Source organism: Cynocephalus volans, chromosome 10 (genome assembly GCF_027409185.1).
Source record: "Cynocephalus volans isolate mCynVol1 chromosome 10, mCynVol1.pri, whole genome shotgun sequence".
Classification (NCBI taxonomy): domain Eukaryota; kingdom Metazoa; phylum Chordata; class Mammalia; order Dermoptera; family Cynocephalidae; genus Cynocephalus; species Cynocephalus volans.
In genome coordinates, this window is record NC_084469.1 from 7,363,791 (window position 1) to 7,424,738 (window position 60,948).

The 60,948-nt window shown below is 46.4% G+C and overlaps 1 protein-coding gene across 1 annotated transcript; it reads right to left on the reverse strand.

Annotated features, from left to right (window-relative positions):
• Positions 1-27,201: 27,201 nt before the first annotated feature.
• On the reverse strand, positions 27,202-55,324 carry TTLL6 (tubulin tyrosine ligase like 6). Its single transcript, XM_063112910.1, is given in 15 exon segments — positions 27,202-27,230; positions 27,233-27,463; positions 27,938-28,307; positions 39,608-39,886; positions 40,848-41,022; positions 41,915-42,103; positions 43,715-43,890; positions 45,156-45,381; positions 49,570-49,655; positions 50,268-50,411; positions 51,224-51,380; positions 52,903-53,033; positions 53,161-53,279; positions 54,243-54,283; positions 55,110-55,324. Coding segments are annotated over 13 exon segments (2,214 nt in total). The 5' UTR covers positions 53,182-53,279; positions 54,243-54,283; positions 55,110-55,324.
• Between the last annotated feature and the right edge of the window lie 5,624 nt (positions 55,325-60,948).

Below are 60,948 nucleotides of genomic sequence, written 5' to 3' on the forward strand. Positions count from 1 at the left end.
AAGCTGTCCTTTAAGTCTCCTTTAAGTCCCTGTCAGGGTTCACTTGGGACAGAAGAGTGGCTGCAGGCAGGAGGAGAGAAGGGAACGTTATTGGAGAGGGAGGGCGTTACCACGGAGGAAAACCTTGGAGGGATCCAGAAAGAAGCCACTTGGCTGCCACTGATTTTTCCTCATGGATCTAGGGCGAGGTGAGATTATTAGGGCATTGAGGGAGCCCAGCCCTGGGACCCAACCCCTGTGGGACAACCATCGTGGGCTGACTCAGTTGTGCGGTCAGTCCCACAGGGTAAACTTCGCAGTAGCCCATTAAATAGATCCAAAACAGCACGGGAGAGTACCTACTCCACCCTCACCCTCTAAGTCCTGAGAAGCCCGCCAGCCTCCCAATCCAAAGACACTTGGGAGGTGAAGGGATGGGATTCTCAAATAGGGACCCACAGTCAGTGTCTTTGAGGTTTGCAGCAGCTTCCAGGGTCTGGGGAGACTGGCATTCGCTTGTTTCAGTCCCTGGGATTCTGGATGGGATTCAGGAATGAGGAATCTATCAAACAACTTACTTGAAAATTCAAGAAAGCAGTTTCAGGAATTTACAGTTCTCCCACTATCTCCACCTTATTTTTCCCTTCAGGCAATGTGGGTGTTGGGGATAAGAACTAGGAAAATGCTGGCTACTCTCGGGGTTGCTAGTGTGGACCCTGCCGGAAAGAAAGACCGGGTCTTCACTCAAATTGAAAGGAATGTCAGCACCAAGGCCCTAGCCCCTTAACTCCAAACCCACCCATTTGACCTGAAGTGTAGCTGTAAATTTGAGGCTTAGAGGAAAATAGTTTGAAAGATTTGATTTTTTGCTCTGATTTTCCTATTTTCCTTGCTGAGAGTCCTGGGACCTTTCCAAAGTGACCACCTTGTGGCCCATCTCTCTCCTCTCTGTCCCACCTCCCTCCCTCCATAGCAAAAGCTTTTCCTTCCTTTTTCCACTAAGTCATCTGTTCCAAGAAACAAAGTTGGGAGAAGAGGCAGGCGGGCACTTCGTACACTCACACACTCACACACACATAGTGGAGGAAAGAAAAATGGCCCATAATCCATCCCTCTTAATGCTGTCCTGTTCACGGTGTTCATGGGTTTCTGCCCTTGAATTCTGCAAAGAACTATCTATCCCCTTGTGACTCAACAGAGGCTTGAAAATTACTTTCCTGTCTCTAAGAGCATTTGTGCATGTGCTTGTGTGTGCACATTTGCCTTTCTGAATTTCAGCCCCAGCCCTGAATTGGACATTGGGCAGTTCCTGGTTACTGCCCAGAGGACTCTGACCTAGGGGAAAGTCCATTTTAGCCAGCCCCTTCCCCACCCCCAAGGTTCTGGGCCAGCCATTTACCCCAGACCCTGCCACTTTCTGAGACTGGCGGGGTCTGGCCAATTGTCTCAGCCTGTATGCACTGACATTCCTAGTCCAGAGCTGACATCAGGCCACAAACATGGTACCCTTTTATCAAAGTGGGATTTGGGATTGGAACAGACCTCTGGGCTCTTAATCTGCCTTGGCTCTGAGTCACCTGGGCTTAAACTGGTCCTTCTTCCCCTTTACTTCCTTCAGAGGTTTTCTGAGAAGAGTTCTGAGAAGGAAGGTGAAATGCTCTTCACTTTAAATTGTAAAATCACTCCCCCCCAATTTTTTTTTCCATTTGGCCATTTGGTCCCTGTAGAGTTTATAGCTTTGTCTATGGTTGGAGGGGATGGTAGCCATTATTGGCCCCTGATACCAAAACTTTCCTCGGAGACATGATTTTCATCTCCCCTCACGTTGCTTACATGGTGGAGGAGGGACTTGAGAAGAAATTGCAATCGTGGAGGCTACTGTGTGTGAAAACTAACAGCAGGGGCTAAGGATCTCAAAGCTTAGAAGGGTAGAAAAGCTTTCCCTTATGAAATCGGTAATTAGGGATGTCTCTGATTAGGGGGTATGTGGGGCTCCCCCTTTTCTCCTCTTCTCTTGAAGAACAGGAAGCTCCAAATTCCCTAGTTGGTGTTTGGGTTTGGGAGAATCCTTAGAGATCATTCGGTTCTAGCCAGCTATGTGCTTGGGAGGCTGGGTGGCAGAGGCCTAGGGAAGGAAGCCGTGCTGCCCAATCAGAGGGAATTGACCTCAGGAGACCAATGGCCAGTTCTGTTGTTCCTAGTGGAAGCAGGAGAAGGGATGAAGAACATAAAAGGCTAACAACTATGGCAACTGTATACAATTTTGGAGTTTTGGGTGATGTCCCAGACTGTCCTCCATGTCTGCCCAAGGGGAGTCCAAAAAGTCAGGCAGGCTGGGATGTGAGTATGTAGAAGCTCACAAGTTCAAGGTGGTTTTCTGGTCCCAGCTCCATGTCCATCAGGTTCTAGGGAGCCAAAGGTTGGCCACAAGGGCACCCTCTTCCATGTTGAGGAACTGCTGGTCGGGACTGTCCAGCTGTACCCGGCAAGGCCAGGGCTCCCAGTTTTATTCCTGAGGTCAGCCTGGAAACCTTTCCTGGAAACAAGGATCAGCCCCAGAGGTTCAGATGGGGGTGTGGGAAAGAACCAGGGGAAGCAGACCCCCATTCCCTCAACCCCCTCAATACCCCCTATCTGGTACAGGCACAGCACAGATCTCCAGCTACAAGTGTGCCCATTGGGGAGGGTGCAGATAGGGATTGGGGGTGCCCTTTGTCCTTGGATTGGAATCTCCCACACCAGCCTGTCTGCAGGTTCTGCCTCCTTTGTCCCCAACTCTTCATCCCATGGTTTTTCTAACCTCGGGAATTACCTGCCCCGGGGGTGCAGTCTTGGATGAGGAAAGGCATAAACAAACTGCGGACCAGCCCCTTATCCTGGGCCCTACGTGGCCGGAGATCCGATCACGTCAGGCGGGTTAGGCGGCTCACTGGCAGGTGGGAGAATTCACAGGAACCAAGGGGAACCCGCCAAATTTCCATCAAGACCAGGGGCTGGCCTAAAGATTTTTCCCCCTTTTGTCGTAGAGACGTTCTTTCTTTCCTTTCGCGTGTAAACGGCCGGTTGGGCGGATTTTTCGGTCCTGGTCACCGCACCGGCTGGGGTTTGCTTTCCTGCTCTTGAACGGCCAAGCGGCCGGCGGCGGGCGAGGTCCCTAACCTCCCAGACGGTGCAGACGCAGACGCTGCGGCCTCCTCGCAGCCCCGTCCTTCCACCCACTCAGAGACCTCTCTGTGCCGGTAGGTGCACCTGCCCTCAGCGGATCCCCTAACCTGAGGCGGACGTTCTGCCTCAACGGGGAAGTCACCGCTGGACGAAAACCCGCTTAGTGCGTTGGCTGGTGGCGCGCTGTCGCCTGCCTGACCCGGGATTGACACTGCGCTGCCGGGACGCTACTTTGGTCAGCATCTGGTGCCCGCAGACCCCTACATCCCTATCCCTCTGCCCTCTAGGACTCTTTGGGACGGTCCCTTCAGAATCCTCTTCGTCGCTGCGATGTGCCAGCACTGTAAGTAACCTGTAGGTGCCTTTCATTTAATCCTCACAATAGAACTGGGTAGGGGCGGGGGCAGGCAGGATTGTTATTCCCTTTTTGTAGATAAGAAAATTAAAGTTTAGGAGATTAATTTGTTCGACTTTTAGGAGCTAATAAATGATAAAAGCTGGACTCCAATCCGGGTCTTTATGGCATCAAATCCTAACTCTGACCCTTCCATTTCTCTTCCCTATTCAAACATGACATCGTTGACAGTTTTTTAAATGGAAATAAATTTCATTAAAAGATACAGGGCTGGCTAGTTATCTCAGTTGTTTAGAGCATGATGCTGATAAAACCAATGTCCGGGGCTCCATCCCTGTACCCGCCAAGATGTCAAATAAAAAGGGGGAGGGGGCTACAAACTGATACTAAAAATAGACCTAAAATATTTGGGAAATTATTAAAGAGAAAAGGAAAAAATTTAAAGTTTTGGAAAAAATCAAAATATTGACTTCAAAATAAAGGAACCCCTTTAACATACAGTAATATTTGGGGGGCGAGGGGTGGCGGTGGCTGGCCTGTACGGACATCCAAACCTGTGACCTTGGTGTTATAAGGCTGCGCTCTAACTAGCTGAGCTAACCAGCCAGCCCCCTACATACAGTCATTTTTAAACTTTTTTTTTCCTGGAGGCTGGCCACATGCAGTTATTTTGACCAGTGCCCCCGATGACTTCTAAAATTGCAAAGGTGGGGACTAAGCTCTGCCCCTTACCCCATCCTGCCACCATTTTCACATCGAAGGCTGACTCCATATGAGCAAGTGAGCTACGCCTGGAAAATTTTCACTTATACCTGAATCTTCAGAGCCCACGCTCCTCTAATTGCCCTGCTTGTCCTACAACAAACACCACAGAAAAGAGATGCTTGATTGTGCCAAAACAGCTTCCAATTCTGTCCTCTACATGGGTGGAAATGGGTGTTTGGTGGGGAAAAAGGATTCTGAACTTGATCCCACGGGTGGCTTTTAAAGGCCTTTCCCTTGAAATTGAGGGTGAAAGTTGATACAGAAGTGTGATTTTCTGGAATGTGGGCCTACAGCTTTATTGATTTGTTTTCTGATGATGAATTTCATGTATTTCAGAAAAGCAAATGGAAAAGTATAGTGAAACCCCCATATCCATCATCCAGCTCCAACAATGATCAACACATAGCCGATCTTATTACAGTTTTTTTCTGGAATATTTTAAAGCAAATCTCAGGCATCATTTTACCCCAAAACTCAACAATTTGAATCTTTAACAGATAAAGATTTCTTCCCTTTTTTTTTTTTTTTTTTTTTGGTATTACCTCCATGTGATTATCACATCAAACAAAATGAACAATAATTGCTTAATACTATCCATGTTTCAATTTCCTCAATTGTCTCAAAAATATCTTCTACAATTAATTTGTTCAAATCAGGATCTAAACAAAGTCCACACATTACATCTGGTTGCTATGTCTCTTAACTGTCTTACAACCTATAGCGATTTCCTCCTCCCTTTTTTTATGTCACTTCTTTATTTAAAAACCTGGATCAACCCAATTCTCAAAGGCATTGGTCATACTCAAAAAAGATTACTGCTCTGCATTAGACAACATAACTTATTCTAACAGGTTTCTGCCCTCTTGTCCTTTAGTTGCAGCAGCCAGGTGTGGATCTGAGAACCACATAGTTCCCTCCAGTCCCTCCTAAGAAAGTGGAGCTGGGTCAAGCAGGCAGTGTCCTCCCCACCGCACAAGGTCACTTCCCTCCCTCTCCCACTACCAGGTAGCCAAGAATGGGATCCTCCTATGGGTCTTTGGGTTATGTAAGTTTCAGGGAGTGTTAAAGACTGAATACACAACTCCAGATCTAGAGGCAAGATTACTACTGTGAAGGCAGGACTGTCCAATTTCTTCCTGCCTTGAGGATGTCCGCAGAAGCCTGCATGCATCCCAAGAAAGCCAAAGACCATGGTCTGTTTGTGAGGTGGAGTGGCCAGCCTAGCTCTACCACCTCTCACTCCTTTCTGCCCCCAGGCATCATCGACACAGGGAGTCTGGACTTCTGTTCCTGCTCTGACTTGCATTACCAACCGCATGTCTGTGAACTGGCTGTCTCCTCTCTCTGACTCTCAGTCTTATCACCTGTAAAATGAAAGTGATCATCTCTGCTCAGCTTTCTTCACAGGGCTGCTTGGAGCCAAACAAGAGTAGGGAAGTAAAGACTCTGTAAAGAGCACAATGCCTGTGTAACAAAAGGGTTGTTTCTCTCGTAGTTGATGGTGCCTTAAGAGAAGGTGAGGACTTCTGCTCGGGAAGAGGAACCAGCCAACACCCATGTGCAGAAGCACCTCTCCCCACCTCCCCAAACTCGGAGATACCTGGACTTGACGGTGCCCAGCCAGTGAAGCTGTGACCTCCTGGCATGGAATAGAATACAGGGATTCCCATTCCTCTTTCCCAGGAACCACCAAGGAGCCTGGAGCCAGGATTTTGTATCAGCCCTGAGTCCCTTTCCCCCACTGCCCACTCCCCTTCCCTCTTCCCCAGGCTCCCGGCTTTGCCGCACCAACCACTTCAAAGCCCCAACTTCTCTCCAAGAGGAATTCTGAGAAACACTGGCAGGCCCCAGTTACAGGAGCTGATGGGGGTCCAACCCAGCTGCAATAAACCCACTCTACTCTTCCAAACTGAAGTCTCTCTTCCTCCCGATTTTGCTCTCCGGGACCTGGTGAAAGGGTGTCTCCATAAGTGCAGAGTGCTGCGCAGACATCATTGAAGAATCTGCACATTTTTCATTTCCAAACTACACCTAGCTCATAAAAAGAATGTAATAAATTCTCCCCTGCAGGACATGGTTTTAATAAATTATTGGGTTATTCAAGGTGACTCATGTGTGAAACGCAATTTGCACTTGTAAAGTGAATCTCACATAATCCATTCTGAGTAACAGGCCTTCTTGCAATCCTCTCCAGAGGCTTACACAAAACTTACATTTATCCTTCGAAGGTCCTGGAAAGAAATATAAGCATGACTTCAGCTTAAAGAGAGTTCATTCAGCTGGCTCGGTCTACTAAGACATTGCATCTTGTTCTCTTAACTGCTGATTTGATAAGGTTTCTTTCTTAGCAAATCTGGTATTTTAAACACACACACACATATTTATATATTTTAATAACTTTTGTTTTGCAATATCTGCAGAGGATGTGTGAAGCCGTCTCATCGTGGAATAGAAATTTATGATGAGTTTTGCTTCAGCTGATCTGGCAGCTGCAGCAGCTCCTCCTACTGCTGGGGCCTCTGAAATTCAGTCTTTATCACCCAAGATCCATGTTTACCTCCCATCTCCAGGTCCCTACTGTGCAGCATGGAATTGCTCTTGTCTGGGATTTATATTCCTTTCTATGTAACTTCAAAAGCTCTTTACTCCAGACCCTACAGCTACAAAACAGGCTTCTGCCCAGAATGGGTGTGGGATTCCCTGTAGAGCCATTAGCACTGCAGGGCCTCATGGTCCACAGCATCAGGGAGTCTACATTTTCTTAAACATTTTGGGATGATGTGGTTGGGGAGCTGAAGCTGTTCATTTAAACAGGATCTGGAAATATGGGGGCAGGGGGCTTCTGGCTACTCTGGGCAGTGCCACCTGCTTGCCAGGCTCCTTCACCAAACAAAAATAATGTGGGGTGTGGGAAGGGGTGGGGGTGGGAGAGGGGATCCCAGAAAGACTTTGAGCCCCCCATCCAGAATTATACCAGAGAAAGAGAGGGAGACTCCAGCATTGAACCAGGGTTCCTGTCCCAGAGAAGAGAGTAGAGTCTTTCAGGGGAAGGAAGGAGAGGGAAACTGAAGGAAACAGCAGGGAGTCTTGTTTTCTCTTAGTCTTTGGCCCCTAAGTTGAGGGTCGAAGGCCCTCCAGGGGCCCTGCACTGAGCCAGTTCTAAGCTGAGGAAAACTACCTTCAGCATTTTTCTTTCTGGTTTTCTTTTCCCTTTTGCCTCTAATTTCTTTCATTGGCCAGGAAGCCAGATTTTTTTTTTTTTTAAAGTAAAAGAGAGACTGGGTTCCAAACACCTTTCGGTTCTCTCCAGACCCCAGAAGGCTGTCCTGGCTGGTCCCTGAACTTCCCTAGGCCTTCCAAATAGTGGATAAAGTCTGTGTCTCAGCTGGAGTCTCAGCCCGGAATCTTTTTTTTTTTTTCCACTCATGACCAGGCTGAGGAGACTCCAAACTGCAGCAAAATAAAATCCTCTTCCTCTCTCTGGCCTACTTGAATTTTCCATTTCAGGAGGAAAGAAATTTAATTCAGTTTCAAAGTGTGTGAGAATTTAATAAATGAAGGCAGCGAAGGGTCACACACACACACACACACACACACACCGAGGATAAATCTGTCTGCTCCATAAGGCATCCAAAACAGTGTGCATAAGCAACCATTCTCAAAAAGACAGGCTGTGGAAAAAGGGACAGCGTGTGTACTCACACACAGATGATCTGACCCAACCTTTGAACAAGCCAATGATCCAGTGACCAGTTAACTCCTTCGTCAGATCTGAGGTTCTGAATCTGGAGAACCCCTTCTATAGAAATGGATGCAGTCTGTGACAGACAGACAGAGACTCAGATGGGAGCACATAGAGAGAAAAGAAGCGGGGTGGAAATTGAAGTGAAACAGATTAGGGTATACCAGCCAGCCACCTTTAAAAAATAAAAATAAAAAAGAGACAGAGAGATCAGGGTAGTTCGGGTCACACAGAGCAGAGGGGAAGCTCTAGGAGCTGGGCAGGAAGGCAGAGGGGGCTGGGATCACCCAGAACTCGTTTCGACACAGATACAGATCCCCCGGCTCAGCACGCACTAGGACGGCCTTCTAAGATGCCAAAATAACCAGCCGGTCCAGCCAATTCCGGGAGAAATCAGCCAGAGCCATTGTTTGGCTTTTCTTCGACCAAACAATAGTTGATGGGCTGGAATTTTCACTTTCCCTAGTTGTTAGCTGTTGTGAGGAGTTGGTGGGGCCCCTTGCCCTTATCTAAGAGTAGACCCGTACCCCCACCCCTGCTCTCCAGGCCAAGAGTCCAAGACTGACCTGTCAATCTGTCGGTGGGGGGAAAATTCTCACCTCTACTAGTTGAATATTGGAGAGAAAGTGTTTGGGTTTGTTGCTTATAAATCAAACAACTTAGAGTGATCCCGAAATTGTATCGAATCTGATCTTATCTTCTTCATCAGGTTACAGACCCAGAAGCAGGGCTAGAGATGAATCCACAATTTTAAAATCCTATAAAGCCAACGCATTTTAATGTTTATTTCCATTTTCATGATTAGTCCTATTTTTGGTCATCTCCTCTTGCTGGGTGTGACAGAGCCACAGCCACATTTACAACAGAGAAAGCTGGAGCACTTAGGAGAATACTCAGATTCGAAGTGTGCTCCCCTCCAGCCCCCTTCCCACCCCCATCCCCATCCTGCACCCCACCCGCATAGCCACATCGGTCAAGTGAGGGCCAGGGAGAAGGGTGGGGGACGGGGAGGAACGAGATGCCGAGGGCCCTGCTTTGCTGACTCTGATTTTTCCTTTATTTAGCAGTGTATTTGGAGGGGACTGAAAAAGGGAAGCAGAATCCCCAGAAAGGTAGTGGGGAGATGGAGTACTGCCATCGGGAGAAGGGAGAAAGAGGGAAAGGAAGGAAGATGCTGGTTTGGGGGTGAATGCAATCAGTTTATAATTCCCATGACGTTTGGATCATTTTAGCCTCTCTGAGTAGACACCGAGAGCCTGGGAGGTTGGCTTGCTGGTTCTCAAGTAAGTCCCTTTTCCCAGGGCTCCTTTTGGGGGTTCCTGGAGGGTGGGATTTCGCTGTCCATCCTGCAGCCCCTCTCCTGGTCCACAGAACCACGCCCTCACCCCCAACTTGGGCCATTCTTATCCGCCTGCTCCCCCTCACACAATTATCCTCCAGGATTGCCAAGGATCCTGCTGACCAGAAAACCACCCCCATGATTCCCTTCTTGACCCGATCCCAGAATATCTCTTTATCTTTTATGCCAAAGTTTCCATTTATTCATTTATTTGGTGGCTGGTCGGTGCAGGGATCCGAACACTTGACCCCCTCTTACCAAGTGAATTGCCTGGCCAGCCCCCCACCCCACCCCATGTTTTTAACAAGAGGGACTCAGAAGACACCTGAGGCAACTGTCTGGGCAGAAAAGGGGAGAATCTGGGCAAAGCTGTGGGGAGGGGGTTCTCTGCTGTCTCCAGAGACGTCAAGAGCCAGCGCCAAGAGTCGCCCCAGCAGCCTTTCCTGTCGCCCCAGTGCTTCTCCTGGGCCACCAGCTCGGTGCAGGGAGCAAGAATTCCCTGCCCGCGAGTTTCCTCCCCAAACCCTCGCACGGCCGGCACAGAGGGCCGGCTTTCTTCCGAATACGTGAGCCGGTCCGACCCGGTGAAACGGCCTGGCGCGGCCCCAGCGGTTGGGGTGAGCGGGAAGAGCGAACGAGGGGCTCCCCGTTTCCTCCCCAGCATCGGGGTCCCGGCCCTCATCTCTTGCCCTGGCAGGGAGGGGTTCGCAGAGGGGCGCGGAAGGAGGCATTGCCCTGATGGAGTTTATTCCCAAGGGTAGGGGATTGCCACCTCGGCCCGTTCTCCATTCCCGGGCCCCCTCGGTTCCTCCCGGGGCGCCCACTCCCGGGCAGCCCCAGCTTCCCTCCGTTGACGCCCGCGGCTGGAGGAACGAACGGCATCTCGTTGAAGCGGCTCGGCCGGATGCACAGGGCAGAGTCGACCTGGAGAAGTCGCGAAGCCGGGCGACAACAGAGAGGTTTCAACGTGGAAACCAGCCGTCAGAGTTTGGCTTAAGTGTGGATCTGAATTATTTGGTGCCAATAATTTCCCCTCTTTACTCTTCGGTTAAAGACCTCAGCTGAAACTGGCCTGGGAGTGACGACGCGTGAGCCCCTGTGCTGCCCCCAGCACGTTTTTCTGTCTGGACTCCCGGCCCGGGCAATGGCTTAGACGTCGTTCCCTTTTAATTAAGCTCTGCAAACTCGCCTCAGGAAAAAAAATACTTTTTTTCTAGTTTTTGAAACGAATTATCAAGTCAACAGTCTGATTTATATTAGTTTTAATTATCTGAGAAAAGTCTACGTTTTGGTGAAGTTATAAAGATTGTGTAAGCCAGACCTTCATACGCAGAAACATAATTATTTTAAAATTTTTCTATATTTTCAAAATTGTCCATAAGAAACTTTTGCTATCTATATAATTAAAAAGAAACACTACTGAAATAATAACTTCCTGATTTTAATCTATCTTTTAAAAAATGGGTAATATATGCTAAAGGAAAGAACTTAAAGGTACATTAAAAGGGAAAGTAGATCTTCCTTCCACCTCTTATCTCAGTTTCCCTTCGCAGAAGTAACTACTGTTCCCAGAGTATCTTTGCAGAGACACATACAAATACGACAGCCCTTTAGCACTAATGGCAGCCTTCCGTATATCAAGCTTTATGTTTTGCTTTTTATTTTGAAAACTTAATGTGTCTTACTTGTGATTCTATATCTTCACTAATAAATCCTTTTTAATGGCCCCATTTTTATTGTACGGAGGTACCTTAATTTATTTAATTAGGCGACTATTGAGAGATTTAGAATGTTTTTTATTTTCTTTTCCTCTTTTTTCTGCTGGTACACACAATATACACTTTTCTGTGTATATATGCAAGTATATCTGTATGATGTATTCTTAGAAATGGTTGATATCAAAAGACTTGTGTGTTTTTAATTTTCATGGTGGTTGAATGTATTTTCGTAATGTTAAAAGCAGTTCGTATGTCCTTTTTAAGAGACTTGTCTGTTCACGTGCCCCATTTTTCTATAATTTTTTGCTGATCTGATTTCGTACCAATTTGTTTTTGTGATATTAAGATTGTGATTTGGTTTGGTTTGGTTGATAAAGGTTATCCTTGTGACAGATGTAGTCTCTACATGTATTGGATTGGAATTTTCCCGACAATTGTTTCCTAGAGTTGGAGAGCAGGAGGGGGTGTGGAATATGAGCCACTTGAATTCTTTTCCTGCGGAATTCCTGCTTTATTGGAAAAGGGGGAGAGTTCTGTTTTTTATTATTCATTTTTCTCGTCTTCTCTCACTCTCTTTAAGGTTAGAAGACACCGAAAAGTCCCACGTTGGAACATTCCCATGATGAAAAAGCCTTGAGCGCTGCAGAACCGAGACCTCAGCCCCGTGCCCCGCAAGCTTCCTTCTCTCTAAGTCTTAGCCCAGGGCAAACTCCCTTCCGCAGGTCACCAAATCCTCACCCAAGAGTTTGACAAAATACACTAGAAGGAGATTAGGCGAGGTTCTAAAATACAGCCCCTCCAGGCCCCTGGCAGATGGAGTTTTGGAGATTCCCCCTTCTACAGGGGCTGGGGAGGGCGGTCTGCAGTCTCGGCCTCCCGTCCCCGGGGAACTGAGAGAAAGCTGTCAGTCTCCCCTCGCAGATCCGTGATCTCCATGAGCTTACTTAGGTTCCCCGAGGAGGATGGGGTGCACAGAAGTGGGACAGCAAGGAATGGGCTGGGGCCAGAGGATCGACAGAGACTGGAGTCAGAGATGAGGTAGAAAAGCGAGGTATCAGAGAGATGGGGTGGCAGGGGCCACAGAAGCCATGTCTCGCTCTCTGAGAGGTGCCACATCAGTGGCGTGGCCCCCCACCCCCACCCCGCGCTCAGCCGACCACCCCCAAAACTCCAAGCGGGAGCTCCGCGTTCCCAAGCTTGGTGGCAAACCCTTTCAACCGCACCGGGTTTTCCCTTGGCATGACAAGGAGCCACAGGCAGCGCTTTGAGGGGGGCTGTGCCTCAGCCCCGCATCCCCATCACTTTCAGGAATTCTTCGGAAGACAAGGTATTGTGTCCATGTATCCACCTGGGAAATAGACAAGAAACTGGGCAAGAAACGAAGGCAGATCTTTAGAGGAAAGGTCAAGAGAGCATCCCAGCCCTGCAGAGTTCCATGCGTCAGAGCTGGGTCCACCCCAGCGAGGAGAGGGGACGACACCGCTAACCCCAGCGAGGAGAGGGGACGACACCGCTAACACGTACTGAGCATGGACTGCGAGCCAGGGACTTGCCGACAGTTCCAAAGTGGGAGGACTGTGGTCTGCGTCAAGTGCCTGCCTGTGGTGTTCGGGGCTTCAAACCCAGATATACCTTCCCCAAGGGTTTGTTATTAAGTTTTACCCCTTAGAATTTACCCCTTAGAAGTGAGGAATGGATTTGGTAAATCGAATTTTAAAGTTTTTGTTTAAAAAATATTCAGATGATAATTTAATTAAAGTATTTTATTTATTTATTTATTTACTTACTTACTTACTTAACTTACTTACTTACTTACTTAGCCAAAAGATCTCTCCCAGGCCTGAGGAGCTTTCTTATGTGATTTCTGACCAAATGATTTTTAACTTTTTGGTCCCTTTATTGGGTTATTCCAAGTGAGAAAATATTCCAATCTATCCAAATAATTGCTTGAATTAGTGTAAACTGCACATTTGGGCTTAAGACATCTGCTCCCGCCCCAGGGGCCCTTCTGCCCTCCCTGTGCGTGCTTCTGCCCTGGGATGTGCTGGGGATGTCACTTCCCCCTCCCCCACCCTGCCTCTCTGGACCAGGCCTGTCTTCCCGGGGTCTCTTCCAGTAGCCTTCCCTTTCTTGGGAGAAAGGATGGGGAAGGAGAGCTGGGGAAGGATCCGAGGGTGGAACCAGTGTGGCAGGGGTTGTGGCAGTTAGGGCTGCCTGAAGCCAGCAGCTGCAGGAGAAGGACCAGATTTCTAGGCGGCTCCCTCCACTCTGGACAGATGGTGAACCTGGGGCCTTGACCCACGCGGGCTTTGTCTACACTCCACGATACCAGAGGAAAACCGCCATCATCCTGTTTCCCAGCAACCGGTTGTTTCGGTGTAGACACGGTCTCCTATCAGTCTGGTCCCCATTTGTTTGTGAGCAAGATCTAACAGAGCAAAGGGAAGTAAGTTGAGAACATGACTTGGACGTCCACTCTTTCCTTCCTTCCCCCGTACTCAGGGTTGCGTTGAGACGGATTTTAAGCTTCGGCTTCTGAAACCATTGTTGACATTCTCTGACATCAATTTCCCCTTTCTCTGTCTTAGCTTTTACTGTTTCCTGGAGCTTGTCTGAGGCAGAGTCGACAGGGAAAAAGAGAGTTGTGGCAGGGGAGAGGGTGAGGGGACACTATTTTAGACCAACTGAGTGTCACAGAAAGTTGCTTCTCTGGCCAGAAGCCTGAATAAGGCGTGGGGTGGGGTGTGAGTAGTGGCAGGAGGTGGGGACGGAGGGGTGTGTGGCAAAAGGCAGAACTGTGGTGGACTGGGGTCCACCTGCCTAGAGAAGTACAGACACAACCCCCAGGCGACCCCCCAGCCCAGGGGTCGGAGAAAGGACAGGCAGAGAAGTCTAGAAAGGCAAAGAAGTTAACGATGTTTGACAGTCTGTGGGCTTATCAGTGCGTCGGGGTCAGGCGGGGGCCGAGGCGACGCGCTCAGGCAGACACCTGCCAGGGTGGGAGTGGTGCAGGTGGCGGGGGGCTGCGTAGGGGGCACCACCCCCTGCGACCCAACCTGCGACGATGTAGTGGCTGGGCTCCGGGACGCACCTCTTCGGAGCTCCCAGGTGGAAGGAAAGGGAGGAAGGGGTGGCTGGTGAAATATTAACTCCCTCGAGCTTCTGAAGGTGGGGGGACGATCCTTGCAAGCCATGGATGAGAAGAGCGGAGGCTGCTACCCCTTCTTCTCTCCAACCTCAGATTCACTTCCAGACCTCGAACCCCAACACACACACACACACACACACACACGCACGCACACACGCACACATGCACGCGCCCACACACGCGCAAACACACGCGCGCGCACGCACACACGCACAAACACACGCGTGCACACACGCACAAACACACAAGCACACGAACACACATGCATGCGCGCACACACACGCACACACACACGAACACACACGCACGCACACGCACAAACACACGTGCACGCGCGCGCACACACGCACACACACACGCACACGAACACACACGCACGCACACGCACAAACACACATGCACGCGCGCACACACACGCACGCATGCACGCACACACACATACGCACGCACGCACCCCCAGTGGAATGGAGCAAGTCCTTGGGTTTCCTCTGCCTCATGGCTCCTCATCCCCAAGAGTGAAGAAGAGTCGCTCGGCCCGGTTGGGGTAGGGGGTAGGGGTGGGTGAGCTGAAGCCTCCGCTCATTGCGCGGGAACGGCCCAGGCAGGTTCACTCAAGTCTTAAAGTGAATGGGGGTGGAGTGGAATATGGAAACTGCTCTCTTCAGCCCTGAACCTTAATCCTTGGCAGAGGGTGGCAGTGATGGGGGTGGGGTAGGGATGCATCCAGGGCCCTCTCCGAGTCCTCCCACGGTTCAGCGCATCCGGACCTGGCTGGCACCTTTGGGAGGAAGGGCCAGGTCGCGTAGAGCTGCCGAGGAGGCTGGGCAGTCGCGGAGTCGCGGAGGCTCTTCTTGGCCGGGTCGGCGGGGTGGGGTTTCCAAGCCTTGATCTCCTCACCCTCTGCAGGGCTCGGGGTGCTGGGTGGGGGCCGGGCTCGGGTGCCTCACAGCAGTGAATCAGGCTCCTGGCCTCAGCGCCAAGCCAGCCTCGCTCAGCACGGTAAACATCCTCCACACTTTGCAAACTGGTGAGACAAGAAAGTCGAGGGGGTGACGGGGAGTGGGAGGGAGGGATTCAGAGAGGAGGGGAGTTTCTGAAAACCCGCGGCAGCCTTCTATAGGGACAGCCCAGCTGCCCACCTGAGGCCTGGGAAGGAGCATCCCATGGAGCGTCGCTTCTCTCTGGCTAAAGAAGGTTCACTCCAGCCTGGAAAACACGGCTATGGAAATTGTGGGGGAAGCAGGAAGGGGCAGGTTCCGGATGGGTTCCCCTTTGTTCAGTATCACCTGAAGGACATTTCTCTGAAAGGAGACTGGGCATCTGTAAAGAGTGAAGGACAAATGGAGTCACCTTTCCCAAAGACAAGAGTGGAAATCTACGCTCCTTAGGGAGGGATTTTGTCACTAAACTTTCAGAAGATGGTTACTGTGGCTGTCGTTTTTAACGTTGCAGATGGTAGGGTGGGAGCCTGCTTTGACTCCCATTTCCAAGCCACTCTTGGGCCATGGGCTGTGCAGAGCAGAGAGAAGCTGCGAGGTCGGATAGACCCAGCATAAACCCCAGCCCCACTCCCCGCCAGCTGCAGGCCCCAGCAAGTGTCTTCATTTCTCTGGGCTTATTCTCCTCATGGATGTAATAACAACTGGAGTTGATGCTGGAATCAAATCAGTGCAGTGACTTGCCTAGCACAGCAGAGCCCAGCACTCAGTGATAGAAAAAAATGCTCCGCCTGCCTCAGCTTCCTCTTGGACCTTGCCAAGGCCAAACTGCACGTGTCCTAGAGAAAACTTGGTCGCTTGCCCTCTGCCCAGTCCCAGCCAAGTGACTGGAGAGACTAAGTAAATCAAAGGAAAAGTCACACCAAACTTCCCTCTTCTCCTCAGCCCCCTGAGCAGAAGGAAGGAGAGAGCTCTCAGCTCCCTTTCTCCTGGCATCCTGTACGCTGTAGTTACTGTGGGCAGTGAGGCTCCTAATAGCCTATTTTCCAGCACCCCCTTTACTCCGCAGATGAAAAATTCAGGAGAGCAGCCTGGCAGAAAGCTCTTCCTGGGTTTGCGACATTAGAAGACCTTCTTTGTAGCTGGTCTCCGGACTAGCTGTGACCTGGACGTCACTGAACCTCAGTTTCCCACACTGCAAAATCAGAGTCACCACCATTCCCACCCTGAAGAGTCGGAGAGGGGGTGACTGCACTGGAAGGCGCAGCTCCGTTCCCCGCGCGGCCTTACACTGATCTCTACGCTAGAATATAACTCCGTGTACGCAGTTCAAGTTCAAACGACAGTGGTCCAGGAAGGGCCGCGCCGAGGTCCTGCGTGGCCTCGGAGTCACGGGCCGTGCTCCGACAGTGGTTTGCACCGTCTCTCAGGCCCCGTTTTCTCAGCTGTAAATGGGGCTGCATCCCCCGCATAGGTGGTTCTGGGGATAACAAAGCTCCGAAAGCGCTTTGCCCAAGTGCTTGGCACATAATACGCGCTGCATAAACAGCGGTGTCGCCTATGGCTAAGGCGGACCAGAGCAAGCCCGGTTCACGCTCCCTCGGGAACCGACTTCCCCTCTGCGGCTTTGGGGCATCCGAGCCGGAGCCCTTCGGGCGAAGCAGGCGGAGGCGCGGGAAGGAAGCGCTCGGTCTCGGGCTGTCCGGCCCTGCCCTGAGCATTTCTCCTGCGAGCCCGGTGCTGCTTCTTCCAGCCTGGGGCGGATGCCCCTTGGACCCCGCTGGGACGAAGGCCCGGCTTCTCGGCTTCTCGGCCGGGAGCCCTGCGGCGCCGCGCTGCCGCGGTCCCGATCCCTGCGCCGGAGCCGGGATGCGCTCCGGCGGCAGAGCGCGTGCAGGCGGCCGCGGGGGCGCGGGCCCGGCCTGCGAGGCACCGCTTCTGGGAAGCGCTGGCGAAGTAGCCCCCACGCGGGTCTTTCTCCGCCGAGGAGCACAGCGCCCAGCGCCGGGAGTCGGCGGTACTCCTTCAGGTCGCGTGGAACAGCAACCCGGGCCTGGGCGGCGGGGGGCGGAGTTTTTTTCTGTGTGTGTCCTAATCTCCAATTCCAGCAAATTCCCGAGCGCAACTTCTCCAACAGAACTGCCAAAACCGGCCCTGCACAAGCCTCACGCTCTCCGGGGACACCCCCATCCTCACCTGCCCTTTAAGCTCCCCGTCAAAGACGTGGGAATGGAGGATGTGCTCCAACCTACTCTTTACCAGGAGGCCCAGTGACGAATGGCACGTTTTTGCAGAGTCCCCAGAAGCAAAGCAAATGAAAACGCTATTGGAAAAAAGAGTTGGTTAATCGGGTCTTCATCCAATGAAGGATTCTTCTTTTCCTTTCCTGTCCGTCCTTCCCTTCAAACAGGGCGTTTGAGAAGTCATTTCAGCTAAGCAGGGAATCTGCTGAGGAATGGAGACCCAGAAGGGAACGCCCTATCCAACAGCGGCTTTTGCTTCTCTCAGTAGGAGCCCAGTCCTTCCGTTAGCTATGAACATAGCTACTGTGCATCTCTCCATGAAATATAAATTTCCCAACCAGGCAGCAAGGGGTATGAATTTTCACAGGTATATTGGACCCTAGGGACACGAAGGAGCTACAGGTCACAAGGGAGTCTATTCAGGCTGTGTTCAAACATAAGCAAATTATGACACGAAAACTGGAGGTCTTGATTCAGATCTTTCTTGTTTAAATAAAGGGGGGGGGGGATACTGTTAAAATACCCAAAAAACAAAATATTTTTAAATATATTCTTCTCACTGGGCTTCCATTTGTGTTGGTCAGTGCGGCAGACAGAATCAGGGATGTCAATTGGCTGTTTCCTGGTTTAAAAACAGAAACATCCACCCCTTCTGAGTTTCTGCTTCTCATCTGCGAAATGGAAAAAAAAAAAAAATTCAAGCCGGGTTTAGACTGTGGGAGCTCTGCCCATGAAGGGACTGTGGGAATTGACATGGGACAGTTTGGGGTGGAGAGATGGAAGGATGGAGGGAATGAGAAATGCGGCAGATGCTTAGCCAGAGGCCTAAAGCTAAGGCCCAGCTCTGTGTGCTGGATGTCTCCAAGCCTCAGTTTCCACATCTGTAAGATGGGGATAATATTGATCTCACAGGACTGCTGTAAAAAATAAACAAAGTAATATATGTGAAAATGCTTATCATTATCACCCTTTATTTGGCCTCGGTCAAACTGAAAGGAGAGCATGCAAGGAGGAGGGGTCCAGTCTGGGCCCCTTCCCAGGGATGGGTATGAGCATCCTCATGGCTATATGATGCCCTGACACGTGGGCTTAGCTGGCTCAGTCTCACCCTCTGCCAGATCCAAGGGGAAGTGAGAGTCCATTGCAACGGGCCCGTCTCAGGCCCTGTTTGCTTTGGCCACATTGTGATGGTCCTGCTGGCTTTGCCAACAGGATTTCGATGTTTGCTTTCCCGCCTGCCATGGCTGCTGAGGCAGCTGGCATTCTGTTCCCAATTATCATGCTGGATAATGTTGCTCCCAGCAAAAGGGAACTGTCTCAGCCCTGCTTGCTCTCACTGACTTCCCGCCACTCTGCCTCTTTCTCAAATGGATGGGGTCCCATTTTATTATCACTACTATTACAAGACTCCTAGGCTTGGGAGAGCAGGGTGGTAAACAGATACCACAGTCTCTCCCTTTAAAATGGCTGCCCCAGAGGTACATACTCAAGGACTAAGAGGAATCAGGAAGTAAGCCAGGAAAAGAAATGAGACGGAGCACTAGAGAAACCAGGCACCAATCCCAGATCTCAAAGGACTTGCTTTGCTTTCTCACATTTCTTTCCTCATGCTTTCTGGGGACAGTAGTAGATATTGGAGAGCGAAGGGGAAGGGGGGCCCTTGCTGAAGGTCACTCCAGATTAGTTAGAGCCCATGGTTTAGGAGAGTCACAGTGGAAGCAGGTGTCTGATGGGAAGAACGTGTGCTCAGAATGATCACATCCCCTCCCACACCCAAGGCAACTCCTGGAGCCTCCAGCCACCTCCCCAGCACACACGTGCATTCAGGAGACATGAAACACCCGCCACGTGACACACTGCCCACTTGGCTTTCCCAGGCTGCTTGTTAATAACTTAGAGTCATGGCTGGAGAATGCAAAATAATTGAAAGCAATGCTTAGTAAATTGCAGTTTCAAGGTCTTCATTGCCTTCCTAACAATTTGCAAAACCCATTTTATTGCTTTTTTAGATTCCTTGAGTAGAAATACCACTGCGTGCTGTAATTAAGCTAAGCGACATGCCAGCTGTAAAGACAAGGGTTGTGAATGATTACATTCGGCTCATGTAATCATCCAGTATGGGTCGGTGGGGGGCAGCTTGGAACAGCTGCCAATCTGCCTAACTTATACTCCCTGCCCCGGTGGAAGGAAAACTGGAATCTGAAATCACCCTTTTAAGGCCAGCGAGACTTACCTGGCCTGTTTGAGGTAGGTGAGGGGCTGTCCAGTGTGGGGTGAGCCAGATAAGCAGCTTCTAAACCTGGCTCTGCATCAGAACCCCTTGGGAGAGCTTTTAAAATCCAGGTCAATCTCCCCTCTCCCCCAAATTGACTAAGTATATCTAGGGAGAATCACTTGTCTTTTAAGCTGCCCAGATGGTTCCAAGCCTGGGAATCAGAAGAACTTGCCCAGTCCAAGATGGCTAACTTTAACCACTCAGGAACATCACTTCTGCACATGGAAACTTCTCCTTCAGTGCTGCTTTTAAATCCATTTGGGGACAGGAACTCATCCAACTGCTTTGTGAAACAGATACCCTGATCTCCATCCCCCAAAAGCTCCTTCTCCCAGTGTTCCTATTTTCTTTCAGGGGACTCAGTTCTTTTGAGGCCTTCTGTGTTGCTCCCTTTTCCTTCTCCCCTCCATGCATTTAGCTGCTATGTCCCAGCTCCGTGATGTTTTTCTCACCTGCCTGCTCCTCCTTCCCCCCAGCTTTATTGAGGTGTATCTGCCTCCTTTTCTTTCCCACAGTCAGCTATCTGGACGGAGGCTGCCAGGGCTTGAAGCGTGGACCACAGCAGAAATACCACTCCCAACCACTCTCCCACCTGGGGTCTCTCCCCTTGCCAATCAGCCATTCCACCTCTACTACCAGATTCATCTTCCTAACACCAAATAAAATCTCTTCCATTCAAGAACTTTCAGTTGTTTCCCACTGTCTACTGAATTAGATTAAACACTTCTCAGGGTAACATTTTAGATCTTCCGTGATATTAATTCATTCAGCAAATATTTGCTGAATTCCTATTATGTCCTAGTACTAGGCTAAAGGCAGGGAATATAAAGATGTTAAAGACATGGTACATTTCAGCGGAGAGACAGCCACACAAACAACTCACTACCATGAGGAGTGCAAAAATGCAATATAAACAAAGAGCCCGTGGATCTCCAATGTGGCGTCTCCAACTATCTTTCCATCTTCTCCGTCCCAATTTTTGTTTCTGATCCAGCCAAATCGGATTATGTCTTCCCTCTTGATCATATTCAGGGCTGTTTTTATTGTCTTCCAGGTCTCTATACCTCAGTCTACACCTCATATCCACTCTTTAAAATCCTATTTGTTCTCTCCTGCCACCTCAAGTAGCACCTCCTCCAATGAGGTGGACTTGGTCCTCCCTGCTGGGTGTGAGGGTGTTTCCTTCTCATCTGCTGAGACTCTTTTTTAGTAGCACTTAACTCAGGCTGGTTATCTATGGACCTCCCTTATTACACTGCACACTCCATGGGGGGCAAGGACTGCCACAAGCATTTTTCATCCCCCACAAGCATTCAGCAGGTAGTAGCACTGCATAGCCACATGGGTGACCAGGCAGGGGCTGGGAAGGCAGGTTGACATTGTGCCTTCCAATTGGATAACTCAGAGCTTTTAAAGCCTCTAGGCAGGACCTGCTACATAATTCCATGGGACTATTGTAAAATGAAAATGCAGGGTTCCCTGTTAAGAAATTATTCAGAATTTCAAGAGGGTGACCACAGAGCATTGAACCAAGTACAGTGTCCTTCTAAGTGTGGGGTCCTGTGTGATTGCACAGACTGCCTGCCCACGAAGCCGGTCCTGTCTCTAAGAGCAAAGATGCTGGCACCAAAGCATCCCTTAGAAAGACAAATAATTCTGACCTCACCTGATTAAAAGACTTCCTTTTTATGAGCTCAGGGACCTTGACTGGATGGAACTAGTGACCAGGGAGAAAGGGGGAAATATGTAGCAGTTCCAGAAAGCCCCATTTCAGCAAGTCTTACACCTTTTGCTTGGGCCAGGCTATGATTTATGGCACCCTGACAACAACAATGAGAAAAGTGAATGGCCTCAGGTCAGTCTATCTTGAGCCTTCTGAACTGCATCAGGAAAGGGCTGGTGAAGTGGAGGTTGAGGTGACAATCAAGCTTTTACTTGTCTGCCTTTGGTAACCAGGGCCTTTTTCTTCTGCCATCCACATGGGCCTTGACTTACTTACTAAAAAGAATACCATACCAGAAATCCTTGAAAACCAGGGCCAGATGTGGGGGAAGATGTTGTGTACATGCTTCTCAGCTGGACACAGTGGCTTGAGTCTAATCTCTCCAGTCAATATCTTGGATAATTAAGATTTTTGCCTGAGGGTACCGTGGGCTTCAAGTATTCAACACTCCCTGCCATCCTTGAGGCCAGACATTTACGTCACTCCACCGGGAATCTATAAGGCAGAGCCGGGTCAACACTATGAAGCAGGACCTCACTCCTTCTCCCACCCCTTCCCATGCTCCTCCTCCAAAGCTCTCACCAGGGATCTAACTCAGGAAGCACAAGTGAGGCAAAAGTCTTGGACCACATTCCTGGAGAGAGCAGAGGGTGAAGCAGCAGGTAAGGTGAGATGTTATGCCTGGGGTCTAGTCAGGCCCTGTGTTGGGCAGACAGAAGAGCCACAGTGCCCAGAGAGGGCCACCTCATGCTCTGGGCTCCCAGCAAGGAGGGCAGGGCTTACTGTAGACTATTTATTCCAAGAAATTCTTCAAAGGCTCTGGACACATTTCCAACGGATTTGGAGCTTTCTTAGTGAGGAGTGCTCAGAAGAACTAACTCCCCCGCCTTCCCTTCCCATTCTCCTCCTGGATCAGGCCCCTTGTCCTGGAATTAAGCATAGCAATTTACTTTATTAATGTACACCTGAGGGGAAGGTGTAGCATTTCTGCAGGTTGATGGAAGAAACACCTGCAGGTTGGGTACTCTTGTTTAATCTCTGTCCTTGCTGGCAAAATTGAGTTGGGCTGGTAAGGGAGGTAGCAGGAAGATGTTTGGGCACGGAGGTGGTAAGTCTTCTTTGGACTGACTGGGGTGGGTGGAGGTCTGGTGAAGTCGCAACTGTCCCAGTTCTCTTCCTCAGGGCCCAGAGTTATCCATAATGCCCAGCCCTGTCTGTCTTTTATCTTTAGAGTTGAAGAACAACTGGCACAGGCCTGTTGGTGGACTGAGGGCTCTAGACTCCTAGAAATCTTGAGTTCTTCTCTGAAACATGCCTCCTCCCAAGTTGCTCTATCTGGGGGAGTGTTCTGGAAGGTGCCATAGGAGGAACCCAAAGGAGTGCCACTGATCGGGCAACTGGGGTGTGTCCTGGGGCAGCACCAATCAACCCCCAGGAGTCGTGGTCCTGTAGCACCTGCAAGCCAACTGGGAGGGCACAAGAGGTTGTTGGCCTCAGTGGTGCTAATGGGAGATATTTATAAGACCAGGATATCTATATGAGGAAATGAAACTTTCACTTGATTCTGTGGACATTGTGGACACTGTGGGAAGAGACAAATCATTTCCTGGGAATAAGACGTAGGAAGGGAAAAAATTGCAGAGATCCAGTCTGATTCTGGAGGGAAAAAAAAGGATTTTTCTTAGATTTTCCTTCAAAATGGCTTCCAGAATATTAAAGTCAGTTAAGTCATCATCATCTAGTAGATCCGGAAGCACTCAGGTGATTCACATCCACAGTCACCAGAAACTCATTTCACCTACACAACGCTCATCTTCCTGCAGCCTTATTGCCTGAGACATTTGATATAGATCAATTAAGAGTAGCCAAGATGCTGGCTGGAGATAATAGGTGGTAGTGGCTTCTTAACTGTGCCCTTAGACAAGTTACTTAACTTCTCTAAGCCTTGGTTTCTCCATTTGAAAAAAAAGAGAATAACAATGCCTTGGTGACTGAGATAATGTATTCAAAGCTTTTAGTACACTAAAAGCAAGTGTGTCTATCTATGCCAGGCTCATCACCATCATCTGAATATCATCATCACAACCACCATCATCACCACCACCACCATCATCACCACCACCATCATTACCACCATCATCACCACCACCACCATCATCATCACAACCACCATCATTGTTGTAACTACAGTTTATTCAGTGGGATGCCAGGCACCACACTTTACCAAGCCATTTCATCATTCTAAAATTGTACAAAATCGGTTATTTCTCCTCTAGAATTCAATTGTTGTACAGATCTGTATCCTGGGCTCAGTGACCAACTACTGTGCAAGTGGGTCCAGAGGAAGAATAATGAGATTGTAGTAACTTAATCAGAAAAATGGAAGAATCTGTCAGGGCTTCTTCCTCATGTGGGTCAGGACAGGCTCTAAGTTCATGACAGAGTGGTAAAGAGGAAGAAACATGAGGCTATTTGCCCAGAGTCCATCACCTGTGTGAGGTTGGGAAGTCATTTAATGCCCTCAAACCTTGATTTTCTTCATCTGCAAACTGGGGAGGTGATAACATCTGCCTTGCTAACCTCAAAGCACTGATGTGAGGATTCCATGAGATACGGTATGTTACCTTGACACTGGAAAGTATTATTATTACAGTTACCAAGAAAGTATTATTAAACAGTTACCCCTGATGCACAATTTGGACCTCTGCACAGCTCTTTCCTTCTTTCGTTCAACCATTATTTACTATGCAGAAGCCCTATTCAAAGACCACTTTGCTCCCTTTGTAAATCAGTATGTTGACAGATGGGCATTCTGCAGTGTACAATTGGTCTTTTGTGAGTTCACTTTCTCGTATGTCAGTCCTTTGCGGTCTGATTAGTTTGGAGAGAATTTTTAGAAGCCATTATTTGACCAAAAAGCAGAGAACCAGTTCTGAGTTCTGGATGCCCCACATGGTTTTCTAGGAGGCCCTACTTGGTCTTTACTGGCTCTGCTATCTGTAGAAATGCCTTCACTGAGGATCCATTCATTATATCCTCAGCTCTAACTGAAGATTAGTATGAAAAATGCCATTTGAAAAATAGCATGGTTTGGGAATCAGAAACATTTGACTCAAATCCTTGCTCTGCCCCTTAAAAGCTGTGGGACCTTCTGAAGTTTAAGCCTTATGTTCTTTAGGTCTCAGTTTTTTGTTTTGTTTTGTTTTTCTTTTCTAAAGTGTGCAATTGTGATTAAATTTATTTCTGGGTTCTCTATTCTATTCCATTGGCCTATGTGTCTGTTTTTACACCAGTACCATGCTGTTTTGGTTATGATAGCTTTGTAGTATATTTTGGAGTCAGGTAGTATCATGCCTCCAGATCACAACTGAAATCAAAATAAATAAAATATATATCTAGAATAGTGCTAGCACCTATGGTAGGCTAGCAAAAAAGGGTAACTATTATTATCATTAATATTAACAGAAAAAAATAGAAGTGCCTCAGCCATTGTCTACAATGGTAGTAAAAGTCTATAATGGGAGACTCCACATGATAAACTGCTCTTAAAAATTAGAGCCAAGGAAAGAAGTGTCTCCTAAAGAACTACTAAACTTATTTTTACTCATCTAGGAGAAAATATCAAAACTTTTCTGCTCATAAAATCCCAGAGCTTCTCAGGGAGTCAGAACCCAAGCTGGACTTTCCTAAAGAAAACCATGAAGAGACAGTGTCTGACGTCAGAGCTATTCACCAAGGTTAAACTGAGGGGCAAGCTCTCCTTGTTTCCAGCTCTCTATGACCCAAAGCTGCTGCTGAGTAACCAGTCACTTGAGTACCAGTGTATATAGAGATGTGCCAGCAGCTTAGAGGAGAGTGGAACCCACAGAACCAATCTTAATTTTGGGGGGGCCCCAGCCTGCGTGTGTGTGTGAATGCAGCCCCTACTCTCAGGGAGACAAAGTCCATGTGCTTAGGGAGTCTCTAGGCTGACTGAAGCGACAAAAAAAAGACTGAAACAAAATGCTATGTTTGGCCTTTTCTGCTAAGAAGTTAAGAGCCAAATTCAATGCTCAATGCAGGAAGCATTCTATCACACCCTCTTTTTTATTTTTATCTTTTGGCTGGCTGGTATAGGGATCCAAACCCTTGACCTTGGTTATAACACCATACTCTAACCAACTGAGCTAACTGGCCAGCCTCACACCCTCTTATTATAAGTATCCCCTACTTTCTTTGTGTGGCTTCTGATCACTGTCATTTCATTTTTTTTTTTTTTTTGTCGTTTTTTCGTGACCGGCACACACCGGTCAGTCCTATATAGGATCCGAACCCGCGGCGGGAGTGTCGCCACGCTGCCAGCGCAGCACTCTACCAAGTGCACCACGGGTTCGGCCCACTGTCATTTCATTTTAACAGTCCTATTGAATAAATGTTTTTGTTGTAATCTGCTACATCATCACCCCCCTTTTTTAAAAAAGTAGGAACATAAATAGCAATAAATAAGTAACCATCTTAACTTAAAATCCCATTACCAGAAAATTATGAACCATGTGCTGAAGATAGGGGAAGTGGGTTGGAGCTCCGTAAGGATCAAGGAGTTTTGTTTCATTAACAAGCCCACAGGTCAGGCTTGGCTTAACAGGCTCCTTTGCCCAGGCCTGGGTCTAAACATAAGACAGTCCTTTTTACCCATGCCAGATATACTTGTTCAAAAGACAAATGCCCAGGGCCCCATCCCAGACCTCTTGTGTTGGAATTTCCAGGCCAGGGGTGTGGATTGGGAAACTATAGGTTAAACAAGGCCCCCACATGATTCTTATCACCAGGGAAGACTGGGAAACATCAGGCCCAGTTCTTCTCTGAGAGTGATGAGAAGACTATCAGAATCAATTAAAGGGGCTGCATAAAATGCAGATTCCTTGGACACACACCCCCAGAACCTACTGAATCAGAATTTCTGGGAGTAAGCCCTGGATATGCATTTTCAGAAGCACCAAGGTGATGCCTATGGGCTGATGTTTACTAGCAGACCCTTCTGCAGTGTGAGCTACTGGTCACAAGGGGGCCTGGACAGAATGTCTGGTCACAGTCTGCTTTAGGTGGCAGGGGTGAAGGAGATGATTTGACTGCACAGCCTTCTTCTACAGGCAGCCAAGCAGCACAGATCCCTCTATGTCATGCAACAGTATGTTGTAGAGTTCTAACTTTTCACACGTGACCTTTTCCTCCAGAAGCACTAAAGTTCTGCCAGAGAGTTTCTTACTATCTCCTTGCTAAATGGGAATCACACAGTAGAATCAAAACTTCTCAAAAGACTTTGGTTCTAAATCTTCTCAGTCCACTGTCCTATTGTTCTGTCCCCTTAGTATATTTTATTACAGGGCTAGCTAGCCTTTGGGGTAAGTGGCCTAGGCTTAGGCCAGACTGGCACAGCTTGAAGGGTGTGGAAAAATCAACCCTTCACAGTTCACATGGTCCTACTTCTGGGGACTGCATTTATGACTGTCTTAATTTTAGCCATAAATGGAAGACAAGGCAATGTGCACCTTGCGGTGGGGGCGGATCAGTCATATCAGAAATATACGTAGCAAGGGGCTCACATCCTGACTGAGGTAAGTCTTTGGGGGGTTTTTGTTTGTTTTATTTTTGCCTTTTTAAAAATTTTTTGTTTGTATTTTTTTTCCCCCTGTGGTAAGTCTTAATTGTCTACTTACCTGTATGTCTTTACCAATCCATCCATCCTCCCATCTATCCAACATTCCAGAAAAGTACAGAGAGAGCCTGCCTGCCAACACAGCAAGCACATTAAGGGAATACAGGTAGGCCTACCTAGTTCCTCTCACATCCTTTCTGGCCTCGCAGTGACTGTAAGCTTCCTGATCCTGCATATACAGGTCCTTTATAGCATCTGTATGGCTTCGGCCAGGCCTCGGATCCAGTCGGGCTGGAGTGGCCACCACCAGCAGGTCACTGAGAGTAACATCACGGCCGTGAGGATTCTGCAAGAGGAGGAGGGAGGACACATCAAGCTGCCTCTTCTTGCCAGAGCTGCGGTGATGGCAGTAGCACTCCATGGGCAGAGAGGGATCTTCTGGAAAAGCAAAGTCAATGGCATCATCAATTTGTGCTGCTGGATTCTGCACAAATTCCTGACAAAGGCCACCTTCCACTGGGTCCCACGGCCTAAAACTGGCTGAAGCTCGATTAACCAGAATCAGCTGTTGCTCCCTCCCTCCAAATAGTTTCTCTTGTCCTGTTTTTTCATACTTAATGTTGGTAACTGGTACAGACTCAGCTGAATGGACCTCCACTGAATGGGAACCTGGAAATGTTGAAGAGGGCACTCAGACACAGCATTCAAGTTTATCTTTTTTTCTTCCCAGTCAGACTAGAGATTTCCTAAGGGCACGGACTATGTCTCCACCATCAGACTGGGGTTTCCCTGAGGGTAGGGGCTGCATTCACACGCACTCCCATACTGGGACTCCCCAAAGCTTAGGCTTGCTTCTGTGGGTTCCACTCTCCCCTAAACTCCTGGCACATCCCTATATATACTGGTACTCACGTGACTGGTTACTCAGCAGCAGCTTTGGGTCGTAGTGAGCTGGAAACAAGGAGAGCTTGCCCCTCAGTTGAACCCTGGTGAATAGCTCTGATGTCAGATGCTGCCTCTTCATGGTTTTCTTTAGCAAAGTCCAGCTTGGGTTCTGACTCCCTGAGAAGCTCTGGGATTTTGTAGATAGAAAATGTTTCGATATTTTCTCCTGCAAGAACTGCTGGGGTATCTTGTTCTGCTTGTATTTAAAGGAGACCGTGCTGTCCATCTCTGGGCTACTGCATTCAGAGCTGGTGGTCGTGGTCAGGTTTGCCAGGGACTCCGAGGAGGCTGAGACCAGGATGGTGGATTCTGGAGAGGTTTCTACTGAAGTTAAGGGCTGGAAGAGAAAACAGTCCAAAATGAGATTATGAAAAGCAAAGGACTCCTTTCTATGCTATTCTTGATTTAAAAAAAAACAAAAAACAAAAAACACAAATAGATTAAGAGTTTGGTTCACCAGCAGCAAGAAAGATTTAATTTAAAATAGTTTCCTAACCATGAATTGGTTAAACACTAGGGCAGAAGATGGTGGGGGAACCTACAGCTTCCTCCAGAGGTCTTTAAACATGAGATGGTAAATACTAGAGATTGGTAATCAGAAAAATAGGTTTTATTTTACATCTGTTAGACTGGCAAAAATTAGAAAGCGGGATAATGCCAGTGTTACTGGGCATGTGCAGGTACAGCAACCCCTGATGCTGAAAATGTAGATTGGTACAGCCATTCCATACCAATCTAGAAATACTTGGCAAAATAAGATTACAAATATCGTGTGACTTGGCAATTCTGCTGCTGGGTATGTATACTAAATAAGTTATTAGATAGCTCCTTTAAAAAAATATATGAACACCAATGTTCACAGCAGCATTATTCACAATAGCCAAAAGGCAGAAACAACCCAAATGATGACTGGATAAACAAAATGTGGTATATACATACAACAAAACATTATTCAGCCTTAAAAAGGAAGGAAATTCTGGTACATGCTACAACATGAACGAACCTTGAAAACATTACGCTAAGTGAGATAAGCCATTCACAAAAGTACAAATATTGCATGATTCCACTTATATGAAGTATCTAGAGTAGTCAAGTTCATAGAGACAGAAAGTAAAATAGAGGTTACCAGGGACTAAGGGGAGGGAAGAATGGAATTATGTTAAATGGGGGCAGAGTTTCTATTTGGAGTGATGAAAAAGTTCTGGAAATGGATAGTGGTGACAGTTGCACAAATTTGTGACTGTTCTTAATGCCACTGAACTGTACACTTAAAATAGTTAATTTTATGTTATGTATATTTTATCATAATAAAAAACATAGATGTTCACTGTAACTGTCATTTGTAGTGGGGGAGAATTGAAGGCAACCTGCATGTCCATTCCTCGGAGAACTGATAGGGTGAAATGGGCGGCTGGAATCTGTTCTTGGAAAAAAAGAAACTGCACTTGATGAGATTAGCAGCATTGCAGTTTTTTGTCCAAGGATACCCATAAGCCATATGGCTTGGGCAGCAGAAAGCTTTACTGGCTGGAGGTTTCAAAGGATAGAGTTTGGGGCAGTCAGAAACACCAGAGAGACAGAAGTTAAGTTGTGGCAGGGGGAAATACTTTCATGTGTAGTTTGACTGAAAAATACACACGTAGGGGGTGGGGGAGTAGAATCCCAGGGGACCCAATACAAAAGCAGCATTGGAGGCTGAAATAACTAAATGAAATTTTCTTTTTCTTTTTTGAAGCTAGCTGGTATGGGGATCCGAACCCATGACCTTTTTGTTACAAGGCTGTGCTCTAACCAACTAAGCTAACCAGCCAGCCCCTAAAAGGATTTTAATTGCTGCTGACCATAGTAGATTTAGAATTTGGAGTTAACAAATTGCCCGAATAAAAATCACTCTTCAGAGGAACAAACAGAATCCAAAGACTCTACAATGAATCATTTCATAATGCATAATTCATCATGTCCAACATCCAAACATCAAGCCCACTAGATATGCAAAGAAACAGAAAAATGTAACTCATGCTCAAGAGAAAAAGTAGTCAATAGAAACTGACTTTGAGATGACCCAGATGTTGGTCCATTAACACACAAGGATTTTAGTGCAGGCATTATAAATATGGTCAAGGAATTAAAGGAATATATGCATGAAAAATTAAAAAGTTGGGAATCTAAGCAGAGAAACAAACTATAAAAAAGAACCAAGTAGAACTTCTATAGGACTCAAAAGTACAATAATTGAAATAAATAATTCACCAGATGGGCTTAATAGCAGACAAGAGTCAGTGAGCTTGAAGACAGAGCAATAGAAATTATCCAATTTGAAGAACAGAAGAGAAGCAAGATTAAAGAAAAAAAAAACGAACGTAAGAACACTGTGAGACAATATTATGTGATTTTACATACATGTTATTGAAGTCCCAGAGGAGAAGAGAAACAAAATAAGGTAGAAAAATATATTAATAATGACCATAAACTTCTCAAATTTGGTGAAAGACATCAACATACAAAACAGATAAGCTCAAGAACCCTAAATAGGATAAATATAAATAAAATCATAGCCAGACATATCATAGTCAAATTGCTAAAGTCCAAAGATAAAGACAAAATTCAGGAGGCAATGTTATAAATACAGTTGACTTCTCATTAAAAAAAAAAAAAAAAAAAAAAAAAAAAAAAGACCAGAAGATAACAGAACAACACCTTTAAAGTGCCGGGGGGGAAATGTCAACCAGAATTCTAGGTCCAGCTAAAATATCTTTCAAATATCTTTCAGTATTTTAAATAAAGATATTCTCAGATAAACAAAGGCAGAAAATTTATCACCAGCAGATGGATGTGCACTACAATAAATACTAAAGGGAGATTTTTCAGGCTATATAGACTTCTATTAATTCTTTTAAATATTATGTTTAAAATAAAATTTATAACACTGTATTGTGGGATTTATAATGTATATTTGCACAAAAAGAGTAAGTGAGTTTCTTATATTTAAAATTAAGCACATCAATAGACTTCCGATCAAGATTGCAGAACAGATTGCATTCCGCGTCACCCTCTCCCACAATCAACAAATTTACAACTATTAAAAAGTAATGACTGCCAAGCTGGAGCTGCTAGAGCTCAGGGGAAGAGGAGGCAAGACCTACAGAGTTCATGAAGGCGGGAAAAGCCACAGTGAGAGAAAGAAAGGACTTCTCTGATTGTTTCAAGCCCCACCCACTTCAAGGCTGGCCCTGGTGAGCACACAGAACAAGAGCTGACAAAAGCTGCTGCTGTGCCCTTCATATGAAGTTGCTTGGAGGCTGCAGGGGAAAAGAGAGCCTTGGTGGCCCCTGGGCCAGCAAGACCACTAACAGGGTTCTTGCTGTTAGTGGTGAGGGGCCACAGACAACTGAAACAAGGAGCCATTCAGAGGCCAGTGAGTCATTTCAAGAGATCAGAGCATGGCCCATCCCATAGGAAGTGTTTGGAGTATGGAGGGTGGGTGAGACAGGCACAGCATGGGGCACAGCATGGACAGCTGATCTGCCCTCCAATCAGCACAGTCCCACTCAGTGGAGACTGGTCAGGAATGCAGAACTGCAGCGGGTGCAGTTTGCTGAAAAGACTCAGGCCCAGACCAGAGTTTCCACAACCCAGATGTACCCGACCTCATAAGACCTGGAAGTGCTTACAAGGTCAACAGTGAAAACCTGAGCTGCACAAAAAGCCTTCCCCAGAGAATCAGCAGCAAAGCAGAAATTTAGCACAACCACAGGGCTCAAGTGCTGGTTCCCACAGGAAGTCCCCCCATTTTAGAAGTAAGCAAAGGACAACAAATTAGTTTCAGTGCAGAGTTTAAATGGTGGGAATAGCAAATAATCCTACACAGAACTGAAAGAAAAAACAAAAATCCCACGGATCAGAGACAAAGTTTTGATATTAACCAATAAAGATCTAACACCACCAAAAAATACCTATAAAACCTAGGAGGACCGGAAGCTCCTCAGGCTCCCAAGCCAGGGTGGAGGGGGGCCGAGGACCTCAGCCATGCCCCCAGACATCCACATCCAGCCCGGAGATGACCACTGAGCCACCAGCAGAAGTGCCCTGGGCTCTCAAGCCAGGGCAGTGGTGGACTGAGGGCCTCAGCCATGCCACCCTGATGTCCACATCCAGCCCAGCCACAACTGGGCTGTTGCCAGAAGCCCCCTGGGCTTCCCTGCCAGAGTGAGGGGGGTGTGATGGGCCTCGACCACACCCACCTCCATCCTTCCTCCTCCTCCCCCCATCCCCTTCCCCTTTCCCCCTCCCCCTCCCCCAACTGCTCCATGACATCATCTTAGAATGTAAAAAATAATAATAATAACTTAATTTCTAAAAAAATTTAAAAATAAAAATAAATAAAATTTAGCACATTAATTCTAAGTACATTCTGGCAAGCTGAAGCTACATATTGAAATCCCTAGAACAACCGCTTTAAAAAATGGCAAGGAAAAAAAAAAAAAGAAAAGTAAAAAAAAGAAAAAAGGGCAAGGACTCAGATTGTGGTGTTATAACACCAAGGTCAAGGGTTTAGATCCCTGGACTAGCTAGCCACAGAAATAAATAAATAAATAAATAAATAAAGGCAAAGAGTTATAAATAAAAAGGCAATAAAGGAATTAATACTAATAATTATTCAATTTTCAATTAATCCAAAAGAAAGCAGAAAAGGAGAAATGCAGGAAATACAAGCAAAAAAAAAAGAAGAAGGAGAAGAGATAAACAGAAAACAACAAAATTTCAGTCCTAAACTCAATCATATTAATAATGATATTAAATGAAAATGGAATGAACACTACAATTAAAAGACAGAGATTGTCACACTGGATAAGAAAGCAAGACCTACTTATGTCTGTCTAAAGGAGACCCCTGAAATACCCAATAACTGCAGAATACACATTCTTTTCAAGTGCTCATGGGACACTCACCAAGATAAATCATTTGCTGGGCCATAAAACAAATCTTGATAAATTTTAAAAGATTAAAATTCTATAAAGCATGTACACTAAACACAAAGAAATTAAATTAGAAACTAATAGCAATAAGATATCTAGAAAATCCCCAAATATTTAAAAATTAAACAATAAACTTCTAGATAACCCATGGATCAAAAACGAAATCAAGGGAAATTAGAAAGTATTTCAAACTGAGTGATAATAAAAATGCAACATGTCAAAATCTGTGATATGCAAATAAACTAGTGTTTACAAGGGAAATTTATTGGGCTAAACACATATTAGAAAGAAAAAAAGGCTTAAAATATATAATCTAACTTTCCACTTGAGAAGCTAGATGGCTGGCCGCCTAGCTCAGTTGGTTAGAGCGTGGTGTTATAACACCAAGGTCAAGGGTTCAGATCCTGTACCAGCCAGCCACAAATAAATAATAAAAATTTTAAAAATAAAATAAGGGGCCGGCCCGTGGCTCACTCGGGAGAGTGCGGTGCTGATAACACCAAGGCCCCGGGTTTGGATCCCTATATAGGGATGGCCGGTTCGCTCACTGGCTGAGCGTGGTGCTGACAACACCAAATCAAGGGTTAAGATCCCCTTACTGGTCATCTTTTTAAAAAAAATAAAATAAAATAAAATAAGAAGCTAGAATAAGGTGATCAAGTAAATTAAAGTTAGTAGAAAGAAGAAAACAATAAAGATAATAGTGGAAATCAATAAAATAGAAAAGAAACCACAGAGAAAATTAACAATAACCAAGCCTAAAGTTGGTTCTTTAATTCATAAAGTTGATAACCCACAGTAAGACAGATCAAGATTAAAAAAAAAAAAGAGGAAACATATATTAGTTTTATCAGCGACAAAAGAGAGAATATCATTAAAGATCCTGTAGACATCAAAAGGACAGTAAGAAAATTTAAAGAGACCAGAAGAGACAGTGGTTTGACTCTGGTTCTGGGTTAGATGGATTAAGCATTTTCCATCCTGTCTCTCCCACTGACTGTAGCTATAAAAACGGCAAAGAATGCACGCATAGAGTAGCTATTTGAGAATTCTGAAAAGTTGATAGTAGCAGGCCTATTGAGGAAGAAAAGGTGACAATTCAAAGAACCAGCAAGTCAGCAGTGGGTTTACTGTTTTTCCTCCAGTATCCCCACCTGGACTCAAGGCAACCCAAAACCCAGAAGTAGGCACTGGGGAGTCCCAGAGGGAGCTCCAGGAGAAGCCCTATAGTTTTGGCTCAAAGAGTAAGAAAGGGACATCTAATACTCAGGGAACTTTTCTCTTGTTTTCTTTTCTCTACTCTCTTGAGTCCCCATCTCCATCGAATCCTGAAGTGGTGGCAGCCATGGTAGCAACAAAATTAACAGCAGGGGCCTGATGGAACCTAACACTCTGAGAAGGGTGACCTTCCTTTCCCCAAGTGGAGAAGCCATGGTCCTAAGAGGGTGGAGTGACTCCCAGATACTTTTTTCTTTCTGTGAGGCACATGAAAATTTCTTAGATAGGACACAGAAAGCAACAGCCATAAAAGAAAAATTAGTAAGCTTCATCAAAATTAAATTTTTTCACCAATCAAAAGACACTACAAAGAAAAAGAATGGGCAAGTTTCCCACATATATAAAAAATTCCTACAACTCAATAGTAAAAAGACAAACAGTTCTATTACAAAAAGGTGGAAGGGAGTGGAACAGTTCTATTACAAAAAGGTGGGGGGGGGCCAAAAACTTGAACAGACTCTCCACAAAGAAAAAAACATGAATGATAGTAAGCAGCAGAGAAATACAAGTGAAAACTACGATGAGATATCACAACATAGCCATAAGAGCAGCTAAAATTGAAAAGATAGGTAATAGCAAATGCTGACAAAGATATGCAGCAACCAAAACTCTCAGACATTGCTGGTTGAAATGTACAATAATACAATCACCTTGGATAAAGATTTGGGGGCTTCTTATAAAATTATATATAGATTTACTCTTTGACCCAGAAATCCTTCTCTTAGGTAGTTATCCAAAAGAAATGAAAACATATGTCCACAGAAAGATTTCTACAGGAATGTGCATAGTAGCTTTAATGACAATAGCAAAAAACAAACAAAACAAAAAACAAACAAAACAAAAAACTGCGAACAACCCAAAAGTCCATCAACAGGAGAATGAATAAACAAATCACAGTATATTTGTACAATGGAACACAACTTAGCAATAAAATGGAACAAAATACTGATATACACAACAACATGGATGAATCTCAGGGATATAAAACTGTTCTAAAGATGCCAGACACAAAAGAATATATACTATATTTAGTATTCCATTTACATAAAATTTTGGAATAGACAAAACTAATCTCAGTTGAAAAAGTCAGAAATATCTGAGTCAGGATAGTGGATGCCTTGAGGAGGCATAGCGTGGGGGGAGATTGCCTGGGAAGGAATAGATGACTAGTTTCTGGAGATATCAAAATGTTCTGTATCATAATAGGTGTGTGGCTTACACAGGAGTATTTGTCAAAATTGTACAGTTAAAATCTGAGCATTCCAATGCGTGTAAATTTAATCTTTTTTTTTTTTCTTTTGGAGGCTGGGTTCTTGATAAATCCTGACCTGAGCCTCCATTTTTATACATTTTTTTTTTTTTGGAGGTGTAAATTTAATCTGAAGCAAAAAAATAGGGCTCAGGAAGAAAAATAAAGGACATAGGAGATATATAATACAATCACACTTAAATCAATTTTATATATGTGCATTAAAAATCCCTACTTTGCAAAGGAAACATACAAACAAAAGATGGGCGCATAAGAGAATAGGAGGTGAACAGGGATACAAGGGGAAAATAAATAAATAAAACATGCAAAGGCCTTAAATAAACCAACTACAAAACAGCACCTTGAACCAAGGAGTCTGATTAAATCAACCCTCTGTAATGAAATCAAAAAAAAAGAACAAAAATAATAAAATATTGCTGCCTTATTTACTTTTAAAAATCTCTTTAGAGTTAAGCAGTACTGCTTCAATTATTTTAGATTAATGAGAAAAGAACATGGGCAGTGTTACAAAGTAGCAGCAATTAATCACCCTGATTTGATCATCACATATTATACATATGTGTTGATATTCAACTCTGTACCCCACAAATATGTACAATCGATTATGTTTCAAAAAAAAGTAGCAGTAATGTTAAAATAACAGCCAAAGCTTACTGAGTGCTCTGTGCACACAGCACACCACCCTAGCATGTTTGTGGATCCTTTAATTCTCACAATAACCCACTGGTAGGTACTATTATTAAAAACCCATTTTTTAGATGGGGAAACAGGCTTATGGAAATTATGGTGACTAGATAGAAGTCATATGAGCATATATTAAAGGAGACTCCAGATTCCAAAAAGAGGCAGCCAGATCCCCAAAGCATATTCTCTATTTTAAATTGTGGTAAAAAACACACAACATAAAATTTACTATCTTAATCATTTTTAAGTGTACCATACAGTAGTGTTAATTATATGCACACTGTTGTGCAACAGATCATAGATCTTTTTCATTCTGCAGAACTGAAACCATATACTCATTGAATGCTTTTCCCCTCACTCCAGCCCCTGGTAACCACAATTCTACTATCTAAGAGTTTGACTCCTTTAGATACCTCACATAAGTGGAATCATACAGCATTTGCCTTTTTGTGGCCAGCTTATTTCACTTAGCATAAATGTCCTCAAGGTTCATCCTTATTGTAGCATTAGACAAGGCTTCCTTTTTTAGGACTGAATAATATTCCATTGTATGTATATACTACATTTTCTTCATTTATCCATCTGTCAACAGACATTTAGGTTGCTTCCACTCTTGGCTATTGTGAATGACGCTGTAATTAACATGGGTACGCAAATATCTCTTTCAGACCCCAATTTCAATTCATCTGGATATACAGGTGTCCCTCTGTATTCATGGGGGATTGGTCCCAGGAACTTCTGCACATACCCAAACGAGCAGATACATATTCAAGTCCCACAGTCGACCCTGAAGAATGTGTGAATATGAAAAGGTGACCCTCCATATATACTGGTTCAGCATCCCACAAATTCTGTATTTTCAATCTGTAGTTGGTTGAAAATAATCCACATGTAAGTAGACCTGTGCAGCTCAAACCTGTGTTGAGGGGCTGGCCGATGGGCTCAGTTCGTTAGAGCATGGTGCTGATAACACCAAGGTCCAGGGTTTGATCCCTTTACAGGCCAGCTGCCAAAAAAACCCACAAAAAATCTGGTGTTCAAGGGTCAACTGTAAACCCAGAAGTGGGGTTGCGAGATCAAATGGTAATTCTAGGTTTAATTTTTTAAGGAACCTCCATACAGTTTTCCATAGAGGCTGCACCATTTTACATTCCCACTAGTAGTGCACAAGGGTTCCAATTTCTCCACATCCTCACCAACACTTATTCTTTTCTGGTTTTTGTTTTTTGGTTTTTTTTAGTAGCCATCCTAATAGGTATGAGGTGCTACCTCGTGGTTTCCATTTGCATTTCACTGACCATTAGTAATATTGAGCATCTTTGCATATGCCTGTTTGCCATCCGCATATCTTCTTTAGAGAAATGTCCATTCAAGTCCTTTGCCCATTTTTTAATTGGGTTATTTGGTTTTTTGTTGTTGAGTTCTAGGATTCTTCTTATATTCTGGATATTAACCATGCTATGGTCTGAATATTTATATCACCCAAAATTCATATGCTGAAATCCTAACCCCCAAAGTAATGGTGGTAAGAGGTGGGGCCTTTGGGAGATGATGAGATAAAGAGGGTAGAGCCTCACGAATGGGATTAGTGTCCTTATGAAAGAGGCCTGAGAGAGCTAGCTAGCTCCTTCTACCACGTGAGGACACAGCAAGAAGGTGCAGTCTATAAGGAATGGGCCCTCGCCAGAAATCGAATCTGCCAGTGCTTCGATCTTGGGCTTTCCAGACTCCAGAACTATACAAAATAAATTTCTGTTGTTTATAAGCTACCCAGTGTAAGGTATTTCATTATAGCAGCCTGAACAGCCTAAAATAAACCTCGTGTCAGATATACAGTTTGCAAACATTTTCTTCCACTCCATAGGTTGCCTTTTCACTCTGTTGATTGTTGCTTTGTTGCAGAAGTCTTAAGCTTGAGGTAGTCTCATTTGTCTATTTTTGCTTTCATTGCCTGTGCTTTTGGTGTAACATCCAAGAAATCATTGCCAAATCCAATGTCATGAAGCTCCAAAACACACTCTCTTAAAAGTGCTTTCCGGGGTCAAACTATGAGTTCTAAGCCTACTATAGGCCATGAAATTAATTTAGTAGGTTGTAACTGGTATTTTTAAAAGAATAGAATAGCCCAGAATAGAAAATATCAAATGAGTCGCCATATGTAGTATGCCTAAGCATTGTTTTAGAAGCTTTTTTCCAGTTGTATTTGTATGTGATGAATTGTGAAATAAGATGAATTTTTTTACTGTGGGCTACGGTTAAAATTTTTGAAAAACATTGCACTACTCTCTATTGTACTTGGACCAAGCAAAGACCCAAAAATGCTGAACATTTTCTAGTAGGTAAGGGGAGTCATCACATGGCCCTCGGTGCCCTCAGTGTGATGAACATAAAGGGACCTGTGCTAGAGCAGTCAGTACCACATTCACATGGCAACTTCATTTCTGCAAAAATAGAAAATCAACCATCACATTAAATTAACAGTTTTATTTGAATTTTATTGGTACTGTTTATCTTTTTTTTTGGTTCCTGTAGCTGCATAAAAGCTATAAGCAGAAAGATTTCATATCTGGTTTTATGCTTATATATATTTATAAAAATAATTTAAGTTTACAGTGGGGTCTAAGAGAGCTTACTTTTCTTCAAAAGTTGTCATTATAGCAATGGAGTCTGAGAAATACTGTTTAGGTGGTGCACTGAGTTCAAAAGTATACCCCCAAAATTCATACCTATCTGGAACCTTAGAACATGAGCTTATTTGCAAATAGGGTCTTTGCAAACATAACTAGTCAAGTTAAGATGAGGTCATAACAAATAAATTTTTTTTAATTAAAAAAAATAAAAAAGATGAGGTCATACCAGACTACGGTGGGCTCTAAATTCAATCACTGGGGTCCTTATAAGAAAGCCATCTGAGGATACACAGAGGAAGAAGTGCATGGACAACAGAAGCAGAGGTGGGAGTTCTGCTGCCACAAAGCAAGGAATGCCAAGGATTTGCCAAGGATTGCCGGCAACCACCAGGGTCTAAGCAAGAAGCAAGGAAGGACCCTCCCTCTAAAGCCTTCAGGTGGAGCACGGTTCTGCCAACACCTTGATTTCAGACTTCTAGCCTCTAGAATTCTTACAGGATAAACTGTGTTGTTTCAAGGCACCAAGTTGGAGGCAATTTGCCACAGCAGCCCTAGGAAACTACTACGGGTGGTAACCAGCCCGAGAGGAGGGGCTGCATAAGATGGCCTTTCTAAAAGGTGTCCCAAGCCCATTCTCCTAGCAGGTATGCCATTCCACCACGTGGGCTTCACAAGTGGAAAAGCCAAGGCCCAGGGAAATTCAGTAGCTTCCTCAAAGGACCACAGCAAGTCGAGGGTAGAGAAGGGACCAGAAAGAAGACTCTTACCCCTCCCTCCCGGAGCTCAGCCCTCTACTCACCTCAGCATTGGTGGCTATGTTCACTGCAGAGGCAAACTTGGCCTCCCTGATGCTGAAGTTGGGTTTACTGAGCTCAAGCCCAGAGAAGCTGGGACCTGAGTTCCTCAGGTTGGGTCCAGAGCTGCAGCGGCTCGCAGATGCAGGCTTAGTGGGAGCAGGACCAGCCTCCTTCTTGGGGGCTTCCTGGTTGAGGCTGTTGTCTGTTTCGTTTTTCTTTTCATCTCTGACACTCAACAGCAAGTCAGGTGTGCAGGTAACTAATGTCAATGGCTGGAAGTACTGGGAAGGAGGAAACCAAACACACAACCCATAGGAACCCAGCTCTGTTCATTTGCAGATTCATCTGCACCCAAAGGTAGGTGCAAAGGAGAAGAGGAGAAGGAAAGCAGTCAGTATCAAAGTCTTTCTAATCTGGGCCTCTTAACTTGGGGTTCTGGAACCCTTAGAGGGCTCATGGATGGCTTCAGGGGGTCTTTGAGACACTTGAAACTGTACATTGTGTACTTATGGCAAGAGATTCCATAGCTTCTATCAGATACTCAAAGAGTCTGTGACCCTTACAAAGGTAAAACCAAAACAAGAATCTGCTCTAATCCTGTCATTTCAGGTGAGTCTGCGAGATAATGGAGATGGACTGAAAAGTCAATTGAATCTTTCCTCTTTCCACTGAGCTGGAAAGAGCACTAGAAAGAGAAGGGGGAAGCCAGATTTTGCTCACAGGCCACCTGAGAGCTGACCCACAGCCTGAGGGCTGGCCCACACTTTGCACAGAGAGCAGGCTGGAAGGACCCGACCATGGTCAGTCATCCCCACTTAATGTTCAGGGAGTCCTGCCTCTCAGAAGCTGTGCCCAGCAGGCTGGTGTTTCAACGGTGCCCCTGGCCTGCTGGAGGGGAGCACCCCAACCCGAGCTGGAGTGAGAACCAGGAGTACATGTAGTCCTGGAGCCACTTTCTAAGCGGGGATCATGCACAGCCTCCCAGCAAAGCCTGGCCACTTGTACTCCTACTGGAGGAGGCAAAAAGGCCAGCGAGAGTCCTCTACTGCCTGGATGGAGGGATCCTCTGAAAGATGTGAGCTCGGGGTGCCTTCCGGGCTCCCCCTCCTGCCGCCCGGCCCTCTGTGTGGCCCTTCAGTGTGTGTGGGCTCTGAGTAGGGGTCTCCTCAGCGACCCCCCACGGATCGGCCCCAGCGGGGGCAGGGTGCTGGGTACACTTGCTCCCCTCCCATCGGGCTTTACTTGTTTGGAGGCGTGGATGGCAACCTTGTACTTCTGTGGTCGTTTCTGTCGCCAGCTCCACGTGCTCTTGCCTCTTGCTTGCTCTCCTGCCGATTCCCCCTGCATCTCTACCTTCTTCTCTTTAGTTTGGAAGGATTTTTTCTCCTGTTTTAGTCTCAACGTCTGGATCAGTTTCCTGTCCATCAAAGAACAAGTGAGTGTCATGGAGTTAGGGATGGGCTGTGAAGGCTGGGGTTCTCCTCAGGGGAAGGGCAAGACTGGGCAAAGAGGGGGAGGGCTCCCTGTTCCCTCCCCCAGGGTGTCCAGTCTGCAGCAGTGATTGAAAGTCAAAGAGCAGGGTATGGGGGAAAGAGTCACCCCTAACCACACCGTCCCCAGTCTGGGGAATAGCATCCAAGGACAGATGGCAGTGAGGGGCTACACTCCACTCTCCCACACTCCTCTCTCCTCCCCACTTCCCAGGAGGCTAGTTCCCATCAGTGGCTGGGAAGAGGGTCTGGGGAGGAGGCTAAAACCAGGGGCTCCCATCATGGTGGGCCACTTCAGCTGCAGGACCTCTCTGGCTCATGGGTCCTGGGAGTGGACAAAGAGTGGTATAATACAGTGAAAATAATTCAGTCTCATGAGTCAGGAGACAGGGTAGTTCTAGACCCTCCTCTGTCATCACCTTTCTATGTGATCCCTTCTCTGCCCTGACTTCCCCTTCCATAAAATGAAGGTGGGTGGGGACTGGACTCAGTGGGATGAGTCCCTTCCAGCTCTTACATTTTATACCTGTGTGAATGCATGGGGCAGTTCTGAGGGGCTGAATATCCTGGAGTGGGGTAGGGGTGTCTGTCTCAGGGGTAAGCTTCTAGAAACAGCCATCCATCTACTTAACAACACCCCACACCAGGGAATCTTCCAACTCCTGGTCCTTGCAAAACCAGAGCAAATGCTCTCCCAGCAACTTCAAGGTTGGGGACTGAAGCTCAGAGACTGTCCCCCCCCCCACCCCAGGCCAGTCACCCAGCAGGTCAAGCACAAACCCCCGAACACCCGCCCACCTCATCCCAGGAGCTTCCTACCGGGCATACACCTCCCGAGCTCTGGAAGCAATGGTATTCTGGAAGAGGGAGTTGTTGTCCTGGAAAAACTTCTCATACTTCTCTGAATTCTGACTGGGATAAATCAGTCGAAACCCTCTACAGTTTTCCTTCTCGTATTTCTCAGTTTTCTCTAACTGCACGGCCTGGAAACCCTTGGCCTCCACAATCCTGTTGGGAAGCAGAACATCCGGCTGCAGTTAAGTTTTCTTGGGACAAAGCTTGGAAGGGACATGTTCAAGCTGGATGTCATCTAGGGCCAGATGGAGGCCTCACGCATCACAGTGATCAACCACCATTTGCCAAACAAACACAAGAATGTTTCCCTGAAAGGAGATTCTAGCCCTCCTGGGACAGCCAATGTCATAATAAACTGAGAGCTGGTTAGAACAGTCTTTCTGACAACTCATCAAATTCTCTCCTGGTACAAGTAAAACCCATTTCCCCCTTGGCTTGGTTCTGATGAGGCAGACTGTCGCCACCTTCCCATCCACAGCCCTTTTTGCCCTTCTCCGGAGAACTGGCAGCTTGTGTTTTGTTAAATTTGAGGGCTTCTTGGATGAGCTTGAGGAGCTTTTATGAGCTGTGAGGATCTCATTCTTCCTCACAGTCCCCTGGGGAAGTGGAGGTCAGGTAGGAAGGAGTGATAAGTCCCCTTTTACAGCTATGAAGCCGAGAGCCACTGAGATATCCAGGGGCCACGCAATGAGACCAATTCAGAGGAGGCCCTTAACATGATGGCTCCTTAACATGACACTGCCTCCTTCTCAAGGAGTTTAGAGATAGTGTGGCACAGTGGAAGGTATCCTGGAGTCCCAAGAAACAGACCCACTGGACTCTGGGTCCAGACCTGTCACTTACCAGCCAAGTGACCCTGTACAAGTCAGTTCCCCTTCTGGAGTCTTGGTCTCCTTGGCTTTAAGAATAGGACCACACAACACCCCACCCTAACTGCCTCCCCACCCTCCTTACAGGGAAGACAGTGCATGTGAAAGTGCCTGAGAAACACAGTGCCCTCCAAACATAAATGCTACTGATTGTCCCAGTTCCAGAAGCTCAATCTGAAACGATTGGGCTGGCTCTGCTCATGAGAAGGGCGGGGGGCTGTAGTGGGATCTGAAAAGCAACAAAGGCATGTCTTCCACCAGGCTCAGAGTCTCCTCCACAGAAAGAAGGCCCCAGTTACAAGGCAAATGCTGCCCAGCAGGAAGGAGGCATATATTGGCTCCTGCCAATACAGTAACATGGGGTAGGACAGACAGATCTTTCTTTTTAGTAAAAATAATGGAATGGTTTTATTTTTTATATTGGCAATTCCTAAATCTTCACATAATGTTAGTCAATTTGTATCCATTATATATAGTTTTATGTCTATAACTTAATCACCTATTTCTAGGAGCAAAGGAAAATTCACAGTAAAACTGTTCAAACTGCTACATTCTACAAATATAAACTCATTTTCTAAATAGGATTATCATTTGTTAGAAATGACCCTTCCCCTCCCCACCAACTCCAGCCAAGATTCTTAATAGCCTCTAACACAAATTATAGTGCCAGGCACCGTGCTAAGCCTTTTATATCCATTATCTCATTTAATTCCTCCAACAACCTTACGTGTCATTAGCTCTATTTCATAGAAAGATCACCGAGGCTCACAGAAGTGACAGAAAGGCCATATAACTCATAGGCTGTCGAGTCATAACTTGGGCCAGGACCAGCCAGTCTTATTGGGAGCAGGGAAGTCAGAGAATGAGGCCCCCAGTCTGGAGGGTACTACTGTACCTGATCTCCCGAGAACGACACTGTTGCAGGAACTGCCCCCGTTGTCTCTCCTCCTCCAAGACTTTCTTTTTGTCACAGCTTCCCAAGTTGATCAGGACCAAGGTGTCATATAGCAGACTGTCTTTTACCTCTTTATCCAAGCAGGAGTCAGTGGAGAAGCTTGGAGAGTGGTTGACCTGTGAGCAGGGCAAGATGGCAGTTGGGGACTGGGCTTTCCAGAGGGGACGTAGGGAGTGAGGCCAAGAGGCCACCTCCAAGGTGTTACCAAAGCCACCTCAGGGACCCAGCTACCAAGATGAGTAGAAGGGAGAGGGGAGGGTCTGGACTAGAGCCACAGTGAAGAAAGGAGGATGTAGAAGTCCCTCTGGGTCAATCGGCTCTTGTCTCAGTCCTTCCTTCTTTGGAGTGTTAGGGGCGGCCCTCACTTTTGCCTCCATCTGGTATGCGTGTGTCATCTCACGTGCACTGACCATTCCACAGAGCAGGGTGGAAGGGGGCAGTCCAAAGAGACAGGCTTGGAGGTAGGACATAGAAAAGAGTGACACATTGCAGAGCCGGACCAGGCTTGATGGGGAGACAGTGGGAGGAAGGAAAGGCCCTCGCTCCTGCCTATAGAAAAGTCCATAGTGTTCAGAGGCTCTAGGTGACATCGTAGACTTCTAGCAGTTTCTGGAGGCTTGTTCCTGGTGGCTCATTCTACTCTTTGGTAAGGGCTCCAAACAGCCCTCTCCCCTTTCCCACCATACCTGGGGAACAAGGTTTGGGAATGGAGGAAGGGCAAAGGCCTTGGAATCTGACTGATAGTTCTGAGTTCTCTACTCTAGAGTCTCTGTGCTACTGGCACCTGGCACTAGCACCTCTGACTTCACCTTGCACCCTCTGCTCCTCAGGATGCTCACTTGAGAGGACTCCTGAGGACCAGTCCAATCAGGAAGACAGGCAGCCACCCAGAAAGCTTCTCTTCCTCCTCCCACCACTCCATGGGTCTAGGGGAGGCAGAAAACCCACTGAGAGGTCTCCCACCCACTTCCATGGCAGCAAGCACCAGGCCACTCCCTGCTGGTGCCTAGAACCAAGCAGTGGGGCTGCTGAGAGCCAGGCATGTCTGCCGTGACGGAGAACACCCCATTCCCAGGAGAGGATTCTGTTACAGAAAGTAGAGCGGTCTTTAGAATTCACTCTGTGCCTGAGATCAGTGTTTCCAAGTCCGGGTGGACCTCAAGAAGGCACAAGGAATTCTCTAATTCTCAGCCATCTACCCCCCTCTGGTGGCCACTTCTCAGCTAAGAGAGAAGCCCCAGGCAGCAAACACTGCAGGAAGTGGCACCAGCGGGAAGCTGCTTAAAACAATCGAGGGAGGAGGGCAGGAGGGCAGAGTCCCTGAAGCTGGCTGACCCCAATAACAGGAGACAGGTTTCACCCCCTGCCCAAGTTTCCCTACTTCCAGCAGCCAGGGTTTGAGTTTGTGATCCAACAAGATGTCGAAGCCCAGGATTTCAAAGCAGGCACTGTTGAGGGTGTGGGTGGGAAAGCAGGTGTGGTAGTTGTGCTTGATGATGGGGTGGGCTGAGATGATCGTCTTGATGATGACATCTTCTATGTCCCTCCACATCTGCTCCACATCATAGCTGTGGTTCTCCATGTACACGTTGAAGGTGGAGAGCTTCCTGGAAGGGAACCATGGGCCATGAGGCAGGACAGCTGGCCTCTGGTCATCCAAGGTCATGGCATGCTGTAAACCAGAAACTTCTGGAGAAGATAAGACTCCAGAGCCTCAGGAATGAACACCCAGGAGCTGGGGCAATACCAGGGCTGTGTCAGCATGGGAGCGGCCACAGCCCTCAAGCCTCCAGAGCCCTGAGGTGGGTGTGGATATGAAGTCACATAAGACATGGCCTGGGCACTTTCATTCTGACCCAGAAAACACCTGCAAGCTGGGGAAGGAATTGATTATCCTGGGTGCAAAGCTTAATGGGTAAAAAAAAAAATACCCAGCCTCCATCATGGTTTTGCTTTAGTGGCAAGTTTTTCTCAGACTTTGGTGTTTATTAGAAGCACTTAGAGAGCCTTTTTAGAACCCTGATACCTGGGTCCCACTTCAGCCATCTGAGGGGATTCTGGGGACACTAAAGGCACAGAAATCTTATTTTAAGGGTACCCACAGGGAAAAGGCAGCCCCAGGGCATTTCCACAGAGAAGGTTACCAACTGTCCCAGGAACTGGACTGTCCCAGTTTTAGAACTGAAAGTCCACATTCCGGGAAACTCCCCAATCGCAAGCAAATGGAGATGGCTGGACACCCTACCACAGCGGAAATTGTGTACCCCTGTGGGGAGGTTCACAAGGAAACACCTCAGTGGCTGCTCCCATCAGCTCTGAGCTGAGCAGTACAGAATGAGGGTGAATCTGACAGATCCAAGAGGCAGTGGTGGGGAAGAACCCTCATCCTCTCACTGCACACACACGTGCACAGAGCCGAAGTGGAAGTGGGAATCTGGGAGGAGGAGATGCAGAGCAGTGGACAGCAGACAGGAGAATGAAGACGTCAAGAGACATGGCTCATCCAGGCAGTTCAAATGCTCAGGGGACCCCAGCCAAAGGGGCCAAAAAGGAAGAAGCAGGGTCGGCCAGCCAATGAGCATATTTGCTAAGGACCTGCTGTGCATGCAAAGCGGCGAGCAGTGAGGGGACTCCAAAAAATGCCACCTCTGTCACAGGAAGCCTAAGGACATATATGAAACAACTAAGGGGGCATTTGTATAAGGACAGATAAGCAAAGGCCACTTCATGCAGAGCTCACCTCCTCTACCTGCCATCGTCAGAGAATGGAGTGTTGCACGTAAATGGATTTTCCAGATGGCTTGAAGCCAGTCCTTTCAAGTGGAAAAAAAATGTATTTAATTTGCCTAATTTGGAAATAAATTTTCCTGAAATAGATTATACACTTCCCTGACCTCTTGCAACAGACGCTACAAAACATAACATAACCTTTTCTTGATGACTCAGGGCCCGTCGCAATGAACATACATTATTGTGTAATTTCATAAAGCCCAGGGTTTAGTCAAGTCAATTTAACACCAGCCATGTGCCAGGCACACTGAGCAATGAAGACGACCTGGCCTCTGCCCCAGCATCTGCAGGTTCCCAGTTTTTCTGTCTTCTTCACCGTGACTGCAGCACTACTCCCACTGAGTCTGCACCCCAACGGGGTAGTCAGGGAGTGCAGCTGGCCTAAGAGAAGGCAACACAGACGCTTAGTGGGCAGACAAAGGGCCCTTAAGGATGTTCTCCTGTGTTTTCGGCTGGAACTAAGGAACGGCAGAGAGGTGGGAATGAGCAAGGCCTGAGCAGAAGGAAGTGTCCTGGCAGAATACCATGGAGTGAATAGCATGGGCAGTATGACTCAGTGGTTAAGAGAACGAACCCGGGAGCCAGAGAGTTGGGTTTAAACTCCAGCTCTATCACTTCCTAGCTGTGCAACCTTGGATAAGTTACTTAACCTTTTCACACCTCAGTTTCCTAATATGCAAAATATGGATGACGATAATGCCTACTTCATCGTGCTGTTGTGAGAACTAAGTGGCTTGAGGAATATAATTGCTTAGAGCAGTGCCTGGCATATAGCAGGTGTTGAACAGACAAAATGCTGACTGTTAGTGCAGTAGTAATAATAAATAGTGGAAATTACAGTAGACTGAACAGAGGAGTTTGAACTCGAGGCGCTAGGTACCTGAGAGCCACCACACTGGTCACCTGAGAGCAGAAGTCATGAGTGTACAGAATGTATAATAACAACAGCCTCCACTTGCATGGGGTTATTGTTTTTGAAGCCCATTCATACACATCATCTCACCAGATCCTTACAGCAGATCTGTGAGGCAGGCCAGCCAGCATTCACATTTTTTAATCTCATTTTAGAGATAAGGAAATGGAGGTGCAGAGAGGTTAAGCAGAGGCGCCTGGAGTTAGGAGGCCAATGTGGCCATGCAGGTGTGGGCCTGGAGGGAAGGAAGAGATGCAGAGACATTTGAAGGAGGAACTTTCAGGACCGAATGACTCGCTGGAAAAGGAAATGTCCAAGATGATGCCAAGCCCACCAATCCTAAAGATTAGAAGCTAGAGATGGGACGTGGCACAGGGAGACCAGTTTGGAATGTTGGGGCAGAAACCAGAAGAGAGAACGTGTCCACATTAGGAAATGCTGAGTTGGAGGCAGCAGGGAGCTGAGGAGAGATGGGCCTGGAGGCCAGGGGTGAGAGGCTGAGTCCTGCGAGGCAGGGTGGAGGCCATGGGAGCAGGTGGCTGTTGCAGCAGGCAGGGTAGAGGGAGCAAAGCAGAGGGGACAAGGAAGGTGAGGTGAAGGGAGAGGAAGGAAGGAGGGGGACACAGTGTCCACACCCTCCCCTTAGTCCTACCGGCCGACAACACCCCCCACAACATGGCCTGAGTCATGAAGCCTGGTGTTGGGGTGTCAGCTCTCATAAGAGGAGAGACAGGATGGCCCTTCCATTATATGCCCTTAGACTAAGGAAAAATAGCAGTGACCATAGACACTGTCCGTGCTGCCATCGCAGGTGGTTTATCTCACAGAGACCCTATGAGGTGGGCAGGGCAAGGCATCTCGTTGCCCTCATCTTGCAGATGAAGAAATGGAGGCTCAGAGAGAGGAAATAACTTGTCCAGGTTCACTCAGCTGTAAGCGTCAGAGCCAGGACTAGAAGCCGGGCCTCACTCACAAGAGGCTCTGCTGGTGCGCAGTCTAGGTGGGGAAAGTGGCTGGAGTCGTCTGAAAAGGGGGAGACTGCCTCCTCCCAGCCTTTCACATCCCCTTCCCGCAGGCTTAACCTAGTGGTTTTCCATGTGCTTTTTGGAATTCTGCCACTGAGGGAGTTGTGAAATGTCACATGCCTCTCTGATGCGCTGAAGCCCAACTGATTGCTGTTCATCAGGCCTTTGAAGCCTGCTGCAGTGAAGGAGTGCGAGCCTGGGAGTCTGACAGACCCAGCTTCTTGATCCACTCTGGCGTTCACAGCTGTATGACCTTGGGCAACTTACTTCACCTCTCAGAGACTCGGTTTCCTCATCTGCAAAATGGAGATAGCACCTGACTCACAGTTCTCCACCTCCAAAGGGCAGATAATAATGTCTCTGCCGTAGAGTTGTGAAAATTCAACAACAGATGCATGCAGAGCTACTGGCTCAGGCCCCAACCATGCAGGCCGCCATTAATACTTGCTCTGTCCCTTCCTCCTTTGCCTGATCATGTTGACATTCCTCAGTCTCTCTTTTTGTTACAAAAGACCCGATTAGGTAATAACATGAATGGAAACACTGCTTGTGAAATGCTCTTGTGAATTCCTCTCATTTTGCTCCTTCTGGGGAATCTTAAAGCCAGCAAGCTGCATGTCAGGACATCATGACGCATCATTTGAGAATCTCTTATGGAGCAACATGTCCGGGAATCACAAGCCAAGGAACAACTGTCTGGCAAGTTCTTCTCATGTGGCAGACTAGCAATCAATAAATATATGTTGATTTGAGAAATATCAGAAGAGCCAACTGTAATAAGGGTATGTTTTGGTGTGTGTGTGTGTTCTGCTGGGGAAACGGTTCGTGTTTATCTCTCCTCCTCCCAGCTTCTTAGGGTTTACAACGTGGCCTTCTTTTAATGATTAACAGCCCAGAGGGCTGAGACGAAAGAGTCTGTTCTGGGTTGAGAGGCAAAGAAGTATTTTCTGAGATCATGTGACCCCAGGTGGAAACACTGATGGGGACTGACGGGCTTTGGATAGAATCCCAGAAAACAGCTCCGAGACTGGCAGGGGAAGGAAAGGAAAGTGAGTCCTTTTTCTTACCTCTTGCTGCCAGAGTGAGCATCTTGAATGAAATTCGAACTGTGCTTATTAATGGAATAATTAGTCAGGTGCATGCAGATATCATCCTGGGGAAAGAGACACAGTTTGTGGGGTCAGGCTGGAAGGGCAGGCTTCCTGCTTCCTCTCTGTGCCTTCCCAGGGCCCCTGAGGCTTAAAGAGATGCAAAATAAAGGGAAGTCTTAGGCTTACTTACACTGGCAAAATAGAGGAAGTTGAAAGGGCTCTTACAGCCTGGAGTATAAGAAACTCCAACTCCTCCTGAGATTTGGTGGTGCCATGCCTGAGGGAAATTTCAGGAGTCCTGGGGGACCATGAAAGGGGGCATGGTGGGGTAGCACAACAAGGCTTTTTCACCTTGAGCACCTATGAATTGTGGTTCTGGCTTTGGAGTCAGGCAGACCTGGCTCCTGGACTCACCTCTTCCTAGCTGTGTGACTGACCTTGGACAAGACCCTTATAATTTCTGGATGTTAATCTCCTCATGTGTAAAAGGGGGATAATAATCCCTATCTCTGAGGGCTCCTGAGAGGGCTAAATGAAAGAACATATGCAACCTGGCATGTAGTAAGTGCTCAACAAGTGCCAGCCATATCCGCAATGTCTTGAGAATATGGATTTAACTAGGATTTTTCATCATGCTCAGGGGTAGGGTGAGGCAGTGTGTCCCCTTAGCTCACCAGGTTGTCTGTGCAAGGGTGGCAGTAAGAGGTTGTAGCAAAGCGGGCCAGTCCTTCCTTATACACAAAAATCCTGAGAGGGTCACAGGATGTTATCAGCACATAAATCCGCAGGTCAAATTTGAATCCATCAATGATAAAGGGCTGGGAGGACAGAACAGAAGCCACACAAGCATGGAAGGAGAAATTCACACCTGAAAATCACCAGCTCCCTATCTGGTTTTCATGGAGTCTGCTCCAACATTCCCTGGTGTTATAGAGTACAGGCTTGGCCAAGGTTGGCAAGGGGGATAAGGAGACTTGAGCTTTGGGACCTGACATGTGACCTTGTGAAGGTCACTGGACTACACTGTGCCTTGGTTTCCTGATCTGTCAAATGGCACGAGTAACCACCTCCCCGAGATAACTTGATAACTAAAAAGTAACATTTAAGAGTCCTTTGATGAAAGGACATACGGTAGCCATCCAGGGCTAAGTTACAGTGGCAGTCTATGACCTTGCCTGGCCATCCTGTCCCAGGGAGGCCAGTGCTTCCTCTCCAACCACACTTCTCAAGGGCTCTCCCTCGCAGTGGGCTAAATACCACTTGGACTTCTGACCTCCAGTCCCAGAGGGAAGCCGGTTACCATGAATCTCTCCAGGACTACCCTCTTTCCTCAAATGAGGTGGGGCTTCTACAAACCACAAGTGCTCCCCCAGCTCTCATCTGTTAGAGGGAAGGGGCTGGCCTGGTAAGGCCAGAGCAACCTACAAGGGTGCGAGGGCGCGGGACACCCTGGCCCAAGCATGTTAGCACCCTGGGTCAGAAGGCTTGGTCTGACAAAGTCCAAGGCAGAAGACAGGCTCAGCTTCACCCCCACCTCCACCCTCTGTTCCCTCTTTTCACATTCCGTCCAGTGGAGCGAGAGCCTGAGGTTGTCATGGGTGATATATAAATAATCACAATGAGGAAGTACCTTTGAAATATAGAGCTGACAGATCATATCCTCTCCTGGTTTGATTTCTTTCACCGTCCGGGTGATGAATATACCTCTCCCTTGGCAGCCCGAATCCGGCTTACAAATGTATGTCTTATTTTTTCTTGACCTGCTGTAGGTCTGCAAATCTCCCCAACTACCAGAGCAGGGAGGGAACGAGATACACCTTTAGCTGGGGAGCAATGAAAAGGAAGACTAGCTCTTTATGAAAAAAAATAGAAAAGCTATCTAATGTGACAGAGCCCTGGCACTGATGATAAACAGACGTCAGAGGTCCAGCTGTGGGAGAGACAGCAGAGCATACACAGTGGAAAGAGTGTGGGCTTTGGAGGGAATTCGGACCTGGATTGAAACCCTGGCAACACCACTTATGAGTGGTGTAAACCTTTGCAAGAACTTGACCTCTAAGCGTCAACTTCATCACCTACGTAATGAGGACAATGATATCCATTTTGTGTGGTGGTTAGTGACATGACATACCACCAGCAGAGTGCTGATACATGCTACCTGCCCCATAAAGGTGACTGTGAACCAGGTAGTTTGGCCTTCTGGGTTTGTAGACAGGAGGTCTGGAGTTCTGGGTCTGGCTCAAGCCCTGACAAGTGATGTGACCGTGGATCAATCAGCCTCCTACCCCACTCTGGCCTTCAGTGTTTCATCTGCGACACCTCCACTTCTGCCAGTGTATGGGAGGGCAAATAATATCTTTGAATGTACTTTGGAGATAGTATATTCAGAAGAAAAAAATAATCCAAATTAGTGGGTTACATGTCTCAGTCTTGCTATACTCCTTGTTTTGCATTTTAACTCAAAGGAACCTTGTGACCATTGGAAAAGTCACTTAACTATAATGTGCCTCAGTGACGATCAAATCTGGAAGCTCCTATTGATGTGATGGCAAACACATTTCCTTCTAAGTTGCTGCTAAGCCTTGAAAGTTGTTCCAGACAAACTAAGGAGAGGCTGGGAACCCTGGTGCTCTTGGTTTTGGGAAGCACTGGGTGGAAATGGGAGGGTAGGATTCCTCTGGTGCCCTTACCATGTAAGTACAGTTCTGGTGGTAACACTTCTCTGCCTCCCCCCACCCTGTCTCAACCACCAGACTGTACCCAGGTCATGTTCATGTCATCTCACACTTCTCCTGCTTCTTAGTGGTGTGGTCCAGAGCATTTTACATACCAGGAACAAGTGTCCAGTTTTGAAATGGATAAAATGATACCTGAGGAGTGGAAGGGCTGACTGCTAGCCATGACACTGCATGGGACAGAGGCCAGGCATCCCTTCTTGCTCCTAACCTGGGTGCTCACCACTACCCCACTCTCTCCAGAGGCATTCATGGTCCTTAAAAATTCAGAAACTGCACAGTTAAACAGTTGGAATGAGTTCAAAATCAACAACTTTCAGGGTCAGAACAAATTCTCATCCCAACTGCAGGTACAGGCTCCAAGGCACCCAGCCCCTAAATGTCATCGAAGTTTATAGGCAGAGCCTTGTGTTTTCTCAACCTTGGACACACCCTTTATCCTTTCTCTTCCTGAACAGTAGCCACAGAGATGGGAGATTATATGGGAAGGGAAAGTAACTACCAGGGAATCAGGGGAAAGAGGGTAATGCAAATGGGGGCTGGGGATGGAGAAGGAAGCACAGTGGGCACTCACTCAGCAGGAAGACACCAGGTCCTAGGGAAAAAGTGAAAATCTTTAGGGAACATCTTTAACATGCGACTCATATTCCTGGCCAGCAAGTCCTTGCGGCAGATTTCACTCATCCCGGGGAAGTGATTGATTTTCTGCAAAGCAAGTTGGAATTCATGGACAAAGGAGGGACACGGGAGTGGCACAAGCACCTCTTGGGAAATAGGGGGCCCACCAGGTAGATGTGACGCGTAAACTGAGAACAAGCCCTGGCCCAAATACCTGGTAACTTTTCATTTCCATCACCCGCTCCAGTGACACCGAGTAGTCTGTCCAGTAGAGAGTCCAGTCTTCGTTTTCCCCTCCCTCTCTAAGGCCACACTGCTGAGCAGCCCTACGCACTGCAATGGAGTTGAAGGAAGAAAGGCCTATTAGCTCGGGAAGTGGGGGAGGAGCATGGGGTCAGGAGGATCCATTTCCAAGTGCTCCCAGACCAAGAACTGAAGTGGGAGCACTGGGCTCCTTGGGACTGGGAGGCAGCTTGCCCTGCCTGGATGCACCACTGTAAGAAAGGAACACGGAGAGTTGAAAACTACTGAAGAATACCGCCCACGCTCAATGATCCCCACAGAAGGTTATCTGCGATGAATGTTTTACCTGCCCTGGCTTCTCCTTGCCAGGAAGCAGGCCTCTGGCTTTCCTCCAAACACTAAACCCTGAGTGTTCAGGGAATATAAACTAATCCTCAACAACAGCCAGAGCCGAGCTTAATTAGTGAAGTTAATTGGCAGAAAAAAAAAAATTATACAATGTGTTTCAAAACCACATATATGCTATCACATCCTTCTTCCCCTGTCCCTGTTAGTATTGATAAACTGGGAGCTGACTCCAACCCAAACCCAAATGCATTCAAGGGCTTAGAAAGGGAGAAGTGCCTGCAGTAACCAGCAGCATACCAGACCAGCCTAAAGCATTCAAGTTTGAATTTAAAATACAACAGCAAACCTGTTCTCTGCAGTATAAAGTCTGTAAGCAGCTTCAGTCCACAGACTGCCAGTTTGTGACTTGTGCTCTAAAACCAAGCCATTGACTACACAACAGCTGCCTCTTCTACAATCAGATCCTCAAATCACCGAATATATGAGTTACAGATTGCTGAAGTACACACCATTGTGGTCAAAACATGTGATTCTTGGAATGAGATTCCCAACTTCCTCAAATAACTGATAGAGCTGGGAGAACCAAAGAACAGGATTTGGAGACACCCCTTTTCACACTCAAGAATATAGAACAGTGACCCTTCCTAACCCTTTGGGGGAATCCAGTGGGTCCCCATCATAGATCCCTTGAATGCAGATGCTCACCGCTCTCATATCGGCAGCTGGATAGATTGATCACCAATCATCTGGAAAAGAGAAAAAGGAAAGCAGCAAGACAGAGACAGACACACTTGCTGGAACAAGCGACCGTATCCAGAAACATCCTGTCCCAGGTGGAGCTGATGAAACCTAACTTGCTGTACTAAGCCTGGTTTGGCCATTCCCATTACCGAGGACATGAATAAAAGAGGTACAGAGTGGCAGAAAACATGGAATCAGAGTACTATTATTTTGCCCGTGAGGTAGAAATTCCGTATTACAAGTATAGCTAATTTTATAGCTTGCAGCTTCATATTAATATCATTGCCTCAATCCTTTTATTCCAGTGGTCCATCAGGGACAGAAATTGAAAATCTTTTTTGGCCAAAATATTTGTCTCCCTCCTCCTCCTCCCATTAAAGGAAGCTGTGAGAATGTGGACAAGCTTTAAGACACTAATCCTCTGAATGGAGCAAGGCATGGAGAAATATGAAACAAGCTGCAGTCAGATCCTGATAAGTCTGCATGGTTCTGTGATACGTAAATTGTACTAAATTCCCAGGACAGAAAAGCACTTTCTTAAAATAAGGAAATCTTCTCCCCCCGCCCATTTTCTTTTTTAATAAAAGGCATTCTAAACACAAATAGAATGATGATCAGGACAAGATGTGGTTTTAGATTACACACACCATTATTTGATTCTATAAAACTGATCACCAGTAATGGATTATTTTTATATGAACTGAAAATGGTGTAATTTTGACAGTCTCAGTTTCTCCTTCACCCTCTCATTACCAGCCAAGGCCCCCTTCCTTCCAGGTTCTTCCTGTTCTTACCAACAGAGATCCCCAATCCCCATCTTTCAATCCTAACCTCTTTTTCCTCCTCTTCTTCTTGCCTTGCTGCTGTGCATTCTGAAGGCCCTTTTGCATATCAGTATTTTCTCTCACAAAAGCCAGGGTGATGATTTCTTTTGGATCTTCTGTGGAACTGGCCTCCCTGTCTTCGGAGTCTGCCCCTTCCTCGCTTTCTGAAGTCAGGCACTGAAGCATCTCCCTGGACTGGGAGGAGGCTCTAATGAAATACCAGCTCCCCCTAGAGAGAGGGCAGAGGGAGCCACAGTTACATGGATCCACCTGCAGGGGGACCCCCTCCCTTGCTCATGTAGATGGTGAACCAGGGTTCCAAGACAAGGCAACAAGTTGTAGTTTATAAAATGCCACCCGGGGCCGGCCCGTGGCTCACTAGGGAGAGTGTGGTGCTGATAACACCAAGGCCATGGGTTCGGATCCCTATTTAGATATGGCCGGTTGGCTCACTTGGCAGAGCGTGGTGCTGACAACACCAAGTCAAGGGTTAAGATCCCCTTACCGGTCATCTTTAAAAAATAATAATAATAAAATAAAATAAAATAAAATGCCACCCCACCTCCACGGCTGGTGCAAGTTCGGCAAGGGAGCTGATTCCACCTTTTGCCATTGACTATGACCTTGGGGACTCACTCAGCCAACCATGGTCTTGGTTTTTCCCTCCTGGGGTATTCCGGAGCAGGCTGAGATGCCATGCATGGCACCACTTGGTAAACAATCTTATTATTAAAGTGAGTGAGTGTCTGGAGACAGCCTCAGAACCAAGCCCCAAGCCTTCCTAGCTGAGGGAGTTAGTCCCAGAGGGTGCAGGTGGAGGTACTTTGAGGAGGTCTGTTAACTGTTTCAGCACTGCATGAACCTCCCACACAGCAATCTGCTGGTCTGAAGTAAATGCAACTGTCACTCATGGAGTACAGGACTGACCTGGAGTCAACTGAACAATAAGATTCAAGCCCGATGCCAGATGAAGACCTTTAGAGACCCTAACCACAGAAAAGGCTGTAATGTCTCCCCCACCACCCACTTCAAATAAAACCAAGACCAAATAATAAAATACATGTAAGAAAATTCTCATCCTCCCTGGCCCCATGAGACTTCTTCAACATTTGCTCAAAACTTCAAATATTGGGGCTGGCCAGTTAGCTCAGTTGGTTAAAACAAAGCCTTATAATACCAAGGTCATGGGTTCAGATCTCCATACTGGCCCAGCTGCCAAAAAAAAATTCAAATACTAACTATTTATTTTAATGGATTTGTTTGTGTGTGTGTGTGTTGTTTTGTTTTGTTTTTGGTGGCTGGCCGGTACAGAGATTGAACGCTGGACCTTGGTGTTAGAAACACACGCTCTTAACCAACTGAGCTAACAGCCAGCCTTTTTTTAAAAAAATAGATTTTAATGTCCCTGCTTCACTACTTCTTAGCAACGTGCTTAGTATGTCTTTGGGTAACCCAGAACTGTCAAACCCAACTAATTGATTCACATTCCCTCACATCCAAGGCTCCTATGACCATAAAGCCAATTTTCTGGTGCTCTCTCTTCTCTCTTCACTAAAACCTGCCAACCTCCTCACCATTTCAACCCTTCTCCTTTGATGCCCATAGTCTTCTTGCTACACACTACCTGGTCTTCCTTCACAAACTCTTTGGACTTAAAAAAATATATCAATATTATCTTTATAAAAATGTATTATTATTGAAACATTATAAGATTAAAGAAGACTTAGAAAATGGGGTAGGTGGAAAAATCACCTGCAGCTCTCCTACCCTAACATAGCAACCTTGACCCATTTGTGTATTCTCTTTTATTCTTAATTGCTAAGTATAATTATTCTTATATAAATTGCAATCAACTTTATATCTGCTTTTTGCCTACTTACTATCATTTCATATCATAAGTATCCTTTTAGTTGTGGCAAAGTTCGCATGTTTCTAGTTTTTAATGGCTGTGTAATACTCCACTGAAGGAATGTGCCTGAATTTTTTTTTTTTTTTAAAAGATGACCGGTAAGGGGATCTCAACCCTTGGCTTGGTGTTGTCAGCACCACGCTCAGCCAGTGAGCAAACCGGCCATCCCTATATAGGATCCGAACCCGTGGCCTTGGTGTTATCAGCACCGCACTCTACCGAGTGAGCCACGGGCCGGCCTAATGTGCCTGAATTTAACCAACCATTGTGCTCTTGTTGGATATGTAAGTTGCTTCCAATTTTGATACTATGTAAATAGCTCTAAAATATATACTTTCATGTATAGAGAGCCTTTTACCTCTTTGGTATTATTTTCTTAAAATACATATTCAGAACTGAGATGACTGGGTTAGTGAATATGAAAATTATGAAGCTTCTGGTATATAAATATAAAATCACCATGTTGTTTCCCAAAGGAATTTCAACACTTTGGACTACTACCAGCAACGTGGGATTATAGCAGGCTCACCAGGGCTGCGTGATCTCTTGGGAATCGGCTCCCCTTTGTACCCACACTTGCTAACTTTAGACAACTTTTATACCCTGCGGCCATGTCTTTATCATTACTGCATTCTTCCACCTCTCTCCACACTTTTCCCAAACCAAATTTGGTGATGGGGGGAGGCCCTCTCACTATGGAGGCTACCTATGAATAATTTAATAAGCCTATATGTGGGTATAGTTCTTTGGGATTTTCATAGACATGCTCTCATTGAAGCACCCTTGAGAGGGAGGGTGGAATTATTAAGTCAGCCAAGAATTGCCACTTGTGTCTTTCTCTTGCTGAAGAGGGCTGCCACTTAGAACCAACTCCCTTTTTTTTTGACACTGGAGCAGGGAGAGAGAGTGTGCTCCGTTCAATCGACAGAACCTGGGCTTGGCGAGTCGGTTTTTCCCAGTGAACAGGCACATTCTTGGCAAACTTCGAGAGAACTAAGGTACATGAAATCTTGACCTTGGGCTGCTCCCTTCCTTGCAGGTAAACGGCCAGCTCCACTCCCCTAGACTTCTACAGCAGTTCCTATTTACCAAGATCTCAAGGAGGAGTGGCTCCGTTTACCTAAAGGTTAATGTTAACTTGGGGAGAAAAAACTGACCCTGAATTTGACCGCTGGAGTTATGGGTTGTCTTTGCTCTTTTTGGAGTCCTTACCCAAGTGGTAAGAACAAGTCATAGCTGCTTATATTTGTCTGCCTCAAAAAGAACAAAAAATATATAACACCAAAGTCATGGGTTTGGATCCCCATACCAGCCAGCCACCAAAAAAAAAAAAAAGAAGAACAAAAAACAGTTAAATTCTGATTGCTCTTGCACAAGAGCCTCAGGCATGTAGAGAAAGAAACCAAGCCGACGCACTTTCATAGGAATTGGCTCACCATGGCACTCTTGCCTACATTCCCCTGGGGAACATATTCTAGGCTACCTATGACACAAGAGCTACCTGAGACAGGTGCAAGATGGCAGACAACAGTTTTTTTTGCCACATGTGACTATTTTTTTGCTTTGTCTTCAGTCTCCCCTTGCTTTCCCTTCCTCCAGACCTCTCCTCCCTGTTTAATCCCCAAGGCTGAATCCTGCTGGCTTCTCTCCAAAGCCTCCTGAAAAAAAAAATATCTTGTTCAAAAGTTGCCTGCTGGGGACTTGCATCCCGAATCTAGACTGCAGAAATGTTCACGTGGCCCACAGAATCATGCTGTTATTGCTATAGTTGTTCAACAGAAGTAGTTACCAATAACTAGAAAATGCATATTTCTCATAAAAATCCAGATTTCCATTTCTTTTGGAAAAGTAGGTCTCCATTTCCTTCTCTGCCAGCAATTAACCAGAGCTGAGTAATGCCTCCCTCTTTAGATATTTTCCAGTCTGCCCCAGTCCCTAACATTCCCTATTGTCTCCATGACGTAGGAGCCAAGTTACAGTGACCCTGTGCTATTATTTTTCTTATGGTAGCATTAAGAGAGGGGTGACATTTTCTTAAACCCAGTCCACTTTTCTCATTTAAGCTACAAGCCCATCCCCAGGGACACCTGGATTTACCAGTTCTGCTCTCGTGTATCTCTGCCTCCAAGTAATTTTGAGTTAGAACAAAAGCTGCTCTCTCTAGGGTTGAATGAAAGCATTTTAATTCCCTAATTTTCAGAACAAGAATTATATCTGACCCAGTGGAAGCCAGGACCTCCTCAGTCTTCTCAGATGTGGGCCTTATTTGGCTCTACCAGACTTCTCTTACCTAACCTTGGCAACTACTCCCTGCTAACCTGGGGGTTCCCACCTACTGTCCTACCCAAGAATTTGGTTGGTGCCAACATCAAAAGCACTCTTGTAGCCTTGAGAAACAAACAGAGGGAAGGCAAGAGAGTCAAAGGACAAGGCTAAGGAGAATGTAAAAGAGTGAAGGGAGCTGCTGGTGGAATTCTGAGATACACATCCATCACTGCGTAAGGGTCTCTGCAGTCAGCCAGAGGTGTCTGACAGTTTACTTAATCTCCTTCTGCCTTAGTTTTCTCATATGTAAAATGACTTGCCCCAGTTATGGGAATTAAATGAGTTAACTCATTTGATTTAATACAACACAAAGTTCTTAGAACAGTGCCTGGCACATAGTAAGTGCTCACGAAGCACTACCAACCATTACCAGCTGTGTGACCCTAGACTGTAAACTTTCTCATGGAAACAGCTGTGACTGTGCATTCCCAGCTCCTAGCACGGTGTCTGGCACATCATAATATTCATCTGCTTCTCGAATTAATGGGCTGGAAGAATGAATAAATGCATGAACTAAGCCTCTCCAAGGTTCATTTTTCCCATCTGTATAATAGAAGTTTTGTTGTGAGCATTAAGTAAATAACATTTTTTAAAGAGACAACCTTGGCTCCTTTTCATATAGCAGGCACTTAAAACACTTAATTTCATTCACTTATAACAATAGCTACTATTTACAACCTACTTACCAGGTATTACACTGAAGCATTTTATATACATAATGTCTCATTCTTGTAATATCTTATCCTAGATACCATCTTTCCTCTATTACAGATGAGAAGACCGAGGCACAGAGAGGTTAAGGTGGCATGGCTACCTTAGACAGGTTAAGTAAGACGGGACAAGAAGACATGTCTGTCTGACCCCACAGCCTGTCTCTCCTCCACACTCCACTCACTGCATTTTCCTCTCTGCTGATCACCCATAAATGGTGTGACTGTAAAGTAACTTATCTCCTAGCGCCCAGAAGCAGTCTGGATGACTTTCATCCCTTAAGAATCAGTTGGTCCCACACATTTTCCTCAAAGCCAGCTGCTTCTAAATTACCACTTCTAATAAGGGGCTTCGATCTCCCCAGATTTTCCATAACCTGGGAATAGCTCGATTGTTTTTACTTTGCATTTATTTTCACTATCTTTCTTCCCCTTCTTTTCACCAATGTCCACATTATACCAGGCTCTTATTAGGGGTATAATTAGAACATTTTCTAAGCTCTTATGGAATTCCTGAATATTAGAGCTGGGATCTTGAAGAATGTCTAGTAGCCAGGACCAAAACCCTGGCTTCCTGCTCCCCTGATTACCTGTTCAAAATGCCAGGTTAGTGGACAGGCAAAGTGGACCAAGTGCTTTTTAGAGAGTTTAACAACAAAGGTTTTTGTTGTTTTGTGTGTGTGTGTGTGTGTGGCTGGCCTGTATGGGGATCCGAGCCCTTGACCTTGTCGTTATAGTACCACACTCTAACCAACTGAGCTTACTGACCAGCCCAGCTTTGGCGGGTTTAAAAAAGAAGACTAAGAGTTGTTTTACCAATGTAAAAAACACAGTAAATAGCATCTTCAGTTTTTCTTAATGACACAAGAAACACTCAGTTCACCTTAAACCACACTGTTTCC